A 72,089-nucleotide genomic window follows, 5' to 3' on the forward strand; every position below is an offset into this window, starting at 1 on the left:
AACACTTTTTCATTGATATTACTGCCCCTTGTACCTGTACCAGCAAGCTCAGCAGCCATCCATCATACAGCCCTCCAGCAGCCATCATATTGCCCCCAATCTTTACTTGTGTCAGCAGCAGCCAAAAATAAATCTGATCACATCATATTGCCCCCAAGTATTTATGTACCTGTGCCAGCAGCAACAGCAAACATATGGGCCCCAAATCTGTACCTGGCTGTGCCAGCAGGAAGCTTCACACTTTACAGTAATAGAAAGAATGTCTTCAGTTCAGTGCAACTGTGCAAGGCTGAGAGCAGCGAGAGCCACACCAAGCAGGCCACCAGCTCTCTGCCTCTCTCTGTCACCCAACACATCAGTGACATCATTAACGCATGTACGCACGTCGCGCTGCACCGCACAGAAGGAGCTATTACTTGCCGGCAAGAGGGAGAAGGGGAATGAGATGGATTCCACCCAACTGGGTAACCATGATTACTGAAACAAATTATTAAATAAACGCTTGAAAAAAGTGTGCCCCTCAATGATGGCGCCCTAGACAGCCGCCTACTCTGCCTACCCCTAGTTCCGGCCCTGATCCCTGCAGTGAGCACCAACCATTTGGTTTTTTGGTGTGCTATTGATGTGAGCATGGTCTTGTGGTAACATGGGTATGGTTTCAAGTGGGTGTGGTCTAAAACAGGGAGTGGCTAACACTGGCTTCCGTTATCGGCCCTCCACCATGTAGATTGGAAAAATTCCGGCCCTCGGTACCATAGAAGTTGGACAGAACTGTTATAGTTGATTTTATTTACAAATAAAAATATTTAAATTAAATATGATCTAATGAGAAGAAGCAAGTTTCATACAGTACAAACAAGGTAGAAAAAAATCCAAATGCTGTACAGCTCAAATGTGATGATCATGATTAGTGGCTTTAGATTAGCTCTTCAAAACACCCTCAAGAAAAACTCTCTCGAGCATCTCCTCAATTTTTTGTCTTATTTTGCTGGAGAACAGTTTTCCATTTTAATGTCTTTGTTGGGAAAAGAGCTTTGGTAAAGTATCGAGCTCCCTGATTGTCCAACGCATCTGCTGGTGATTTTGCTATTGAAGACTTGGCTTAGTACGTTGAAAAAAGGCAGTAGCTGCTCGATGGTGCGGACGCTGTAGACTGTTAGGAGGAGGTTTCCTGGGTTCCAGTCTAGTGTTCTCCCTGAGCAGTCGTCCTCTGGATTTTTCTGAAACAACACAGAGGTTATATACAGTAAAACCCATGGTTTTCAATTGCTTACTGAATTCTAGTTCCCAGCCATTCAGCAAAAGTTTGGGAGAGTAATTACATACTGCCAGGAACATATAAAACTGAATCAGCCAAGAGTAAAATTCATTAAAGATGTCTCAAATCAGATGTTGAACAAATTGGTAACCTTGTTAACTATGAGCAAATTATTCCTGGATAATCTGATGGTCTCCATCACTCAAACAGGACACTATTGTATTAGAGAGGGTACAGAGAAGGGCAACTAAACAGGTGAAAGGTATGGAAAATCTTAGTTATGATTGGGGATGTTCACACTGGAGAAGAGGCATTTAAGGGGAGATATGATAACTATGTATAAATATATAAGGGATCATATAATAATCTCTCTAATGCTTTATTTACCAGTAGGTCTTTCCAGCTGACACGAGGTCACCCATTCCGATTAGAAGAAAAGAGGTTCCGCCTAAATATTCGGAAGGGGTTTTTTTTACAGTGAGAGCTGTGAAGATGTGGAATTCTCTCCCTGAATCAGTTGTACAGGCTGATACATTAGATAGCTTTAAGAAGGGGTTGGATAGCTTTTTAGCAAGTGAGGGAATACAGGGTTATGGAAGATAGCTCATAGTCCAAGTTGATCCAGCGACTAGTCCGATTGCCATTTTGGCGTCAGGAAGGAATTTTCTCCCCCTTATTGGTGAGGCTTCAGATGGGTTTTTTGCCTTCCTCTGGATCAACTAGTAGTTAGGCAGATATAATAAAAAAAAAAGGTTGAACTTGATGGACGTGTTTCTTTTTTCAACCTTACTTACTATATTACTATGTTACTAAATACAGTCAAAGTTCATATCTTTACAAAAGGCAGACTATACAGCAGGTTACCCAACAAATAGTTCCTGCAATGCCGAATAAACGTTAAAAGCTGGCTGTGCACAGTCCAATTTTACCTGCCATCCAGACTTAGTTGGTTGCTTACTGGACTGTATAAGCGGCCAATATCTGTCCCCTTATACAAATATCTGGCTGAGACAAATATAAATATATATTAGGCATGTTTAAAAATCCTGGTTGGGACTGGATTGCATGTGTTTGTTGATAAGGTTCTCTTCCGACAGGCCTGCATAAGTCTCTATTATAATCCAATCTTTGGTCTGGGGGCCAATGTTCAGATCAGCCTGATTTTAAGTCGAATGTTGGTGACCTAATCAGACAAAGAGAACAGTGATGAAGCAGCAGAAACTCCAGTTCTGCGTTAAAAATTCTACACTTTTTTTTACTGATTTACTGATTAAAAGCAAATAAAACAGCATTGGGAACTGCCAATGTGGTTGTTAAATGGTTAACAGTAAAGCTGTAGCATCCCCTTAATCACTTAGAAATCCTTTTCCTCCTCTAACACACAATTTCCCTCCCTCGGGAATTGACTTTGGCTGTTGGCTCATGAGCATGCTCAGTTATACTCAGCTCAGATTTCTAAACACACCCTCCAGTCGAACAGCCAATGAAGAGATAGCATTGCTGGTTCACATTGAAACTCTGCTCTAGTTGTCTGGTCCTAGGTTTTGTTCCATTTCCATTTATAGATGGTTTGCAGAACTGCACCAACTTATGGAAGTAAGTGGAGACCTACTTTGGTGTATTCCCCAAAATGGGGCATACTTCACAAATGGTTGTCCTTAAAGGGAATATACCATTGTAAGCAGGTCCGGACTGAGAATTAAAATAGGCCCTGGCATTTCAGGTACACAATCAGCCCACATAGAGGCCCAAACAGCCCCCACCAGCCCACTAAATACTGACTTTCTATGGCACCTTATAGCAGCCCCTCTGGCATTTGCCAGAACCCACAGATTGCCAGTCCGGGCCTGATTGTAAGACATTTACCAGAATAAAACATATTGTAATTGTGATTACATTGTTACAAACAGTACGTACGAGTGAACATTGTGTCCTCTTAAAAGATTAGGGAATGCTTTTAGTATAAAATTGAAGGCAAACTAGAATATGTGTGGTAAGTGTGGGATTTAATATCCTAGTGTTAAATGATAGAACAAATTCAGATTCCTTTGTGAAAATGGAATCATTTAAATGCTTTAAATTTATGAGAAATATATTGTTTTTTTGCCCTCGATATGCTTTGAACACCAAATATATCTAGTCTGGTTTAATATGGTTATTTTCTTATGTCCCAGTGTTTGGGGGCTTTTGGGGTTTTCTTTAATTCCATACTTTTTCAGTTTCCAATTAACAGCTCTGTGTATTGTGTGTGCACTCTATGCACTTAATATACATGTTTTATGTGGCTATGACTAAGGGTGGAAGCAATTGAAATGTGTTAGGTTCCTGATGCTGTTGGAGTACAGAGTCAGATGTTGACGCAGCACAACAGTGGCTACTTTGCCACTTTTGTTATAGCTTGAAGCTTTGCACCTAGTTGGATTAAATAGCAACCACCTTGCATACTAGCATTGGGTGGTGAGTAAGAGTGGCTTTACTTTCCTTCTAATTACACAAAGAGCCATTCACTTCATGACCTCGCCAACTGAATGGATGTTGATATGTAAGGATGACATCATTGCACGCATTATTACTGGAAGCAGTGAATGTCTGACAAAGTTTGATTGTAGAGGCATAAGAGATATGACAATGTAATGCCAAGATACACAATGTTCGACTTATTACACTACTGTGCTTATTCCAATGCTCAGGCCTAAAGACCACCAACCAAAGAGCAGCAATTGAAAGATGAAAGTTTGGGTTGCTTATAGGGGAAGGAGACATGTTTTTAAAGAAAAGTGCCTAGTATTTTTACCATCAGTGTTTTAAATGATCATCAAAGAAAGATGTTAAATACTGTTCTATTTTTTCACCAGTACATTTTTTAAAGTTATGAACACAAAAGAATACCTTGGCTCTTTTCCTCAGCAGCTTTGCAAGGCGAACAACATATGGTTTGAATTCCCTTTGATGTGTGCCTTGTCTGTGCACCTCCAAACCTGCGTCATCGGAAGCTTCCGGGATAAATGCCCATCTGTACCTAGTGTTATCAAACACAATGTGTTTAACATATTGTGTTGCATGTAGCCAGTGCAATAGGGCAACAAGGTATGGGAGATTATAAATGGCTTTAAAAAAGATTACCGTACTCTTCCATTTAAGAGCTCTTTGCTTTCAGCAAACAGCTAATTTAGAAAGAACACTAATCTCATATTCTTTCAATTTTTGCTCTGCATATAATATTATAATTATATTGCACTAACCTTTACAGTTAAATGATCTCACTGTATGCTGTAGTGCTGGGGAATAACAATTTGCATGTGGTTTCACTATTTATTTTGTATTTGATCACTGAATTTACTCCTGTTCAGTATGGCACTTAACCTTAATCTTCAGCCACTAAATTTAGCAATGAAGCAGTAGTAGCAATGACAGATTGTAAATTAACAGGAGAGGGACTAAAATGATTACAAATGAATACAATAATTGCCCCAAGATCAAGACATTTTCTGCTTCTCTTCTCTTCCACCCATGTAATCACACTCACAACATTATGTTATGACCCGAGTTTTGATAGTAGTAGTTCTGTACCTCAACTGAGGCAAAACATACACATTCTGCAAGCATGAGATTTCATCGTCAATCTTATGCATTCAACATCTTATGAGACATTCAACTTACATCTGAAACTGAGGAAGGTTTTCAGAGGGCAAGGCTAAATCGAGAAATTTGCACGCAGACAGATACAGATTTAGCCACCGCTGGCTGTTGTAGGATGTAGAGAAGCCATTCCCTCCAGTATAAGTTGTCTCCAAACCAGCAACTGATGGCACAGATATCCTAGAATAAGAAAGAGTTATTAAAGTTCCATAAAGAAGAAAAAAGCATGACAGTCAGACTGAGCCCAGCAGTTAAAGGAGAAGGAAAGCAATCAGTTTATTGCCAATAGATTAGCCACAATAGTGAAAGCTATAATACTATATTTATTCTGCAGAATGCTTTACCATACCTGAGAAAACAGCTCTAGAAGCTCTGTTTGTTTAGGATAGCAGCTGCCATATTAGCTTGGTGTGACATCACTTCCTGTCTGACTCTCTCCCTGTTCACTCATAGCTCTGGGCGCAGATTACAGCAGGGTGGGGAGAAGGGATGTCTGATACAGAAGTCCATGTATAAACAATAGAAGGAAAGAAATGCTGTGTTTCTTTTGACAGAGGACTCAGAGCAGCATTACTTTGATGGTTTACTGATGTGTTTATATAGACCTTTCTGATAAAGATTACTTAATTTTAACCTGCCCTTCTCCTTTAACAAGGTAGAATGTTATGCTGAGCTCAGCTTCATTGACTGCTCAATATTGTGAACCATTTGGCACAAAACTATTCACCAGATATGCATTTTCTTTGGCTGCTTAGCCATAAGGCTGCAAAGCTCAGAATTATGGGAATGTTCTCTCCTATTGACTATTTTAATCAAATTTTGTTTGTGGCAAAAGTATGGAAACCTCTAGGATTCTTCATTCATTTGAAGTGGAAATTAGAGGCAGGTGTTTCAGTCACTGATGACAATCAAGTCTGAGTCTGGGGGGCCCTGCCTAATTTAAACAACAGGCATCTGAGTCTACACTATCCAAGTGTGTCATGGCTCAAACAAGGGCAATTTCTAAGGACCTCAAAAGACAGTTTGGACTCCACCTGTCCAGTCAGGCAAATTGTATACAATTCACCCAAACACTAGCAATGTACAACGTAAAGTTGAGGTACAAAACTACTACTAACAAAACAAGGGTAATAACCTGAAGTTGTGACTGTGATAAAATGGGTGGAGGGAATGACAATAGCAACCAGAAAGTTGATTGAGTTTGGGGCATTAAAATAAAGGGTAATTGATCTTGTTTGTCTTGCAGAACAGTGGTAGGCAGCAAGCAAATATGGAATCATCAAATGCTAATGCTAAGTGAATTGGTTGCACGTAAGGTGCTATGTATGATTGATTTATGTTATTCCATGTTCTGACAGTTATGTAAATTTTATTCAAAGGTATAATGGAAACACCAAGGGGCAAATTCACTTACCTTCGAAGTTGCGGCAGCGTTGGCTTCACCGCACTTCGACAGGCAAAGTTTCGCCAGGGTGCTGCTAATTCACTAAAATCCAAAGTTGCACTCAGGGAGGCGAAAGGTAGCGAAGTTGCGCTAGCGTTAATTCGTCAAGCAAAGCGAAGTTACGCTAGCGATGCCTAATTTGCATACGGCGCCAACTTAAAGTACAATGGACGTATATGTAGCAGCAAATACATTACACTACACAAGCCTGGGAAAGCTTCATAAAGTAAAATAGAATTGTTATTTTGCCCTATACATGTGCCCGCTGTATAGTTTAGGTGCCATATGTTAGGAAATGTAGGGGGGAAGGAGGGTACCCCCGGAAAAATTAACGATCTTTTTCAGCCTATCACCCTTAAAAAAGTAAAAGACGCCAGCGTTTTTTGGGACTTTCAAAATTTCAACTTTTTTTGAAGCAATCCCTATCTACTCTATTGCACTTCGCCTGGTCCGAGGTGGCGAAGGCAAGTCAGGTGCAAGAGGTAACGTAAAATCTGCAAATTAGTGAATTAGCGTAGTTACATCCCTTCGCCATAGTGCAACTTCGCCTGGCGTAAGAGTGAGAACCCGTTCGTAAATCTCCGAAGTAACGAAATGATGTCATGCTGACGATTTTTCAGTAGCGTTAGCCACTTCGCCCTTTAGTAAATTTATCTCCAAGTGTTTAACAGTTACTACTACATGTGAACCAAGTTGTTGTATGTACTACCCTATCCCTTCCCTTGAAAAACCAGAAATAAAAACTTGAAAAAAAATGGAATCATTGCCATATTGATAGATATGGCTTTTGTTATTTGTCACAAAGGATACAGGAATAGTTGAGAAATAGTTACAGGAGTACCAGGAAATGAATTCCTTCACATAAACATAAAAAGTGCCAGCAGTATTTTATTTCCACTAAACAATATTACATATTTTTAGGCATAAACACTTTTTAAAACAATATTTATTTATATGATGTCAAAACTTGTACCTTGTGATATCTTCATCAGCATTAAGTTCTTGCTCCATAAGTAGAAATACTTGTACCTGCAATGAAAAGGTGTTTGATTTGGATTCACATCACTAAAGTGGATTTGATTTGTAAACAGTAAACATATATTTAAAAAGACCTGAATTTTCGTTATTCTCCATGTACTCTTGGATATGAAATATTTATCTGCACCTACGTTCTTTACTAAGAAAAGAACTCTGATTTTAGAAAACAAGAGTACAAGATTAAATGATAAGGAGCACACCAGTTCAGTGATCATAGTTGGCCACAGAGAAGTGAGGTGCTGGGGAGACATCCTCAAGAGCAAAACTCCAAAGAACAGGAATACTTGAGAATGCAGAGTTGGTACCTGTGGCAGCCTTAGGCTCTCCACTAATCTTTCTGAAAGAGAGAGCAAAACAAATCTTTATTTCTGTGAGGCAGGGAACTCAATCCACATCTGATCAACCCAACACTAGCCTATTATCTACATCATAGAAAAAGGATTACTTTACTTAGAATAATTCCTTTATTTCACACGTACCCAATTCAATGAAAATGGCACATGGCATCTTTCCTACTCTGAGTGTAGTATACAACATATATCTCCTGACCATGGGGCTGTATCTTGGTTGTATATAGCACCAACATGCTTACATAGCACTTCACAGAGATGGTTAAAGGGGACCTTACAATCAAAGTACCTATAATAGACACAGAGGTCAATTTCCACCCCTCCACATGAGACTGTAAGCTCTACAGGGCAGGGACCTCCTTCCCACAATGTCTCTTACCACACAGCACTTAAGCTCTCTGTCCTGATATGATTTCCGTGTATATTTATTATGTAATTTGTCTTCCCCGTATATACTTATACTTGTATATATATTGCACTTATATGCACTGTACAACACTGCGGCTCCTTAACAGCACTTTACAAATAAAGTTATACATACTGTACAAACATATAGTGCACATATATTCACACACATACCTATACAGCTTGTGTCAGATGTGTGCATGTGTGTGTCAGCTGGCCTGTCTGTGTCTGAAAGCCAGCGCGTGTGTGTGTGTTCTACTGGAAGCACAGGGAAGAGCAGCGGCCAAATCATTTCCTGAAAAAGGAAGACATTTGTCTCTCATATACACACACAATCAGCAAGATCCGAACAGCGCAGCGGGACATCTTCACCTGCTATCCGGGACGGCGGGACAGGCAGGTAAAATCGGTACTGTCCCGCCTAATCCGGGACACTTGGGAGGTAAGTAAAGATACAATACAATGAAAGGGTGTACAGGTATATGATCCGTTATCCGGAAACCCTTTATCCAGAAAGCTCCGAATTACAGGAAGGCCATCTTCAACAGACTCCATTTTATCCAAATAATCCAAATTTTAAATAGTAATTTCCTTTTTCTCTCTGTAATAAAACAGTACCTTGTACTTGATGTGGTGCCATGTCATTCTCGCTCTCGATTTGACCTTTCTGTGATTGCAATGCATAGGTTTTTATCCACACAGTGGTGCAAGCTGTCCATGGAGTGTTCTGTATAGTATTACTAAGGGGTTAGACAAACTCACCCACTTTCTATTCCTGTTGAGTGTTGTCCCATGTCATTCTAATTACCAGCACCTGTATGTATGTGTATATGTGAGTATATATATATATATATATATATATATATATATATATATATATATATATGTGAGTATATATATATATATATATATATATATGTGTGAGTATATATATATATATATATATATATGTGAGTATATATATATATATATATATATATATATATATATATATATATATATATATATATATATATATTCTCCCAGATGACGGCGCTCCAAGGAAAAAGTCCACTAAGACATCAGTTCAAATCAAATGCAGGTTTATTTATGGACCAAAGTTTCGACTCCTTACTGGAATCTTTGTCCATACCTGAGAGCCACTCTCCTTCCGTGAAGAACAAACGCTCCATCCTCCCTCTGAGCCATGTTGCCTTCTCTGCTAGGTAACCATGGGAGGAGCCACACAAGCTGTTGCTAGGCGGAAGTCGTTTTCGCTCGGTTAGACACTCCCTTACCAGCGACGCTAATGTTCTTCTGCTTTCTCACACTCTTTGACCCTACCCGGAATCCGTCGGAGTTAGAGGCGTGTAGTCCATAGTCTGATGCCGGTTGCCTTTCTACCAATCATATCGCAACAGTGTGAGAGCGGGGGACTCGCTGCACCTCTCATATGTCTCTCATATACACACACACAATCATTATCAGGAAGATCCGAACAGCGCCGCGGGACATCTTCACCTGCTATCCGGGACGGCTGGACAGGCAGGTAAAAGCCTTTTTCTCTTTTTATGCCAACTTACCCTTGAAAGTTGCAAGATGTTATACATTATATAAAGCACTGCTGCCTGGAGTTTGTGAGGAAGGGAAGCATGGCTGGTTTGTGGGCTGAGGTAGGGGGCGGGCCTGCTACTGTTTCTGTGCTTGGGGGTCACAGTGCGTAAAAAGTACAAAAATGTGGTCAACAACGTTTTTCAAAACTGGAAATAAAAAGAAATTACACATTCTGTATGTTTTCTTATTGTGCAGGCCAGTAGATGGAGCTGCAGACAGATGCTGCTGTGTGTCCGGCCTCTGGGGCCACTTCCCATTTGAGGGACACAGGGACCAACTCGCAGGGCGACTGTGACATTGTTGTTCGTCTGGAAATTCGGAAAAACATGCAGACTGCTAGTCTCATTGTGGGGTAAGCACTTTATTTTACTAATACATTATAATTTGTCAGCTTGAACTCAGTATGAAGCTACTTGTAGTAGTAGTAGTAGTAGTAGTAGTAGTAGTAGTAGTAGTATGACTCCCATCAATGAACTATGGCTAATGTTATCACATTGCTACCATGGGCCACTTAAATGAGACTGATTGAACTGAAGTTTAGCTGTTTTCAAACTATATTGATATTCCAGAGAAAACAGAAAAGGTTAAATAATTGGCATGTAGTCTATTCCCCTGCCAACTACAAAACATACCAGAAGAAGTCACTTACACGATCTTATTGCTCCAATTTGAGTTGCCATTAATCTGTATGTATTTAAAGAGGGTTACATTCTGCTGCTAGTATCCTTAGGCTGTGGGCACATGGGCTGAAGAGCTTTGTTGCTCTCAGCCTATGTATTTTTGCAGGCTGAGAGAAGCGGGTCTAGTTCGTGTCCCTTCTCGAGTGATATGAAACTGATCCACCCGTGTGAGTACACACGCAGTGAAGTATGCGCACCCAAGCGAATCTACTTCTCTCAGCCTGCAAAAATATGCAAGCTGAGAGCAGAGGAGCCATTCAGCCCATGTGCTCACAGCCTAACTCTTCACTTATCACATATCTCATTTATTTCCATTAAATACTAATGGATTAAATAAAGATTACAAAATCTGACTTCCACTATACTTGAATTATTAAACAGTCAGTAGCAATGTACAAAAGCATTGTGACTCTTTGCCCTTTACTGTATCCATGCATACTTTTCTACTAAAAAAAAAGTTAAAAGGTTTTGCATACTGTTTGTCATCTGTCAAAACACTCCTATGCTCTTCCCTTTATTTTGTCTGAAATAGTTATGTGCACAGATTATTCTTTGCATATTTGTGAAGGGGCCATATTGATTGCCTCAGGAAAGGCACAACAGTAAACCTTGAGATTATTCCTTGAATGCAGCTTTTTACTAATACCTTGTTTGTCAGGCAAGTAAAATAGCAGCTCATTCTCATAGGTATTAATGGCAATGTGGTAGTCTTTATTAACTTGTGCACACAGTACACAATGTCTGGTGCCAAAATAACCATTGTTTAATTTTATGAATGGATTTTGAGATGATTGTAGATTTCTTGAACTTTGTGTTTAGGGAATGACTGATTTAATAATAAATGTCTTTTTTTTTACAGTGGCTTAGGAAGCTTAATAGTGGATGTGTCTCTGAGCCCGTCATTTTTACAGATACAAACTTCTGAGCAGCGCGAGAGGTTCTGTATCCCAGCAGATGTGAAGTTGCTTCCTTCATCTTGCCGTTTAATGCATCAGATTGCTGGAGAAGGATTATACATGCAGCTGAAGGTGGAAACTGCCAACAATACAGGTACTGGCAGAATAAGGGAACACTTTGTTCTAAATATAATCTGCTTTTAGCATTGTGTTATGTTAAGAAACAGGTCATATTGAAAACAGTGACTGCAGATGGACTTGTTACTTTCCATGCTAACGACTGAGCTTTTTTGTTCTGCTTTAAAGTAAAAGCATAAAATGAGTTGTTAAAAAGGAACATGGCTAAAATATTTATTTTAGCCATTTAGCAATATATTGTTCTCTTTTGATTCTTTTTGCATCCCTTATGCATCACTAATGGACCCATCAAATGAAATAGGTGCAATATTTCAGCACTGGGCATCCAAAGTAATAGTTGTCATTACGTTTTCATAAATATAGCTTATCTTTTCATTTATATCTTTTAGCTGGTTTAGGGCCTGCACCTGTATTTTATCACTGAGGGCATATTGGTTTAACTTGTAATGTATCTAGAATTTATGTCTTTATTCTCAGTACCTGTCCAGAAAACAAAATGATCTCTGAGAAAAGGAAAGTGTTCTGTTTGCTTTTCTTAATACTGATGAGAGAAGAAACACCAGATGACTCTTAAAATGTAATTTACGAAGCAGAGTTAGTTTTTTCCTGACTCTAAGCAGTTGGCTAAAATGAGCAGTACATTTTTATGGTGATACAAAATTAATTATTTTAGCAGTTTAAAATAGTCTAAAACTCATCTGTGTCTTGATCTGAGAAACAGCCCACTGTACCTTATTATTACCTACTGAACTGTGCATAGTACAAAACAGGGCATAATCTATACTAATACAATAAATTGTATAAAAGCTTATATATTTAGGGCTGGGGCAAACAGGCAGATGTTCAACCCCCCCCCCCCCCCCCCCCATTTACTGCTATAGGAATTCGCTGTAAGACCTGGTGCAATGACTTGTTGGGCAGTTTCACTTGAATGTTTTTCACTCCAGAAAATTTTTGATCCCTTAATAAGGTTAATTCCAGGTCAAGGCTGATGTAAAATTGTTATGTTATAAAAAAAGAGGCAAAACTCTTTTTATAAAGCATTTTGTTAATGGAAACAGAAAATGTAAAAATGCACATTTAAAAAATGTTTTGTACATGACATTAAGTTACTGAGTTAGCTTTACTTTAACTTAAGTAAACTATTCCCAGCTCTCTTGCAACAATTGTTTTAACTGATGCTAAATTTAATATTTTGGTTTGAGTGTCTCCACTCTTTACATTCTGATAGAAGTGTTCAAATAGGTACACTGCTCTTGTGCATAATCCTGTTGAAGTCTCTAAATCGGTGATCCCCAACCAATGGCTCGTAAGCAACGTTTTGTTCTCCATGTCCTTGGATGTTGCTCCCCGTGGCCTAAAAGCAGGTGCTTGTTTTTGTATTCCTGACTTGGAGACAAGTTTTAGTTGCATAAAATAGATTTACTATCAAACAGAGCCTCTTGTAGGCTGCCAGTCCATATAGCAGCTAAGAAATAGTCAATCACAGCACTTATTTGGCATCTTACACTTCTTGCTTGTGTTGCTCCCCAACTTTTTTTTACATTTGCATGTGGCTCATGAGTAAAAAAGGTTGGGGAACCCTGCTCTAAATCATAAGTGTGTGGTCCAGTGCATTATGATTTGGTCAGGCTGCATTATGGAACTTTGATACTACTAGGAAAAAATGTCAAAGTCTGAACCCTAAAACTGGATCTTTTTTTGTTGTGCTATGTAATTTGACTAGTGGGGGGCACTGTTTCTTTACTTGACGACTATTTACTCCTCTAAAATGCATGTATGTATCAGAAGCACTACGAAAATCAATCCTTTTACTGACCAAAAATTATTTTTAAGTTTAACTAAGGGGTTTCTTTTACTATACAATTGGATATAAGCAGAAATTCTTCAAATAAGCATCACAGAGAGGTGCTATCGATCAGCTGTATCTGACAATATTTTAGTTCAAAATTATATGAAAGTCATTCGTAGTGCTAGGAAATATGCTATGAAAGCCTTTGCACACAATTTCTGTTAATGCTGAATGCTGTTCCATTATTGTTTTCTAGACATGCCTCTATTGCTGAAGGAAATCCTGAAGATTCAGAATAACTACACTTTTTACTGCCAGTCATGCGGAGAGGTCATAATCAAAGAACAGTAAGACATTCTGAATTGAATAAAATGTTCAAGATCCCTGCTAAAGTTGAGCATGCTGTGATACAAAACAACTGTCTGATGCTCCTCAGTGTGTGAAGGCACCAGCCTTACAGCAGGGCTCAAGATGTCATTGTGTGACATTTTAATTTATGAATGCAGCCTTTTCCTCAGAGCAGAAATATAAAAGGGAGTAAATGATATTATAGTGTAGTAGCACAAGTAGGATTCTATGACTTGTGCAGTCTATATGGGTTGGTTGGAAGGGTATATTTATTTAGCTAAAAAATCACAGTGGAGCCCTGTCATGTATCTGCTCTGCCCTCTCTGGGATTGAAACCTTGGATAGTGCTCTCCAGTGGCCAGGTTATCATCAAAAAATTTGAGCAAGAACACAACAAGTATATTTTCTCTGTCAGTGTCAGTTCTGATGCTTGAGCTGATAATTTAACAAAATCCAGTTTGTAAAACTTCCTCAGATATGCTGATTATATGGCTAATGTGGGAGTAATTGAATCATCACTTCATTGCCATTTCAGAAGAAATTTGATGTTTATTACACTGGAGGTTTTGTTTGCTTTGAACAGGGATGCGATATTTACGATGTGAAAGAAACCTCAAATATACCGTACAGGTATGGGACCTGTTATCCAGAATGCTTGGGACCTGGGGTTTTCAGGACATCGGATCTTTCTGTCATTTGGATCTTTATGTCTACTAGAAAATAATTTAATCATTAAATAAACCCAATAGATTGGTTTTGTTTCCAATAAAGATGAATCCTATCTTAAATATTTTCTCAAAAGAAAATCCCAAACACAGTGTCTTCCCAGTCCAGCAATTTGTCAGGCTCTCTTCTGCCTCCAAACAAAACAACATTATTGCCGACGATGGAGAAAGGAAGTGTTGGGACTAGTGACAGAATATCCATACTTGATACATGCCATTAATCACCTGTTGTCTATGAGTATAATATACAGGTATAGGATCCCTTATCCGGAAACCCGATATCCATAAAGCTCCGAATTATGGAATGGCTGTCTCCCATAGACTCCATTTTATCCAAATAATCCAAATATTTAAAAAGGATTTCCTTTTTCTCTGTAATAATAAAACAGTAGCTTGTACTTGATCCCAACTAAGATATAATTAATCCTTATTGGAAGCAAAACCAGCCTATTGGGGTTATTTAATGTTTAAATGAATTTCTAGTAGACTTAAGGCATGAAGACTCAAATTACGGAAAGATCCGTTATCCGGAAAACCCCAGGTCCCGAGCATTCTGGATAACAGGTCCCATACCTGTACCACCATAACCACTGTGGATTATAGTGTGGGTATCAATTATACACCTTTCTCTCTCATCACCCATAATAAGCACACTGTTTGATGTTACCATTCACCACAGCTATCTTTGGGGTGCTAAACACTTGTTTGGTGGCAAACTAATTAAGAATACTACACTATATTATTTTTCTGTTTTTGTCTTTTTCCCCCTTAAATATATTTTTGAGGTATACAGTAATTATATCTTAGTTTTGGAGCAAGTACAAGGTACTGTTTTATTATTACAGAGAAGATTTTAATTATTTAAAACATTTTTGGATTATTTGGATAAATTGGAGTCTTTGGGAGATGGCCTTACTGAGGTTTCTGGATAACTGGTTTCCAGATAATGAATCCCATACCTGTACTCAATATACCCAATTCAGGTTCCTGAAAAGTCTGTAAATCAGGCCTGGTCACATCAGCTGCCGTTCTCCTGTAGGGGCCCCATTTCCCCGTACTATCTTGCTTTATGTGCAACAGGCTGAAAGTATTCAAAGTATTGAGCAGAATGACAAATCTTATATACTATGAAAACAGATAAAATATTAAGGCCATCTCTGCAAGGCATAAACAAAATAAAATTAAAAATAAGAACAATAGGCATTACACAATCAGTCAAGCAGTCGGGTGTACAATAATATAACAGTATACCAGGCAATGATTTACAGACATCACTTGGTGCTAACAGCTTTGCTAACTTAATGTTTAAAGGAAGCCTACTGAAATCTATATTTCTGACCTACCTGTAGTTTATTGAGTCGTTGATCAAATAGGTGAGGTATTTAAGTTTTATAGGCCTTGGTATAAAAAGACTAAGAATGCTCTACAGCATGGCATGCTCTGTATCTAATTGTGGAGTGGGTAATAGTAGTTATTAGAACTGGTTTAAAAAAATAGAGCACACAATAGAATCTTTTCCCCTCTTTTGACTTCCTTCTCTTCTATTTAAACACATGCTTAAAGGACAAATAAAGTGGTATTCACAAGGGGTGCCAATTTCTTAGTTACTCCCAGTGAATGCAGAAACTTGCATTTCCCCTAGTTTGCTGCTCCTCTTCTGTAAATATGAGTCCATTGTGAAGTGACGGATTCTGGTACATACAATCCGTCGGCTCTCTGTAGTGGCAGGTGAACAAATTCTTTGAAAAGCAAAGGGGCTTTGAGTCCCAGAATCCATCACATTACAATGAAACAATGTGATTGAGGGGTTGCAAGAAACTGTGAGCCTAAGTTGGGTGGGAAATTGGTTTGTTTGAAAAGTAACAGACTCATGGTTTTCTTAAAATCTCTAGAATCAGATTTTTTTTAATATTATTTTGAACGTTTAGAAAACTGCGCAATTTGTGTGAAAATATGTTCCTTTATTTGCATTTCAAATTACACTTTTATACACCAGGGGGTTGGTTACTAAAATACAGAAATGTCTCAATTTTTTCTTAAAACAACTTCTACCAAAGTCCCGTGCACATTTTTACTGTACTTATCAATAAATTTACTCGAAAAAATCTGGTGCGGGAAAAGACGATTTTTTTCGGTATTTTGCCCGAAAACCATCAATTATTCGAATCATTGTATGAAACCCAGCGCAGATCATCTTCCAATTGTAAACGGGACATCTGCCATTGACTTCTACATGACCTTGGGAGGTTTGAGGTAGAGTACTTTTTTTATTCGCACCTTTAGCAGCCACAGGGTTTAATACATCACAAAAATTGAAGTTCTCTTTTGTCCGAAAAAATTGTGTTTTTCCCCTTTAAAAAAATCGGAGTTTAGTAAATAACCTCCCAAGTGAAAGGTCCTATTATTGAAGTTTATGGTATATTTATGTGTGAAATGAATTGTTGCCAATAGTATGATTTTTTGGATCCTGGCAAAACAAAGAGTAAATAAGTGCATTTTAGTCAAGGTGGTTTTCTGAATAATGGATCTTTCTGTAATTTGGACCAAATACATTAAGTCTACTGTAAACATTAAATAAACCCAATATGCTGGTTTTGTTTCCAATTGTATCTTAATTTGTACAAGCTACTATTTTATTATTACAGAGAAAAGGAAATCATTTTTAAAAATTTGGAATATTTGGATAAAATTGAGCCTGTGTGAGATGGCCTTTCCGTAATTCGGAGCTTTCTGGATAGTGGGTTTCCGGATCCCATACGGATCCCATACCTGTACTCCAATATGTATGAAGTCTTTATTTGTTTTTATTTTTTTTTGGTGTTTTTCTTTATTATATGCTTTAGAATACCGTCTTGCTTTAGAATACTGTCTTGCTTTTATGCTATGGAATACCTTTCTTTTACTAAAAAGTGATGGTATTAATTTCCCATCATGTGCTTGGCATAGTTTGCATGTTTTTTAACTCCACAGTCCCCAGTGTATTTGCAAGTTAAATGTTTCAAATATGACTAATGAGATTGCTTAATGTTCATGTTGCTAAATTATTTCTCGCTCATAAAGAGCACACACAGACGTGTTTAATTCTAGAAGCTTTTATGTGTGCTATTTGTGTATTTATTCTTTTTCCAACAACTTTCATTTACTTCACAATTATCTATCAGGACATAATGATGTGCTCCTTTCCTTTCAAGACAATTCTTTAGAGTTCTTCCACTACCTGGTGAAAACTGGAGCTCCCTGATTGAAGAATGGTGCTGCCATCCTGATCCCTTTGCCAATCGCAGTTGCTTGCCCAAGGTGAACGACTGTTTTCTCGGAGACACTTTCCTTTTGTTGAATACAGCAAATATTTCAGACCCCATTGTAGAGAATAATGAGAAGTCATCTGTTCCTCGTTTGGCTGATGCTAATGCCTTGGTAAGTTATTAACGTTAATGACATCAACTAATTGGAACATCCATATTGCCCAGTATAACTTATTCCAAATGAGATTTGTTTTAAATGTAACAGAATAGTGTAATCATTCTCATTCAGGGGCAGCTTTATCTAAATGTGAGATTAGAGCCCTCCACAGAAAACTTCACTCACTTTATATTCATTCTTTTGGAATTTTAGAACCATATTTATCAATATGTGTTTACCATTTGAGAAATACTCTTCTAAAAATTCCCATAGGAATGAATAGAAAGTGTGTGAATGTTTCTATGGTGAGCTCTAATCTTACATTTCGAGCTCACCATCACAATTTAGCAGCTCTTACTGTAAAAACCCTTTATTATTGTTATTATTATGCTTTGTTTCTCTGTACTGCAGTTCTGTTTAACAGATTAACAATATAACTGTGTAACTGTAAGGTTAAACAATCAACAGTTTATTTTTAGTCTTTTTGTTAGTCTTGTGTTTTAGCATAAAAGTATAAACTGACTGTATTGGACATTATTACAAATGCTTAATTACAGAAATAATTATGTTTGTTTTAAAATGTTTACATATGTGCTATAAGTGTGTGGCAATGATATAATGTACTTAGTTGTGCTTTAAACGGAAGAAATGGTGATAAAAATCTGTAAATTATTGTTTTGTTCCATTTATTTGGGCTTGAAATATGAAATGGAAATCTTTGCAAGGCCTATAAACAGACGGAAGAGACTGTATTTAAGTATTGAACACATGTGAAAAACCCATTTTATCTTTGCATTGAATATTGTGCCACATGCCAGATACATCAAAAATGGTTGGCTGAAAATGTGTTCCTCATGTAAACCACCTGCTTCTCAACAGAAGCAAATCCTCAGCTTGCTGCTGTTCTACAACAGCAATGTATAGAAGAATGCTGTATACATGCAAGGATGGTGATGGCTCTGAATACGCAGAAGTAAACCTACATTAACAATAGTATTGCTGCAGAACGCTACAAAGCTCTGTCTGCCTTTGTAGCAAAGTGCAAAGTTTGGATACATTCCCATTTAACAATTACAGAAAAGGCAGAATGTCAACATTTAAAGCAGAATAAGCTAACGTTCAGTCTGGGCTCCAGAGGGTAAAAAAAAAAAAAAAAAAGAGTACAATTCTATATTTCTAAAGGTGTTACATTACATTTAAGTGACATCTCTCTGCCTTCCAGAAATCAAAAGAAAATACTAAAGTTATTTGCAAACGATGCAAGGCAATGCTGGGAGAGAAAGTGTCATCAGGTATGTTATATAACTCTAATATATATAATAGATATATTCATTTGCAATGTGCCATTTGTACATACAGATGAAATAATATTTTCTCACACATTATTTCTAAGATTGGGATTTGACCTACCCTTTCACCCTAAATGGTACCTGCTGAACATGGACCCCCCCAAACCCCGTTGACATGCCCAGCCCAAAAAATAGTTCACAAACTACATTTCCAGGCCCCTAGCCTTATAGCTCAATGTTGGAAGTCACCAACCCCTTGGGAAAAAGCAGTCCAAGAAATGCAAAATGTTTAGCAACTAATAGCCAGACAGAATGATACCTCTAAATACATCAACATTTGGCAATTGTGGATACTGGAAAATGTATGATTGCATGTAAGTATGCAATTTGTAAGTATGCAAATTGGCTTATGTTGTACACCTTTCCCAGCTGTAACCTTACTGTTGCAACACATCTGTAATATTGATGGCTATATGTGTAATCACTGGTTAAATAAACTTGCCTGAACTAAAAATAAATGAAATAAAGTGAATATACATGAATAGATCCCACTCATTTGGCGAGGTCGCCAACTGAGTACACCTGAGCCTGGTTTGGCCATCCACATACTCAGCCAAATCAGTATAACAATCCATTGGAGTCTACAGAGACCCATTTGATGAGGATTGTATCAATGTACCAATGGGCTCCTCATCCACCTGCCACTTATTTTTATTAATAAATAAAAAACTCACCCATGTTTTAGTCATTCCTATGGGTTTTTTGAATTGTGTTTATCAATAGGAGAAAGTTAGAACACTCACCATAAGATACACATGTTTCTAAAAATCTCATAGAAATGAATAGAACATGGGTGATTTTTTATTTCTTGAGCTCTAAACTCACATTTTGATAAATCTGCCCCCCAGTGTGAAAAGGGTTTTTCACCTTCAAACAACTAGTTGTTTTCAGATAGATCATCAGAAATAACAACTTTTTACAATTACTTTCTATTTTCTATATGTCACCGTTTTTCTAATATTGAAGTGTAAAGTATCATTTTCACCTTCTAAAGCAGCTCTGGGATGGGTGGTCGCCGACCCTTTAAACTGTTCTAAATTGATACATTTAGTTGATACATTTCTTATCTTTGTCCCTGCTGAGCAGAATCCCTGAGTTTCATTATCTTTGTCCCTGCTGAGCAGAATCCCTGAGTTTCATTAAAGGAGAAGGAAAGCTACTGAAGCAGTTTATTACCAATAGATTAGCCACAATAGTGCAAACTATAACACTATATTTTTCTGCAGAATGCTTTACCATACCTGAGTAAACAGCACTTGAAGTGTTCTCTGTTTGTTTAGGATAGCAACTGCTATATTGGTTTGGTGTGACATCACTTCCTGCCTGAGTCTCTCCCTGCTCCCTCATAGCACTGGGCTCAGATTACAGCAGGGAGGGGAGGGGGAGAGGAGCAAACTGAGCATGCTCAAGGCCGTGCCCTGGAGGTTTAAGATGAAAACAGGAAGTCTGATACAGAAGCCCATGTGTACACAATAGAAAGGAAGAAATGGGGTGTTTTTTTTGACGGAGCAGCATTACTTTGAGAGTTTACTGGTGTATTTTTATATAGACCTTTCTAATAAAGCTTACTTAATTTTAGCCTTTTCTTCTCCTTTAAACGCAGCTGTTAGAATTGAAAGAATACTTGCTAATACTCCAGAGATGCTGAGAAATGTATCAACTAAATGTTGCAAAATTGTAACAGTTCAGAATCTGCACCTGAATTACTGAGCTGCCAGACTCAGAAAAAAAGTTTTTATTTCTGGGGAACAATCTGAAAAAAACTGAACTGAAAAAAGTGTTTGGAAGGTGAACAACCCCTTTAAAAGTGAGGTTTTTTTTTTCTGTTTGTAGATGCTATCAAGTACTATATCACAGAAATAATGATTCACCCATCAAGCCAAGGTTATTGCATGATATCAAGGTAAGTGAAAGCTAGTCACCAATGCAAAACATATTGGTTCTTTATACGTTAGTACAGGTAAATGATCCTTTATCTGGAAACCTGTTATCCACAAAGTATTATTATTGGGAAGACCATTACGAACAATTTTAAGCAAATAATTCAAGTTTTTAGAGTGATCACCTTTTATTTTGTAAAAATAAAACAGAACCTTGTACTTGATTCAAACTGAAATACTGGAATCCATATTTGTGGCAAAACAATCCTTTTGAGTTTATTTAATGTTTAACTTCTTTTTAACAAACGTAAGGCCTGGTGATCCAAATTAAAGAAAGCATTCTGGATAATAGATCTTATAGCTGTATTGCAATTTGTCTAATTTGATCAGTTTATTTGTATTTTGTCACTGTATTAGTATTTTTGTTACATCTTTGTTGAATAAGGCATATTCTACCTTTACTTTGGTTTTTCTGCTGCTTGCTTTACCAGAGATCTCATAAATACCCACAGGCAGTACGAGACTCGTAAGGTTGCGTGTCACAGTCTTACAGAAGTCTGCTGTAGTGAAATAAACCTCACTTGGCCTTATGCTGCTCCCTGCACTATGTTTATCTACTAATTTGACCCTCTGGCAGAATTCCCAAAGAAGACTGGGACTTTATCGTAATTTGGAGCTACAAAAATATTTACATTTTTTACAGGGTTATTTTTGTGATCCATATGGATTTATGCATTCTTAGTTATTATCAAGTATCCCTATACTGTCTAATTATTACAGAGAAAATGCAAATCTGAAACAAAACAAATTTCTTATTGTAAAAGGATTTTATAGGAACAGCACTTTCTGGAATGGATAGATCCCATTTCTTTTCCTCAGCCTAGATATATTAGAGACACACACAGCTCCTTACACACAATTTACTCTAATGCCTGTTTTTGTTAGATTGTATGCTTTAACAGATAAATAAAATACAGGTATGGGACCTTTTATCCAGCATGCTCGGCACCTGAGGTTTTCCTGATAACAGATATTTCTGTAATTTGGATATCCATACCTTAAGTCCACTAGAAAGTCATGTAAACATTAAATAAACCCAATAGGCTGGGTTTTCTTCTAATAAGGATTCATTATGTCTTAGTTTGGATCAAGTACAAAGTACTGTTTTATAATTAAAGTGAAAAAGGAAATAATTTTTAACAATTTGGATTATTTGGATAAAATGGTGTCTATGGGAGATGGCCTTTCTGTAATTCTGAACTTTCTGTATAACGGGTTTCCATATAAATGGTCCCATACCTGTATACATACATTTAATCTTCCTACCAGTGAGACTTAAGAGGCTACATAGTCTAGTAATGACAGGCAAACTGGATACAAACTGCTGTGTAATGCAAAATAGTTTTTGTCGTCACACCTGGCTCCAAATTTGTTAGTTGCTTCTGTTTTAAAGGTATGAAATTATTTAGAAGATAGTTGATTTTATCATCTGTTAACAATTCCCAGCCTTGGAAAGTCTTAGCTCTATACAGTAGGGTGCTGACGGCTCATAAATGGATAATACAACACATTTTGTTTCTCGTAATGAGCCTTTACTTTTAGCAGCTTTTCTTATCTGTGATAGTTATTGTGGCTTTACACTGTGGTGACTAGTTTCTGTTTCTACAGAATGCAGTTTTTGGAAAGTATTTTAGTGCGGCTTCTCATGGAACACTCTAACTGTAGGAGTACTTTTAGGTTCTGCATTCAAGAGTCAGATGGCAAGCACTTTCTTTTGGTAAGACATGGTTTTATGTTCACATTATACTGGCAAGTGCAAGATAACATTTTAGCATCCACAAGTATATTAAAGTCAGGACTTTGACTCTTTCATTCGAAAACATGCTGACTTGTGTATCGGGTTGTTGCCTTGCAGCATGGCCCACTTTTGCTTGAATAACAGTTCACAGACAGATACCCTGACTTTTTTTTTTTTGGCAAAAGTCACAGCAAGTCATTCTGGTCCAGAGGCACTAAAGCATACTCAACCCATCATTCTGCTACCACCATGTTTCATATATAGCTACGGTTTTTCTGTTGGAATCCAGTGTTTGCCTTTTGCTTCTAACACTAACAATTCTATTTTGGCCTTATCCACTGACAGAAGGTTCGTCCAATATCCTTCTGACTTATCCATGTGGTCTTTAGAAAACTGTAGATGGGCAGCAATATTATTTTTTTATATTAGTGGCTTTCTCCTTACAAGCCTGCCAGGCATACTATTGTTGTCCTGAGTTCTGCTGATGGTGGAGTGTGAACACTAACAAACAAGGGAAAGTTGTGCTCACCACTAGTTTTTAAAATCATTAGGCGGGGGTGCAATGAGGGTGTGACCACAAAATACATATAGACAAATACAAGATTCCTCTGCACTCAACCCATTATCAATATATTTAAGACAGAGACATTTTGTGCATACTGCTACTGAAAAATGCCTTACCCTTTAAACAAAACAGGGATTGTTTGTCCATATATTGCAATATTTTTAAGCTGGCCAACTACGTCAAAGTCATCCCATATCTGGCCAGTCCTATGCTCAATTTTCATTTGATTCATTAAGAATTCTATGGTTTCATTATACATTTTATAAAAGGGACGAATACGTTTTACCTGCAACTTACTAGCTGCTTTCAAAGTAAAACTCCCAAACTTGGCTGCCCTTTTATTAGACACCAGTGGGATCACCTGACTATAGTTGGAGGGGGTGGGAGCTACAACATGGAGCTGGTCACTGCTCTTGTAGAACTATAACAAACAAGGGAAAGTTGTGCTCACCACTAGTTTTTAAAATCATTAGGCGGGGGTGCAATGAGGGTGTGACCACAAAATACATATAGACAAATACAAGATTCCTCTGCACTCAACCCATTATCAATATATTTAAGACAGACATTTTGTGCATACTGCTACTGAATAATGCCTTACCCTTTAAACAAAACAGGGATTGTTTGTCCATATATTGCAATATTTTTAAGCTGGCCAACTACATCAAAGTCATCCCATATCTGGCCAGTCCTATGCTCAATTTTCATTAGATTCATTAAGAATTCTATGGTTTCATTATACATTTTATAAAAGGGACGAATACGTTTTACCTGCAACTTACTAGCTGCTTTCAAAGTAAAACTCCCAAACTTGGCTGCCCTTTTATTAGACACCAGTGGGATCACCTGACTATAGTTGGAGGGGGTGGGAGCTACAACATGGAGCTGGTCACTGCTCTTGTAGAACTATAACAAACAAGGGAAAGTTGTGCTCACCACTAGTTTTTAAAATCATTAGGCGGGGGTGCAATGAGGGTGTGACCACAAAATACATATAGACAAATACAAGAGTCCTCTGCACTCAACCCATTATCAATATATTTAAGACAGCGACATTTTGTGCATACTGCTACTGAAAAATGACTTACCCTTTAAACAAAACAGGGATTGTTTGTCCATATATTGCAATATATTTAAGCTGGCCAACTACGTCAAAGTCATCCCATATCTGGCCAGTCCTATGCTCAATTTTATCTGATTCATTAAGAATTCTGTTGCTTCATTATACATTTTACAAAGGGACTTGGTTTTACCTGCAACTTACTAGCTGCTTTCAAAGTAAACCTCCATACTTGGCTGCCCTTTTATTAGACACCAGTGGGATCACCTGACTATAGCTGGGAAGGGTGGGAGCTACAACATGGAGCTGGTCACTGCTCCTGTATAAACTACAACAAACAAGGGAAAGTTGTGCTCACCACTATTTTTTAAAAAACATTAGGCGGGGGTGCAATGAGGCTGTGACCACAAAATACATATAGTCAAATACAAGAGTCCTCTGCACTCAACCCATTATCAATATATTTAAGACATAGACATTTTGTGCGTACTGCTACTGAAAAATGCCTTACCCTTTAAACAAAACAGGGATTGTTTGTCCATATATTGCAATATTTTTAAGCTGGCCAACTACGTCAAAGTCATCCCATATCTGGCCAGTCCTATGCTCAATTTTCATTTGATTCATTAAGAATTCTATGGTTTCATTATACATTTTATAAAAGGGACGAATACGTTTTACCTGCAACTTACTAGCAGCTTACTTACTAGCAGCTAGTAAGTTGCAGGTAAAACGTATTCGTCCCTTTTATAGAATGTATAATGAAACCATAGAATTCTTAATTATTGCATAAACAGTGCAGAATTTTTAATTGTCTTTAGAAAGTTTTTTACTTCAGTATGAGGAAGCTTATACTAAATTTTCATTTTCACGATAGTTCTCCTTTAAGGTGTTGTTACTGGGAAGTAGCCTGAAGAACAAGTTGTGTATACGTTTGCTTACTGCTAAAATGGAAACCTGGAAATATTGCCAGCCCAGATATGGAGTTAGCTATATAGGGTTTTACTAATGGGTTGTGTCAATAGGTCCTACTATCTTGTACCAAGAAAATTGGATGTTATTGGTGTTGTTGACGCACTGGATATGAAGCCAATCCCACTCTGAAAATGTATTCCACAACTTGCATCGCACAAATTTGTGAAGGACACAGGTTAACACAGCTGCTTTTACTGTTGAATTCTGGTAAAAAACACTGCATATTGGGTAAAAACAAGATGATTTGCATGAACTTTACCCCATGCACCAAGTTCTTAAATGATGCATGTTCTATAACATAGGATGCACAACAGATAAGCTCTGTAGTATATAATGTTTATTCTTCAGAACTTATCCTGTTATTTACTGTTTATCCTGTGAATGGCGGCCCCCATTGCTACACAGCAGCTTGTTTATATAAATTATAGTAGTGTTTCTGTAGCATACATGCCAGTTTTACCAGTGCAGGGAAACAATACATTATACTTTAAAATACTTTAATGTGTGTGTGTGTGTGTTACTGTTCCTTTAAAGCTCATTAAGCTCTTGGCTGTGTATTAATTACCTCTTTTTTTTTTTTTTTTTTTTTGTCCTGCCCTCTTTAGCTTTGGCTTTTGAATACGGATACATTATTGGTGGAATCACCAAGAAAGCCAGGGACTCAGAATAATTGTTTCTTTTCTGACAATAATGTCATGGCTTCTTCAAGAGCCCTAGAGGCAAGAAATGCTATGCGGGTACTCTTCCTACCTTGCTCGGAAAACAGGAACAAACAGTAAGTGATTCCATTATTTCATTGGTCCAACAATCGATGTGCAGGCCGCGCACTCCTGGGTATGAATACAGATCGCTCGACTCCAAATTGTTTAAAAGGTAAATACTTTATTTAAGACATACAATCAAGTAACTATGGCGTCTGAGGTCTGACGCGTTTCGTGACAAAGCACTTCCTCAGAGACCTCATTTCCTGTCACATTACACCGAGTTTAAATCCCCCCCACACACCTGAACATTAATTAAGACATTAAAACATTCTTTCTTTTACTCACTAAAAAGTCGCGTTAGTTGTATATAAAACAAATATTGGAAGTAGGGATAATCCTATAAATAAGTTCATTGATTGATATAATATATAAACATAGACCATATAATATATATTTCATATCTTAGATAATTACAGTACTTCATTAATGTGACATTCAATTTATTTTAATCCATAATTTAGAAAAATAATTTGATATAATAACTGCTATTTGGAGACGTATAAGTGAAAAATCTTATAACCATTTTATCTTTACTTGTTCACAAAGCGATCATGCAACAATGTATAAATATGTTATCACTAGACATACACAGTGTAACTATATAAAGCAAGTAATTAACATTAAAAGTAACAACTGATGTCAAAGACTGAATTTAGCCCTTCAGGTTGTCTGGTGTGTAATTGAAATATCCATTTAATTTCCGTTTTTAAAACTTTAGCTTGTAAATCACCACCTCTAGGGCCCAAATTCACTCTTTCTATTCCCTGCACTGACATCCATTTAATATTTCCACCATTGCACTCCCTAAAATGTCTTGCCACGGGAGTATTTGCTTTTTCTGATTTAATATCATTGATGTGCTCACGTATTCTGTTCTTTAGATTTCTGATCGTGCAGCCTACATACTGTTTGCAGCATTTTAGACAAGTTATTAGGTATACTACTGATTTGGTATTACAGTTAATATAACTCCTAATTTGATATGTCTCTTTCGTTACATTACAAATGAAAGATTCGGATACCTGAACCACCTCACAAGTGACACATCTCTTTGCTCCACATCTGAACATTCCGACACTATCCAGCCATGTATAAGATCTAATTTCCTTATTGTACAGACTAGGTGCTAATTTCATACCCAATGTAGGAGCCCTCCTTGCCACCACCTGGATACCTGGCTCTAAAAGTTGCTTAAATGTTGGGTCCCCATATAGTATGGGTAAATGTCTATTTAGAATATGTTTGATCCTATTGAATTGCATACTGTATCTCGTACTCATTACTATTTTTCTCTCCCTTTCATCTTTCTTTTTTTGTATGTCTTTTCTCATAATTTTCCATCTTTACCAAACTGATCTTCTATCCCCCATTGATTTGTTCCACCCTTACTTTTAATTAGATTCTTCCTATCAAGTTCCAATGCAAAAAGGAAAGCCTTCTGTAAATTTTCAAATTTGTATCCTTTGCATAGAAACTTATCCCTTAGTAGGCAAGACTCCTCAATGTACTTCTCCACTGTACTACAGTTTCTGCGTAATCGCAGGAACTGTCCCCTAGGTATACCATCATTGAAATGTCGTGGATGACAGGAGTCTGCCCTCAAAAGGGAGTTCCCTGCAAAAGGCTTAACATAAACTGTTGTCAGAATCCCACCATTTTCCTCACTGATCAAAAGGTCTAGAAAGGCAATCTCCTTCTTATTGTAATTGTAGGTAAATTGTAAATTCAAAGTCTCATCGTTTAAGCTGTTGATGAACTCCCCAAAAAGGGCTCCGCCTTCTGCCCATACAAACAGAAGGTCGTCAATATAACGACGGTAAGTGACAACATGCTGGAGGAGTGGGTGGTCCCCTCCAAGGACGTGGGTCTCCTCCCACCAACCCATGTATAAATTAGCATAGGTTGGTGCGAAGCGTGCCCCCATGGCCGTCCCACGTCTCTGGAGGTAAAACACACCCCCAAACATGAAAAAATTATGTGTAAGAAGGTACCATAAGGCCTCCAGGATAAAATGTTTAATATCCTCCGAGTAGCTGCTATATCTGTTAAGATGGTATTCTATTGCTATCATACCCTTTTCATGGGGGATGCTGGAGTATAGGGACGTAACATCCGCTGTGCCCCAGCCATAGGAGTGATCCCATTCCAAATTTTCCAATAGTGTAAGTACATCTTTTGTATCCTTAAGATAGGAATGCAGCCGTTTCACCAGAGGCTGGAGTAACAGATCTAGCAACTCAGACAGACCTTCATTAAGCGACGAGACTCCAGATATAATGGGCCTGCCCTTTGGTGGAAGTATACCTTTGTGTACCTTAGGTAGATGATAGAAGATGGGAGTCTGCGGTGTCTTAGGTACCACAGTATCCCATGTTCCATCCGTAACCAGGCCCAGTTGTTTTCCATAGTTTGCAATTCTCACCAGTTCTTTTTTAAAATTGAAGACTGGATTAAAACTTAATAGTTGATATGTATCAGTATCACTTAACTGCCTCATTGCTTCCTTTTCATAGTCAATAGTATTCATAACCACAGTAAGTCCCCCTTTATCAGCCTGCTTAATAGTGATTGTTTTGTTAGTACTTAATTCATTGAGTGCCCTCTTCTGTTCAATCGTGAGATTCCCTGACTTAGACTGTTGTCTTTTGCTATTTGTGCTTAAATCAATTAATTCCTTTTCTATCACATCCTGAAAGATATCAACTAAATTTCCCCGACTATTTACAGGATAGAATTCAGATTTCCTCCCCATTTTTCTATTAATCACCTGTGTGTTCGTTCCCACTGGGTTATATGGTAATTCACCGCTTTCCCGCATCAAGGCCTCAAGGTTGTGGGCAGCGCGTTGTTCAAACAGTAGCGGTGACTTATCATAATCAACCGAAAATTCCCCTGTCGTGATATCCACCCTCGTGTGTGCGGAGTTCTCACTGTGATCATTACCCTCTATGTGTCCTCCCATATTCTCTGTGTTTAATTCCAATTGTAAAAAATGTTTACGTAATACCAATTTCCTTACGAATTTACTAACATCCAACAATGTATCTAGAACATCAAAGTCACATGTGGGGCTAAATGATAAACCCTTCTCCAAGAGTGATATTTGTGCATTTGTCAAAGTAATGTCCGATAAATTTAATACATTACAGCCCGCTTTTTGTCCATACGATCCCTCAGTGTGTACTTCCGATCGTCCAGTCTTCTTTCCTCTGTTTCCTCTCCTCGTCGCTCCTTGTCCTGTCGCTTGTAGCCCGGATTTTGCAGTCCCTGTTCCCCGTGGTTTTTCTCCCCGTTTTTTGACTTGTATCCGCTATTCGATCTCTCCCCATTTTTCGGAGTACTTTGTCTTCCCCCAGAGAAGACATCCATAGCTCTTTGGTTCCTTTGCTCCTGTGTACTGCGAAGGGAAGAAGAAGACAACGAGGAAACAGCCGACTGATCGAAGCTTGTATCAGTATATTCGGTATCGTCATTTGAGAAGCTTACACGTTTTTTATCATTCCATTCAAATGGCTTCAATATAGATTTAACTCGTTTCCTGTGTAGCGGTTTAATATATTTAACATATACTCTGCCTTCCTCATAATCACCGCTATCACGGTTGAATTTGGATGTTTTAGCTAGAACTGGAAATTGGAAAAACTAATGATTAAAGAACTTAAAATCTGGTGGGACATGATGTCTTTAGAAAAATATATATCGAAAGAAATGATCCCTAGGGGGTTACGGATTAAAAAGTTCCCAGCATATGAAATTAAAGATGAAATGTTTATAAAAAAATGGAATGACACTTTAACATGTTGCTCGCTGAAACTAATGCAGCTGCTGGTGGAACATAATCAGGAGACGCTAGATAAATTAAACACGGATATTCAGGAGGCCCAAGAACGCTTCAAAACACCTGTAGCAGGCATTAGTGGGGAACATAATAAATTTGAAAAATGGGAGCATGATATTAGAACTAAGTTAGCGGACATAGAAACCAAAATTGTTCTAGCTAAAACATCCAAATTCAACCGTGATAGCGGTGATTATGAGGAAGGCAGAGTATATGTTAAATATATTAAACCGCTACACAGGAAACGAGTTAAATCTATATTGAAGCCATTTGAATGGAATGATAAAAAACGTGTAAGCTTCTCAAATGACGATACCGAATATACTGATACAAGCTTCGATCAGTCGGCTGTTTCCTCGTTGTCTTCTTCTTCCCTTCGCAGTACACAGGAGCAAAGGAACCAAAGAGCTATGGATGTCTTCTCTGGGGGAAGACAAAGTACTCCGAAAAATGGGGAGAGATCGAATAGCGGATACAAGTCAAAAAACGGGGAGAAAAACCACGGGGAACAGGGACTGCAAAATCCGGGCTACAAGCGACAGGACAAGGAGCGACGAGGAGAGGAAACAGAGGAAAGAAGACTGGACGATCGGAAGTACACACTGAGGGATCGTATGGACAAAAAGCGGGCTGTAATGTATTAAATTTATCGGACATTACTTTGACAAATGCACAAATATCACTCTTGGAGAAGGGTTTATCATTTAGCCCCACATGTGACTTTGATGTTCTAGATACATTGTTGGATGTTAGTAAATTCGTAAGGAAATTGGTATTACGTAAACATTTTTTACAATTGGAATTAAACACAGAGAATATGGGAGGACACATAGAGGGTAATGATCACAGTGAGAACTCCGCACACACGAGGGTGGATATCACGACAGGGGAATTTTCGGTTGATTATGATAAGTCACCGCTACTGTTTGAACAACGCGCTGCCCACAACCTTGAGGCCTTGATGCGGGAAAGCGGTGAATTACCATATAACCCAGTGGGAACGAACACACAGGTGATTAATAGAAAAATGGGGAGGAAATCTGAATTCTATCCTGTAAATAGTCGGGGAAATTTAGTTGATATCTTTCAGGATGTGATAGAAAAGGAATTAATTGATTTAAGCACAAATAGCAAAAGACAACAGTCTAAGTCAGGGAATCTCACGATTGAACAGAAGAGGGCACTCAATGAATTAAGTACTAACAAAACAATCACTATTAAGCAGGCTGATAAAGGGGGACTTACTGTGGTTATGAATACTATTGACTATGAAAAGGAAGCAATGAGGCAGTTAAGTGATACTGATACATATCAACTATTAAGTTTTAATCCAGTCTTCAATTTTAAAAAAGAACTGGTGAGAATTGCAAACTATGGAAAACAACTGGGCCTGGTTACGGATGGAACATGGGATACTGTGGTACCTAAGACACCGCAGACTCCCATCTTCTATCATCTACCTAAGGTACACAAAGGTATACTTCCACCAAAGGGCAGGCCCATTATATCTGGAGTCTCGTCGCTTAATGAAGGTCTGTCTGAGTTGCTAGATCTGTTACTCCAGCCTCTGGTGAAACGGCTGCATTCCTATCTTAAGGATACAAAAGATGTACTTACACTATTGGAAAATTTGGAATGGGATCACTCCTATGGCTGGGGCACAGCGGATGTTACGTCCCTATACTCCAGCATCCCCCATGAAAAGGGTATGATAGCAATAGAATACCATCTTAACAGATATAGCAGCTACTCGGAGGATATTAAACATTTTATCCTGGAGGCCTTATGGTACCTTCTTACACATAATTTTTTCATGTTTGGGGGTGTGTTTTACCTCCAGAGACGTGGGACGGCCATGGGGGCACGCTTCGCACCAACCTATGCTAATTTATACATGGGTTGGTGGGAGGAGACCCACGTCCTTGGAGGGGACCACCCACTCCTCCAGCATGTTGTCACTTACCGTCGTTATATTGACGACCTTCTGTTTGTATGGGCAGAAGGCGGAGCCCTTTTTGGGGAGTTCATCAACAGCTTAAACGATGAGACTTTGAATTTACAATTTACCTACAATTACAATAAGAAGGAGATTGCCTTTCTAGATCTTTTGATCAGTGAGGAAAATGGTGGGATTCTGACAACAGTTTATGTTAAGCCTTTTGCAGGGAACTCCCTTTTGAGGGCAGACTCCTGTCATCCACGACATTTCAATGATGGTATACCTAGGGGACAGTTCCTGCGATTACGCAGAAACTGTAGTACAGTGGAGAAGTACATTGAGGAGTCTTGCCTACTAAGGGATAAGTTTCTATGCAAAGGATACAAATTTGAAAATTTACAGAAGGCTTTCCTTTTTGCATTGGAACTTGATAGGAAGAATCTAATTAAAAGTAAGGGTGGAACAAATCAATGGGGGATAGAAGATCAGTTTGGTAAAGATGGAAAAATTATGAGAAAAGACATACAAAAAAAGAAAGATGAAAGGGAGAGAAAAATAGTAATGAGTACGAGATACAGTATGCAATTCAATAGGATCAAACATATTCTAAATAGACATTTACCCATACTATATGGGGACCCAACATTTAAGCAACTTTTAGAGCCAGGTATCCAGGTGGTGGCAAGGAGGGCTCCTACATTGGGTATGAAATTAGCACCTAGTCTGTACAATAAGGAAATTAGATCTTATACATGGCTGGATAGTGTCGGAATGTTCAGATGTGGAGCAAAGAGATGTGTCACTTGTGAGGTGGTTCAGGTATCCGAATCTTTCATTTGTAATGTAACGAAAGAGACATATCAAATTAGGAGTTATATTAACTGTAATACCAAATCAGTAGTATACCTAATAACTTGTCTAAAATGCTGCAAACAGTATGTAGGCTGCACGATCAGAAATCTAAAGAACAGAATACGTGAGCACATCAATGATATTAAATCAGAAAAAGCAAATACTCCCGTGGCAAGACATTTTAGGGAGTGCAATGGTGGAAATATTAAATGGATGTCAGTGCAGGGAATAGAAAGAGTGAATTTGGGCCCTAGAGGTGGTGATTTACAAGCTAAAGTTTTAAAAACGGAAATTAAATGGATATTTCAATTACACACCAGACAACCTGAAGGGCTAAATTCAGTCTTTGACATCAGTTGTTACTTTTAATGTTAATTACTTGCTTTATATAGTTACACTGTGTATGTCTAGTGATAACATATTTATACATTGTTGCATGATCGCTTTGTGAACAAGTAAAGATAAAATGGTTATAAGATTTTTCACTTATACGTCTCCAAATAGCAGTTATTATATCAAATTATTTTTCTAAATTATGGATTAAAATAAATTGAATGTCACATTAATGAAGTACTGTAATTATCTAAGATATGAAATATATATTATATGGTCTATGTTTATATATTATATCAATCAATGAACTTATTTATAGGATTATCCCTACTTCCAATATTTGTTTTATATACAACTAACGCGACTTTTTAGTGAGTAAAAGAAAGAATGTTTTAATGTCTTAATTAATGTTCAGGTGTGTGGGGGGGATTTAAACTCGGTGTAATGTGACAGGAAATGAGGTCTCTGAGGAAGTGCTTTGTCACGAAACGCGTCAGACCTCAGACGCCATAGTTACTTGATTGTATGTCTTAAATAAAGTATTTACCTTTTAAACAATTTGGAGTCGAGCGATCTGTATTCATACCCAGGAGTGCGCGGCCTGCACATCGATTGTTGGACTTTTGGCGTTCCTTCCTAGTGACGGACTCGGGGCTGGCTGCACCCGGGTCACCTACCGTGCAGGGTAAGATTCCAAAGATTTACTTACAACATTTGTTTAGCGGACGGGAAGAGCCCGGTGTTCAGATTGAAGAGTGGGGTCCGGGGCATGTGCACCCGGACCAACTGTTGTTCACGGTGAGCGGGGCTAAGTCTGCATTAAGCTTTTAATATTTGAATCGAAACCCGCACCTTTGTCGTGTTTATGACAATTAAGTAAACACACAGAGCCGGATTTGTCTTTTGTATAACATTATTTCATTGGATTTGCTTTTTTTAAAAAAAAAGAAAAATAAAAAAACTTTGCATCAGTAGTAAAGCATGTGTGTTGGCTAATCATAGATGATCCAAGCACCTTCATTAACAATCACAGATATCCTGTGACAAAAAAAGTAGGCATGGCAAAAAAAAACTTGTGTACTTTGAGCAAGTGCCCTTACCTATTTTAAACTGAGATTTTTCTTGGCATGAATAAACATGACTCATCCCCCCACTCACACAATCAGACATCTCCTGACCTCCAGGCATTCTCTCGTGTGAAAACCCCCTCATGTTCTGCTTGTTATATGTTTAATCGTAGCTACGGCGGGCCCCAGTAGTTATGCCACTGCTTTTAAGATGTATATAACATAAAATGTCTCCTTTAATTTTCAATTTTAGAACAACTGTCAAAAATAAAAATAGAAAGCAATGGAAAAAGATCATTATAGCTTGTGTACTATCTAAAAACACCAAAACTGAAAAAAGTTTTGGAAGGTGAATAACCCCTTTTGACTAGATTTGGCTAAAACATATCAAGCCTGCCACCACGTCAAGGTAGGCTCTCCCTAACCTACTCAAACCATCTTATTTTTTCCTATTATACTATCTACTGTCCTAACCTGATTTATACTAATTTATGATCCAGGGGAAGGCAAAAATCCCACCGGACACAACTCAATGAAAAAAATCATTCCTGGAGCAAACTATGCTTCATCTACGTATCCCACTAATTTATACTAAACAATAAATCCTAATTCTATCATTTCATGTTTATTTGATCAAATTATCTTATGATAGCCTCTAACATCTTATTACTTAACCTGTTTTATCATATGGCATCCTCTAACATCTTTTTTGTTTTTTTACTTTATCTTTTGAAACTTAATTTACTTAAAATGTAAGTAAATCTTGGTTTTAAGAATCATATCTTATTTTTACACCCTACTACATATTATATATCGTCTAACATCTTATTTTATATTGCAAAGTATACTATTCATTAATCTAATACCCTATCATATATTATGACTATTGTTATATTCTACTGTCTGATCTTATTGATACAGTTAACGCCTGCATTAATGTTACCAGGAATTATCAGCAGCCAGAACCAGCCTGAGAAAGACACAAGTTTAGATAAGCAGGAACAAAACACACTTTGGCCACCTAAGTTTACTGGGGATGCGAGCAGAGTGGGAGTAAACGGACTTTCAAGTAGAAAAACGGAAACTACTCCGTGTTTAGTTCTTGCAAGGCAGCCAATTAGATCCTCAGCCTAGGCACCAGACCGAAAAGCCCCTCCATGCTCACTGGTGTTATTGACATCACTTCCAGCCATCTGACCTCACTTCCACTTGAGACACAATACAGTCTGCCTTATACCTCTCACCCTTCCCCCAGCCAGCCAGCCACCGGATTCAGAGAATAAGTCTAAAATCTATTATAAATCAATTATGGAGGAGCTTGAGAACCACCCCACCAAAGGTGCCTATACTGTGTATAAATTCCTCCAGTACAATCTCCTCCCATCTCCCTTTGTTGTAACTGTTTTTGTTAACATGAGTCCATTATAGAGGTGGATTACCTGTATCTGTAATTATCTAACTGCAAGAATAAAACATGGGGAAGCTGCAATTTTCATATTTAGCTCAAGCAACAACAGGCACAAGTTATTGAACTCAAGTTTTATAAAGGGGCATAATATTGTCCCTTTTATTGTTTCCACATATTCCATATATTGCATCTGCTAATTTCTTTTTCACCAATAGGCTTGCTGATAAGTGGATGAATGATACTGGTGCTCATCCATTAACATTCCCTCTAAACACATGCTTGGAACTTATCCTGCTGCTGTCACTCAACAATACATCCTTGCCTAACTCCCTGCGCTTCATGAATAACTGGCAGGTAATATCCGTATATAATATGAAATTGTAATATATTACCTGTTTATGAAATCTCTATTTATGCACTTGCCTGCGTACAAGTATAATAATATGTAAACATGTAAAATCAAATGAAAACCAATAGCAAAGTAAGGTTCAGAGTTAAGCATGCAGGTTATACTACTAAGTGTCACGCCAAAGTTCATTTGAGTTCCAGTCTGATGCCTACTGATATTAAGCACCTTCAGATACATGGGTGTAGTTTGCATATGTTCTTTGCCATCCATTAAAGGAATTGTTCAGTACAAAGATAAAAACTGGGTAAATAGAAAGGCTGTGCACAATAAAAAAATGTTTCTAATATAGTTAGTTAGGCAAAAATGTAATGTATAAAGTCTGGAGAGACTGGATGTCTTACATAATAGCCAGATAGCTACTTCTTGCTTTGCAGTTCACTTGGTTTTCATTGATTGGTTACCAGGCAGTAACCAATCAGTGATTTGAGGGAGGGTCACATGGGTCATAACGGTTTGCTTTTGAATCTGAGCTGCATGCTGAGGATCAATTGCAAACTTACTGAATAGTTATTTCCCATGTGGCCCTCATTTAAGTCGCTGACTTACTCCTGAAAAGCAGGAAGTAGTGTTCTGGCTATGATGTTAGACATCCAGTCACTCCAGTCTTTATAGATTACATTTTGGCTAACTAACTATATTAGAAACATTTTTTTTCTATCCATTTACCCAGTTTTTATTTTTACACTGAACTGTTAATTTAAAGCACTGTAAATACTTTACAGTAAAAGATCTCCTTGTGATAGTCCTAATGCAACTGGACTTGCTGAAAATGTTTATGGAGTGGTTTCACCACTAATCTGTCTGGTTCGTCCGTTAAACTGAATGGGAGGGAATTCTCCATAAAGGGTGGTTCAGCTTTAAAGGAGAACTAAACCAGCGTACAACAGTCCTTCTCCACTGCCCTGCATCGGCCGTGTCACCTCTACCTCCCCGCAAATTGTATTACATAGAAAAGTACACCATCTTTTCCCCTTTGTATCTTTTTTGTCTTTTCTCCAACACGGAGCCTGCAGGATTCGTGACGGTGAGTTGACACACACACACACACACACACACACACACACACACACACACACACACACACACACACACACACACACACACACACACACACACACACACACACACACACACACACACACACACACACCACACACACACACACACACACACACACACACACACACACACACACACTTCACAGATAGAAAGCACTCACGGCAGGATCTCCATAAATAGTAAAAAGACTTTTATTCCTCCAACCACATATCTACGCATTTCGGTCCACACAGCTTTCTATCTTTGAATTATAACATTTTGGTAAGCAACAGGCCTCTATTGATTTGAGTGGTGTGTGCTGATTTATGGAAATTGAGTGCAAATAACATGGTAAATTCTGCTGCCACTTAAAGGGTTAAACATGTTTAGAAAGAGGGTTTTCTTTCAAGGGTGCAACTGGGTTACACGCAATTAACCTCTAATGAGCAGAGAAAAAAGGTCCCCACTGAACTCATGGAGCCTGGACTCTAAACAGTTAAAATACCAGTTATACAAACATAGTTCTTGACCAAACAACAATGTATGTTTTTATTTTCTGTTTGTGCATGCAGCCTTATGCATTTCATACATTTTCATAGACGGCATAATTGCTGAATTTCTAGTTCTATGGAAGAATCTGCCCTCCCTTAGTATACGAAATTTGTATTTGCAGCACAACACTAAAGTGTTGGACCAGGACCCCATAGAAAATAATCTTTTCATGCCTTCCTGTGTGGTGGAAGGCACAAAGAAGCCACTGGATGGGACAGATAGTAAATACGTATTTGTACGTGCTAGGCGGTCTCTGTTTGAGATATAGTGAACCTGTTACAGCCAGTGCATTTTAACATAGCAAGTCTGGTCTACAGTAAGTATAGGAAAAATAGTGTGTTGGTTGGGGAAGTATGTGCCAGATATAATTAGTATTTTAGATAGTATAGAGCAGGGGTCCCCAACCTTTTGAACCCATGAGCAACATTTAGAAGAAAAAGAAGTTGGGGAGCAACACAAGCATGAAAAATGTTCTTGGGGTGCCAAATAAGTATTGTGATTGGCCATTTGGTACATTTGGTATCGCCTATGTGGATTGTCAACCTACATTGAGGCTCTGTTTGCCAATGCACCTGGTTTTTAAGCAGCCAAAACTTGCCTTCAAGCCAGGAATTTAAAAATAAGCTCCTACTTTGAGGCCACTGGGAGCAACATCCAAGGGGTTGGAGAGCAACATGTTGCTCACGAGCTACTGGTTGGGGATCACTGGTATAGAGGGTGGTTGTAGCATCAGCAATAGTGCCATAAACTCCACTGTTGCTTAAATATACTTTTGCTGGACAACCGGTACAAATTGCAGTATTAAAATAGTATAAAGTGTTACTTAGAGCTGTACTCGGCAATTATACATTTGTATTCTTAAAGCAACATCACTCAAAAAAATATTCCCATTTTTCTAGGGCCAGTGGCCCAATGAATGCAGGAGAATACTTCCAGCTGATTTTTGAAAACCTGGCTCCATGTTCTGGGTTCCTGCAACTGGAGCTGGAAGCATTAAATGCCACTTTCACTTTCTACCATAGAATAACTGAACAGAAGTTATATTTTCCCTTCAGAAGTTTGATAAGAGTATAATACTGGGAAGCTAAAACTGCACCGTATGTTAGATAAAAACAAAATGCCAAGGTCACTAACACATGGCTGATAAGAGGATTTTCCTGCACCTGCAATTAAGTTTAGACCACCTTCTTTAAAGAGTTCGTGTCTGCACCCCTTTATTTGTTATATAAAAATACACCATGGTAAAAAAATAACTATTGCTTCTTTATGAGATGTGAAAGTAGAAATGTATTACTCAGCCATGGAAGGTAATAATTTAAGGTGCATAATCAGCTCCTTTTTTATTATAATGCTTAGAGTTTAACTGTTTGCCGTTCCATGTTGCTTGTTGAGGCCAGTATTCCTTGTGACTGGCCAAACCGAATCCGTATATGTAAATTAGGGGTGAGTAGGGAAATCACGTGACTTTTCGTCACAAAAGAAGAATTTTTTTCACTTTCATTTCCTGCCCCTAATTTGCATATGCAAATTAGGATTTGGTGCGGAATTCCGCCAAATCTTTTACCAAGGATTCAGGGATTTGGCCGAAACCCAAATAGTGGATTTGGTGCATCCCTAGTTTATATACTGGTGTTATTTTATTTATGCATGTCTTAAGTGAGAATTTTAAGCAATGTCTCTATTAAGAGGTTGAATGCAATGTGTCAGCTTTGTATTCAAAACTGTTAAATGGTGCAAGATTATGTATTTGTAAATATGAGAAATCACCTAGGAGTACTTTCAGATCTGTGGCTGTACAACTTTCTAGTGGAGTGGGGCAAGTATACTATGTCGGGGAACAAGATTGTATTAAACTGATGGTGTCTTATACAGAAGTCTGATAAAACAGTACCTTGTACTTGATCTAAACTTAGATATAATTCATCTTTACTGAAGACAAAACCAGCCTATTGGGAGTTAATTACTGTTTAAATGATCTTCTAGTAGACTTAAGGTATGAAGATCCAAATTATAGAAATATCTATTATCCGGAAAACCCCAGGTTCTGAGCATTCTGGATAACATATTGTTTCCTATTATTAATCTTTAGAAAGTGTTTGGAAGACCTATTCTAAAAGCTATTCTATACTTTTAGCCAAGCCATGTACATTTTATTAAAACAGAATGTTGTAAAATAAACAGATTTTTTTTAAAATGTAACACTCCATGATACTTTTTTTTTTTTTTAGGTTTCTTATTTGAAGATGTGAAGATTACCTAAACTGCTTTATAAACTCACACTGCATATAACAGCGTTTCCCAGCAAAACACAACAAATGATGTTAGCTTCTGGTGGAGTCAGTCATGTTGATTTGTAAATGTTGGCCGATATTTAGGTATTGTAGGAAAACTGATATTTCTACGGTATCATATATAATTTCCACTCTCATAGTTTTCAAAGCCAAATGTTGTTCATGGGACCCCGAAATGCAGAATATCAATATACTAAAATAAGAAGAAAATGTTATCATTAAAACAAAAACAAGGTGTTTGAAAAATATTTCTATAATAAAATATATATTTCTTTCTGTATTAAAGGAGTGGTTCATCTTAAAGTTAACTTTTAGTATGTTATAGAATGGCCAAATCTAAACAACTTTTCAATTGGTCTTTATTATTATAGTTTAATTATTTGCCTTCTTCTTCTGACTGTCCAGCTTTCAAATAGGGGGTCACTGACTTTGTATTACTCATCTTTCTATTCAGGCCCTCTCCTATTCATATTTCAGTCTCTTATTCAAATCAATGCATGGTTGCTAGGGTAATTTGGACCTTGGCAACCAGATCGCTGGAATTGCAAACTGGAGAGCTGCTGAATAAAAGGCTAAATATTTCAAAAAACACTGATAATAAAAACTGAAACCCAATTGCAAATTATCTCAGAATATCACTCTGTATATCATATTAACGAAGTTAACGCAAATAATGTTTGATACATTTTGAACTTTCCAAAGAAAATTGAAGGTGTTAGAATGCAGAAACAAACCAAACCAGTATTGATGAACAGTTTGACCAAATACTCACAGAAATTGATTTAATTACACAGCTATATAAATGTATATGCATGTATATAATTTTCTATGAATTCTGTTAACTATTTCTTATTTACAGAAAAAATGAATAAGGTAGTGATTCTCCTATGTACTGTAGATATGAGACCTCTGGGGTCTTGTAATTCAATACCCCTTTTCAGAATGCAGCTTTTTTTAAGAGATTTTAAAGGAGACTTTACAATAGGCACCTTTGTGTTCATGTGGTCACCAAAGTCTGAATAAATAATAAACTTTAAAGGACATGTCAACCTTTTTTTCAGTATTGGCATGCCTATATAGGTTACCTTAACTCCACCCGAACCGCATTACTTTCGCCTCGAAATTCCCCTCCTGCTCCCTGCACCACTGCGTTCTTTCTCGATCGATGCAAGCATTTACCCGGCGGCCATTTTTTCCGGGTCGCACGCTTCCTGGTTGTATTGTGCATTGCTGCACTTACATGGTTATCCTGGTTGTAAAAGGCAGTGAAATAGTTAAATTCTCTGCTCTCTCCCTCGCTGCAGTCAGCAGAAGAAATATTTACTAGGAGCAGGGGGAGCAGAGAGTTCAAGCTTACAAGTCTGAAGTCGGTATAGCAACCACAAGTGCTATTTTTTTGATTGGTGGATAGAATTGATAGGCGTGTATCCAGGTCACTGATGACGCGGCTGAAAGTTTTAGCTGAAGCCGATTCCCCTCTATCGCGCATGTGCTAGATTGTTTGAGATAAAGTGCGCATATGCATATCGCCAAACAGCAGCGCTCATTCAGAAGGGAGGGGGGAGAGAGGCAGATCGTGGAGGAAAGAAGCAGGAAGCTTAAATCAACTAAGCTTCTTAGTGAATTGCTTTTGAAGGACTGGAATACTCGGTATGTGAAGAATGTAATTAGGCTTTTTACTGAATAAATTCTTGATGTGGGGGTTGACATGTCCTTTAAGGCTTAGGCTAAGGCCACACTAGGCGATAGCGCCGCGATTTGACTCGCGGCGACTTTTCGCCGCGACTTTTAAGCCGCAATCGCTGGGGAAACTTTTGCGCTGGCGTCTATGGGGAATCGCGAAAAATCGCCAGCGTAAAAACACACGCGGCGATCTTTTCTCTACTGTCGCTCGAAATTGCCTCGCTAGGCGATTTCGAGCGACAATAGAAAAAAGATCGTCGCGTGTGTTTTTACGCTGGATTCCCCATAGACGCCAGCGCAAAAGTTTCCCCAGCGATTGCGGCTTAAAAGACGCGGCGAAAAGTCGCCGCGAGTCAAATCGCGGCGCTATCGCCTAGTGTGGCCTTAGCCTAAATGCACAGATAGTGGGTTTTTTGCCAACTGTTTTCCTACCAGACAAGAAATGACAATGTCCCATGATACTGCTGTTTACTTTACTTATCTGTCTGTTACAATCTGCCCTTAACCTTTTGGGGTACATGTACTTTTTTATATTGAAGCACTTGGGTACATAGGTGTCCACAGAAAGTCATGTGCAAAGTCATCAAGCAAAAATAACCTGTTTTTCTAAGACTAAGCCTGTATACAATAACTAGGTGGCAAGTTTGTATTATTAACGTCCATAAAGTCATAATTGTATTGTAGCAATCATACTGACACATCTCGGGTTAATAAGCTGATCATTCATTTTCTGTTGCAATTTTACTGGCACATCTCGGGTTAACATGCAGATTGTCCACTTTCCATAGTAATGATACTGGTACATCTGGAGTTAAAATGCCCATTATCTGTTTTATTTAATGATAATGCTGGCCTGTCTGGGGTTAATATGCTTGTTATCCATCTTGTTATCCATTTTCTGTAGTAATTATACTGGTGTGTGAATATGTTTTGGCAGATTGATTGTGGTATTTCAAGGGGTTGTTCGCCTTCAAACAACTAGTTGTTTTCAGATCGATCATAACAAACAAGGGAAAGTTGTGCTCACCACTAATTTTTAAAAACCATTAGGCGGGGGTGCAATGAGGCTGTGACCACAAAATACACATAGACAACTACAAGAGTCCTCTGCACTCAACCCATTATCAATATATTTAAGACAGAGACATTTTGTTCATACTGCTATTGAAAAATGCCTTACCCTTTAAACAAAACAGGGATTGTTTGTCCATATATTGCAATATATTTAAGCTGGCCAACTACGTCAAAGTCATCCCATATCTGGCCAGTCCTACGCTCAATTTTCATCTGATTCATTACAAATTATATTGCTTCATTATACATTTTACAAAGGGACTAAGTTTTACCTGCAACCATCCGTTTTCAGATAGATCACCAGAAATGACTTTTTCTAATGACTTTCTATTTTCTACGAGTGCCCGTTTTCCTAATATTGAAGTGTAAAGTGTCAATTTTCACCTTCTAAAACAGCTCTGGGGAGGGGGGTTGTCGACCCTGTAAACTGTTCTAAATTGATACATTTAGTTGATTTATTTTTTTCCCTGCTGAGCAGAATCCCTAGGTTTCATTAGCTTTTATAATATTCCAGAGATTCTGCTGAGAAAAAATTGTAACAGTTTAGAGTCTGCACCTGAATTACTGAGCTGTCCGACTCAAACACCAGAGACAGGGGCATTCAATTTAAACTTAGATTTTGGAAAAACAGTAAAAAATAAATAATGGAAAGTAATTGAAAAAAGTCTTTATTTCTGGGGAACAATCTGAAAACAACTGAACTGAAAAAGTGTTTGAAATGTGAACCCTTTAAGGGTGTGTTCACAAAGTGCACGTAGTCAAAAATGTTTGCAGCGCTGCTCACGGCAAATTTTCTTAATTTTTACTCTCTACTTAAACAACCCTCCTAGTTATACAATTATGTAAGTTGTGAGTGACTTTATGAGCTTTAGTAATAAAAAAAAATTTTAATCACAGAGGAACCAGTATATTTACTATGGAAAATGAATAATCTGCATATTAATCATAGACATGCCAGTATAATCGCAGTAGAAATAGCCAATAAGCACACTTTGACCCCAAACAAGCCAGTGAGATCACTAAAAAATGGCCAATGTGCACTCCATTAACTCCAGACATTCCAGTAACATGAATACAGAAATGGATGGACTGAACGTATTCCCTCACCTACACTTGCTCAGGCACCAAAGTGCTTGTCTCTGCCTGGCACCTGTAAAATATCCAAGATTTTTTTTTCCCCTAGAAACAGGAAGCTGAGAAGAACCAAGGACAAGCAGGGCAACAACGATCTGGGACAGAGGGTTGTGAGCTCTGAGGTATGCAAAATTTCAGGAGGGTGGTTAGTGCCCCCCTTGTCCCTATTTGCAGATGCCCATGCAAATGCAAGGGTTTGGGTTGCCAACTTGCTGGGAAAAAATACGGGCCTTCCTATATTTTTATCTTTCATCAATCTTTCTAATCTCATTGGCATCGAGCATTATTTTTATTGGCCAGGGTAGCATTATTTATGCACCCGGGGAAAAAGGCAGATGGTGATCGAGTTGGAATCAAACCACCAACCTGAGGATCACTGGTAACCTTACAGGGGAGCAATCATGAAAATAAAAATGTAATATAAGCTTAATCTCAGTGAAATAAGACACGTTCTAAATACAATCAATAAAAAATTCTGTGCTGTTTAAGAAATAATTAAAGGGATACTGTCTTGGAAAAACATGTTTTTTCCAAAGCACATCAGTTAATAGTGCTGCTCCAGCAGAATTCTGCACTGAACTCCATTTCTGAAAAGAGTAAACAGATATTTATATTATATTTATATTCAATTTTGAAATCTGACATGGGGCTAGACATTTTGTCAGTTTCCCAGCTGCCCCAGTCATGTGACTTGTGCCTGCAATTTAGGATGGAATTACTTTCTGACAGGCTAAGAATGTGTCTCAGCGGGACTTGCGTTTACTCTTAAGTGCTGTTCTTAGATCTTCCAGGGAGCTGTTATCTTGTGTTAGGCAGCTGCTATCTCGTTACCTTCCCATTGTTCTATTGTTGGGCTGCTGGGGGGGAGGGAGGGGGTGATATCACTCCAACTTGCAGTACAGCAGTAAAGAGTGATTGAAGTTTATCAGAGCACAAGTCACATGACTGGAGGCAGCTGGGAAATTTACAATATGTCTAAACCCCATGTCAGTATTCAAAATTGAATATAAAAAAATCTGTTTGTTCTTTTGAAAAATGGATTTTAGTGCAGAATTCTATCTTCTTAATCTTCAGTATCTTACTCTCCAACCCTGTAACTCTTCATGCTAAGTCTGGGTCAGATTTTGAATGCTTCAAATAACCAACTCCAGCACAAACAAAAGTTAACAAAATGACTCTGGCAAACACCCTGCACACGGAGAAACAGGATTTCCATCAGAGCCAGTTATTTTTAAAAAGTTAGCACCTAGGTTAACAATGTACCACTCAAAGTATGTATTAGACCTAACTGTCAATCAACAATTTACTTCACTTACTGCACTAAGACAGAATGAAGAATCTAGGTAACTTGCTGTATTGCTGGGAGTGGTAACTAGAGTCAAAACGAATGATCAATTGTCATGGAACTGTGTACGATCTTCCCACATATGAAACACGCACACTGTGCTGCTCTCTCCTGAACTGTTCCAAACAGATAAGACAATGCAAACCCCTTCCCTCTTCAGTGTAACCCCCTCTAGGATCTGTACTGGCAGATCTCCTATTCTCTGAAAGTCACACGTGCTGCTCTCTACTTTGAAGTTGATCAAATCAGCCAAATCAAGCCCTCCTGCCCTTCCTCCATCAGCATTACCTCCCTGTCACTTTTCAGACCAACTTTGCCTTTATTTATCCAGGTCTCTCCTCCCTCTCCCAAAGTTCAGCATCACTCCATTCCCCATACTTTCTGTAGTGGCAGCTTATAGTTACATAGTTAATTTGGGTTGAAAAAAGACAAAGTCCATCAAGTTCAACCCCTCCAAATGAAAACCCAGCATCCATACATACACCACTCTCTACTTTTAATTAAATTCTATATACCCATACCTATACTAACTATAGAGCTTAGTATCACAATAGCCTTTGATATTATGTCTGTCCAAAAAATCATCCAAGCCATTCTTAAAGGCATTAACTGAATCAGCCATCACAACATCACCCGGCAGTGCATTCCACAACCTCACTGTCCTGACTGTGAAGAACCCTCTACGTTGCTTCAAATGAACGTTCTTTTCTTCTAGTCTAAAGGGGTGGCCTCTGGTACGGTGATCCACTTTATGGGTAAAAAGGTCCCCTGCCATTTGTCTATAATGTCCTCTAATGTACTTGTAAAGTGTAATCATGTCCCCTCGCAAGCGCCTTTTTTCCAGAGAAAACAACCCCAACCTTGACAGTCTACCCTCATAATTTAAGTCTTCCGTCCCTCTAACCAATTTAGTTGCACGTCTCTGCACTCTCTCAAGCTCATTTATATCCCTCTTAAGGACTGGAGTCCAAAACTGCACTGCATACTCCAGACGAGGCCTTACCAGGGACCTATAAAGAGGCATAATTATGTTTTCATCCCTTGAGTTAATGCCCTTTTTTATGCAAGACAGAACTTTATTTGCTTTAGTAGCCACAGAATGACACTGCCCAGAATTAGACAACGTTTTAACTACAAAGATGAATGAAAAGAGCGATTCCGCACACCGGACCATCAGTTAAAATGAAAAATCTTTATTAGACCATGTTTAAAAATACACGCTGTATCTCCCGCTTGACGCGTTTCGGGCTCAGCTGCCCTTAATCATAAGCATAGAAGAGAAAGGTGGAAATCACAACTTAAATAGCTAATACCCACAGTCACCTCTAATGGTTAGAATGGGTAATAAATTACAAAATACATTAAAAAGTATCCATCATCATATTATTTAGATACAAATCGACTACATTAAATGAAACATGAGACAATTGTAATTCATACAAAAATACATTATGATTAGCCACTTAGTTAAATAAAGTAAGAAATGTCAAATCTTGTATTTAATCCATCTGAATTGCGTGTATGTAAAGTTATTCATCTTTGTTCTCCACGGCATGGGACGCCGAAGTTCCTGCACCCAGACCTGGATTTATCGTGTCGGCTGCCTTTGACTAATTTGCGGTGAGTCGGAGCGGTTTTTGCTTTCCTACAAAGACCCCTAGATCCTTCTCATTTAAGGAAACTCCCAACACACTGCCATTTAGTGTATAACTTGCATTTATATTATTTTTGCCAAAGTGCATAACCTTGCATTTATCAACATTGAACCTCATTTTCCAGTTTGCTGCCCAGTTTTCCAGTTTAGACAAATCACTCTGCAAAGTGGCAGCATCCTGCATGGAACCTATAGTTCTGCACAATTTAGTATCATCTGCAAAAATAGAAACAGTACTTTCAATGCCCACCTCCAAGTCATTAATAAACAAGTTGAAAAGCAAGGGACCTAGTACAGAGCCCTGCGGTACTCCACTAACAACACTGGTCCAATTAGAAAATGTTCCATTTACCACCACTCTTTGTAGTCTATCTTTTAGCCAGTTCTCTATCCAGGTACAAATACTATGTTCCAGGCCAACATTCCTTAATTTAACCAGTAACCTTTTGTGTGGCACTGTATCAAATGCTTTAGCAAAATCTAAGTAAATCACATCCACTGCCATCCCAGAATCGAGGTCTCTACTTACATTCTCATAAAAAGAAATTAAGTTAGTCTGGCAAGATCTATTACGCATAAAACCATGCTGGCACAAACTCATAGTATTATGATTTGCTATGAAGTCCAGTATCTTATCCTTTATTAACCCTTCGAAAAGCTTTCCTACCACTGACGTCAGACTAACTGGCCTATAGTTTTGAGGCTGAGAACAGGATCCTTTTTTGAATAGAGGCACCACATTAGCAATTCGCCAGTCTCTCGGCACTATGCCAGATGTCAATGAATCCTGAAAAATTAAGTAAAGAGGTTTGGCAATCACAGAGCTAAGCTCGCTGGCCCTGGACCTTTGTTAATCTTAACATGTTCTAGTCTCTTTTGAATTTCTTCATGTGTGAACCATGCATCATTAGTTGTATTACTAGAATTGGGACTGTTAGGAAGGAAACCTTCACTTACCGATTCCTCATTTGTGAATGAAGATGAAAAATATGAGTTCAGAATCTGCGCTTTTATTTTGTTTTCATCAACCAGCTGACCCCCCTCTGATAGTAAGGGTCCCACCCCTTCCTGCTTCATTTTTTTACTATTAACATATTTAAAAAATAATTTTGGATTTTTTTTACTGCTTGCTGCAATATCCTTTTCTATAGCAATTTTAGCTTGCCTTATAGCTTCTTTGCATGATTTATTGGCCTCCTTGTACCTTATAAATGTTTTGGCTGTACCAGCTAACTTGAAAGCCTTATGTCTTGTTGCTGTGCATCTGCCTCCTGGCTTTGCTGCTGCGTCACTTCCATTAGCGCATGCACATTTTGGGACAGTTCAGCACCTCTATAGAGGGGTTATTTGCATGCACACAGACCAGGGTTGATTCTCTGCCACTTGCCGCCTGAGGAGCCTTCCGCGATGCCGCATTTCTAATGCAGAGACTGGTAGAGCTGAATTTTACCAGGAGTAATTTTTTGGCACGAGTTTATCAACTCGACTCATGGCAGCAGCTCCCCTGGCACTGACTCATTTTCATTATATTTAGATCATGCCCTATATTAGTCTCATGGCCACACCACCATCCCCTTCCTAGACACACATCCCCCTGCTGTGGAGAAATTCAAATAATCCAGTGTCATGAAATTGGAATAGGTTCTCTGTTAGGTTGGGCCAAGCTTTTCTAAGCTAATATGCTAATGGCTTCCAACATTTATTTCTGCCACCTCTGTTTCTATTTCAAACAATGTGATTCATTAAGGGCTTGCTCAAATATTTTATTAACATTTTTGCAACATTTTTAATTTTTTGGGGGTGGCAAATTGCCAAATTCTGCATCATACAAACACAGAGAACTAACTCCTCCTCCATTTGGGGGGTTGGCTACATATGTTTTAAAACAGAATGAATTCTGTAGGTTTGCATTTTTATTAGGGATGCACCGAATCCAAGATTCGGCCGATTCCTTTTGCCCGGCCGAACCACCAGGGGTGGGAAGGGAAATTGTGTGACTTTTTGTCACAAAACAAGGAAGTAAAAAAATGTTTTCCCCTTCCCACCCATATTTGCATATGCAAATGAGGATTTCGTTTGTTATTCAGCCAAATCTTTTGTGAAGGAATCGGGGGTTTGGCCAAATCCAAAATAGTGGATTCGGTGCATCTCTAATTTTTATTGCTGGAAATGCAAATTGCTGGAATCAGTCATACTATTCTTACCTAGTTGCACCATAATTAACTACATTACTTGTCTATGTGAAATTCAAATCCAAGTAACCCCTGTAACCTGTAACACATTTAACAGAAGGCATGCTTTAACTGCCCAATCATTTTAATTACTATTGAATAAATATAGAACAACTTTGAGGTATCTGAGGTTTCCAGGGTTTAAAAGTCAATTTCCATCCTTTTACAGTCTTAATGCAGACTATCCTGAGTCTATAAAGAAATGTCAGTCTACTATACTGACAAATACCTAGGCACTTTGGGGATGACAGAGATCTCTATGGGAAAGGTTAAAATGTAAGGTGATGGACTTGATGGGAAGCTCAGCAATTTGTGGCAATGATTGTTACAGATCCAAATTAATTCCCTTCCGTCTGTGATTCCCTGACAATGAAAAGTAGGGAAAAAAAGAAGAATGTTAACAGACAATTGGGATATTCAGTATCATTTATTGTACAGGAACAAAGTGAATACATAGAAACCTTAGCAGTGTGCATCAGTGCCTTTAAGTAAGGACATCCTTCTGAAGAAGTTGATATAACTACAGTATGTACATAAAGATAAGTTGATATGCTATGTGCCTCCAGTTTAGAGTTCCAGAACCTTTGTATTTATTGGAGCTATATACTGGGTGTGTGAATGTGCAATATTTGATGCATTCAACCACAAAACAGTCTTTATTTGTTATTTAATGTTTGTAAAAACTTAATAGACAGTTGAGATATTGAGTATTGTTCAATGCTAGGGTTGCCACCCGGCCGGTATTTTACCGGCCTAGCCGGTAAAATACCTGCCAAGGCCGGGGGCCGGTATTACAAATTTACCGGCAATGTAGCTGTCGGTAAATTTGTAATACGATCAAAAGGAGCCCTCAATCCCCTGCAACTTACCTTTTCTTTTGCCTCTTCTAGCGTCCGTGGTGTCCGTGGTGTGGCCCCGCCCCTTTTGACGTCATGGTCCGCCCCTTTGAGGCCCGCCCCCCAGCAGCCGGTAAAATTTTTTATAAAAGGTGGCAACCTTTTTCATTGCCCAGACACAAAGTGAATAAGTATAACCCTTGGCAGTGTGCATTAGTGCCCTTAAAGGAACAGTTGAGTGTGATAAAACAAACTGTGTAAATAGATAGGCTGTGCAAAATAAAAGATATTTCTAATATAGTTAGTTAGCCAAAAATGTAATTTATAAAGGCTGGAGTGACTGGATGTCTAACATAAATAGCCAGAACACTACTTCCTGCTTTTTTAGTCAGCGACTTGAATGGGGGCCACATGGGACATAACTGTTCAGTAAGTTTGCAATTGATCCTCAGCATTCAGCTCAGATTCAAAATCAATCAAAATGACCCATGTGGCCCACCCTCAAGTCTCTGATTGGTTACTGCCTGGTAACCAGGGTAAACAGTCAGTGTAAACCAAGAGAGCTGAAAAGCAGGAAGTAGTGTTCTGGCTATTATGTTAGACATCCAGTCACTCCAGCCTTTATATATTATATTTTTGGCTAACTAACTGTATTAGAAACATTTTTTATTTTGCACAGGGTTTTTATTTTGCACAGGCTATCTGTTTACCCAGTTTTTATTTTTAAACTGAACAATTTCTTTAAAGGGGTTGTTCACCTTCCATCACTTTTTTATGTTCAGTTGTTTTCAGATGTATTTCTAAAGTAGTTCTGGGGCTCAGACTCTGTAATCTGTTAGTTGATTTTGTTGAATTAGTTGATCCATTTCTTATATTTGGATTACTGAGCTGCCAGACTGAAACACCAGAGATAGAAACCTTTAAAAATGCCACAGAACATAGAATCTACGTTATGTGGAAAAGTCTCTTTAAATGCCACAGATCATAGATTCTACGTTCTGCAGCGGTGATCGATCGGTTCCCAGCATGCAATGGGAGCAGTGGAGACACGTGGAAGGTACTGATGACGTCTCCACTGCTCCCCCTATAAATTACACCCCAAACACCGCCCTTCACTCCTGCTGTGCACTTGTAACTGCTGGAGCCCCCCTGCTGTCTTTCAGAGAGATTCCTCCTGAATTGGTCACCTGGATTGCTGGATTGAGCCTTGTGAGCTGAACTGCACCTCTCTACACCCTTTATTTTCTATTATCTCTGTTTAGAACTCTTTCTTGCTTTAGTCGTTTTTATTTGTTGCTCAAACGTTAGTTTTGATCTTGTCCTATAGTTATTTGATTGTATCTTTGTGTTTCTTTGACATTTTCATCATTGGTTTGTGTTTTTTTGCATTATTACTTGTTTTGCTCTTGGGCGCTTGTTATCGTCCATAAAAAGGTTTTGCTTGCAGTGACGCTGGTAGATTTAGATTTCTGACCACTGATTTCACTCCAATAACTGTTCATTGTATTGCTTTTGGTGATTTTATTGGATAGTTTTTATTTTATTACGTTCACTAGTGATGTGCAGGCCGGCCAAATACCTGCTGGACCCATGAGACCTTACAAATGCCGGCTTCTGGGTTAAACTTTTATAGACACGCTCCTGCGTGTCCCCGCCCATTTTGTGTCATCATCTGCAGGCCGGCCGCGCAGGTCTATAAAAGGAGCTCGGAAGTTGTGGAGGGAGGGCATAATTAACATTTATACTTTGCATTGTTATTTACTGTTGGTTTAGTTCCCGAGAAAAGTTTCCCTTTGCAGTTATACTGGTGGATCTATAGTTCTAACTACCGATTTCACCCCAATAACTGTTCATTTTATTGCTTTTGGTGATTTGATTACGTTTATTCTTTGCATTGTTCTTTACTGCTGGTTTAGTTCCCAAGAAAAGTTTCCCTTTGCAGTGACACTGGTGGATCTATAGTTCTGACCACTGATTTTACCCCAATCATTGTTAATTTTATTGCTTTTGGTGATTTTTGGGTATTGTTATTGCGTTTTAGTGATTTTATTCAAGAGTTTTCTTTGTACTGTTTTTTATTGCTTGTTTAGTGCCCCTTTGCAGTGGCACAGTTTAGTGGTCTTATTCTGTTTGATTCAGTTGACTGTGCCAGAAAGTCCAAAGGGGTTGGGTTGATTGTAAGCACTGAAATAAAGCAAGGTTTTCCTGCAAACTAAGACCGTGAATGCTGGTAACTTTCTATATTGAATAGGAAGCTGCCGAAACTTCCATTACCAAGCACCAGGCGACTCTACAGGAGGGTGTTGTGGGTGTGCGTCCGCTCACACTAATTTGTTTGATTGTAAGCTGTGCCACATACAGTATCTAGGTAGCACAAAAGAAATACAGTTATAGGGAATATATATGATTACTTTTCATACTAAATATGTATCTAGGATGTGTATATTATATTATATATTATATGACGCATAGTAGGAAATCAGTGGCTAAGCATGGATGCTTTATGTCAATTTTTTTTATAACCTATACTTTATTGATGACAGTCATAGCATATGGATTAGAGTAGATTAATATCTCAGGGAAATATTTTACCCATATCACATTATACTAGAGCAATATTTGAAAGGCACAACATAGCTTAAATAATGTCTAAATTATATAAATAGCCTTATTGTATTATATACACAGGTACTGTATGTATCAATATCAAATACTTAAAGAACCAATAAACTTTACTCCTCTAATTAAATCATCATGATAAATAGTGGAATGTTTACTAGGGTTTTTTTTTACAGTGTAATTCATTAAAAAATACGTATATCTGGCACATACTGTGCAATTTCTAGCTTATCAAGCAGGTGGGCCGAACAGGTATTGTTAGTATGACTACTTCATTCTGATAGGCTAAAAGTATTATTCACAAAGGAAGGTGGGTAGATATACAACCTCTTTCATTTCAGGTTGGCCAGCAACACCCACCATAGTCACATCTTTCAATCAGTCCTTTTTATTAGTTGGGAATAGCAATTAAAGCGGTGGTTCACCTTTGATTTTACTTTTAGCATGTTATAGAATGGCCAATTCTAAGCAACTTTTCAATTGGTCTTCATTATTTCTTTTTTTTATAATTTTTGAATTATTTGCCTTTTTCTTCTGACTCTTTTCAGCTTTTAAATGGGGGGTCACCGGCCCCATCTAAAAGCAAATACTCTGTAAGGCTACACAGTTATTGTTATTGCTACTTTTTATTACTCGTCCTTCTATTCAGGCCCTCTCCTATTCATATACCAGTCTCTTATTCAATTTGATGAATGGTTGCTAGGGTAATTTGGACCCTAGCAACCAGATTGCTGAAATTGCAAACTGGAGAGCTGCGGAATAAAAAGCTAAATTACTCAAAAAAACACAAATAAAAAATGAAAACCAATTGCATATTGTCTCAAAATATCACTCTCGGCATCATACTAAAAGTTAATTTAAAGGTGAACAACCCCTTAACTGTAATTCTTCTTTTCAGAGTTATTGACTGGTCAATATAATATTGCTTTATACCTGAATGTGTATATTGTTGGTTCTGCATTGTGTATTTGCTTATTTTTTGCATATACTCAGACGCTATAAAGAACACACCCTGATGTACAAAGTTGCCATCTGTTATTAAAAATGCTGAATTATTTTGTAATGTGGCAGAATTTCACTTCACTGATAAAGTGAAACCATGTAATTTAGTAAATTAACATGTATATATTTAGGGCTTATGCAATATTTTGTGCATTATTTAGAGAGCTCATACAACTTGTTTCACTTAAGTCAAAAACTTAATGATTATTATTTTAGAACAAAACCACAAATCAACAAAACTGCTAGTACTTTGTATAGTGCAATTTACATTTGAGTTAATGCCCATCCCAACTGTATAATTCTTTTTTTCAACTCTATTGTAGCTCTATGTGAATTCAATGAATGTGCTTTTCAAAGCCTATATTATCTGTTTTGAGGATTTCCCTACCTCTTAAAATAGTTTATTTCAGACATTTGGAACCCAACACCTTGCCTACTTTTCATCAAACTATAAATAAAACCGTGTAAATAAAAACGGGGAACTAACGATTTTCGGTGTAACTAAAGGGAGAGTACGGTGTCTCGAATATTATCTCTTTAAAAACAAAGCATTTCATCTCTATAGGAATCTAACTGAATGGCAAGTGAAATAGGGTCTTCAGTTCTGTGAATCTGAAACTCTGTTACTGTAACTGTGGAAAACTTTTATTGATAATAAACTACATTTGTAAAATTATTTTGGCAACTGGCAGAAATCGCATTGCCTTCAATATTTTATTTAGGTAGTCTGGGTAACCTGCATTATTTCATTCAATCAAGAAGCTAATAAAACAGTTCTTCACATACACACATTCATATAGCAGAGTATACCTCAGAGGAAGCTAAATGGAATTCCTTTAACATTTGTAGAGATGCATTGTCCTTGTAAGACGGTGGGTTCCAGCATTCAATAACTCTATTGTGATCAAGCTAATTCAGTGTGTTGCTTGTAAGTAACTTGTAGCAAATGTGTAATGAAGGTAAAATATTTAAATATGTTCTGGTTTTTATCATTTAAATATACTATTTTTTTTTTATTCACTGCACTGGAACTTTTGTCACAATTTATTGAAGCATAGGCCTGAGGTCTGGCATAGTGCCGAGAAACTGGCGAATTGCTAATGTGGTGCCTCTATCCAAAAAAGGATCCAGTTTTCAGCCTCAAAACTATAGGCCAGTTAGTCTGACATCAGTGGTAGGAAAGCGGTCCGAAGGGTTAATAAAGGATAAAATACTGGACTTTATAGCAAATCATAATACGATGGGGCCCAATAACTTAGCTCGAGTGAAGGAATAGAGCAAAAAAATGTTGAATTTCGAATGGTTTTTTGGCTACTTCGACCATCGAATGGACTACTTCGACATTCGACTACGACTTCGAATCGAACGATTAGAACTAAAAATCTTTCGACCATTCGATAGTCAAAGTACTGTCTCTTTAAAAAAAAAACTTCGACCCCCTAGTTCACCACCTAAAACCTACCAAAGTCAATGTTAGACTATGAGTAAGGTCAACATAGGCTTGGCTATCTTTTTTTGGTCGAAGAAAAATCATTTGATCGATGGATTAAAATCCTTCGAATCGAAGATTCGAAGGATTTAATCGTTCGATCAAACGATTTTTCATTCGTTTGATGAACGAATTGCATAAATCCTCGATATTCGACTGCCGAATTGAAATCCTTCGACTTCGAATATCAAAGGATTTCAATTCGGCAGTCGAATATCGAGAGTTAATTCATATTTGCTCTAGAATCACAGACTGTTGGACTGTGCCTCCGTAAAATGGAAAACTATGGGGGTTATTTACCAAAACTCAAATTTTTCTAGCTGAGTTTTAAAGGGGGAAAAACCTGAGATATATTATACCCCAAAGCTGCTAATAGTTTGAATCTGAAAATACTCCAGCTAAAACCTGTCAAAATCATGTAAAAGTCAATGGCAGATGGTCCATTTTACCTTTAGAACATGTTTTATGCCTGGTTCTCGAAAGTTTAGGGCTGTTTGTTTCAACAATCGGAGTTATTGAAGTTTTTCAAAAAATGTTGAGTTTTCGGAATGTCAATTCGAAAAAGTTAAACAATTCGAATTGAGGCTTGATTTTTCACAACATTTTTTCGATTATATTTATTGATAAATATAACCAATTCAGAGGGGCTTATTTGTGTCTGTATTAACTTTCCCCTGTATCTCACCCCAGTAATATACATTACAGTACATTTTGGGAAAATAGTAAAAAATAAAAGATGGAAAGCAATTGAGAAAAGTATTTGTTTATGGTCAACAATCTGAAAACAACTGAGCTGAAAAAAAGGGTTTTGAAGGTTAACAACCACTTTAACATTTATCACGTACAAAAGAAATGGTCAGTTTTGATTTTGTGTCATGTGTATTCGTAGCATAGATATGTTCTTTTTTTTGCCTGTAGCTGTGTAATTTCCCTTATGCACACCATTGCTGAATGTAAAAAGTTTGCTTTAGTGTTTTCCAAACCGAGGATAGGAATGAAAGTATCTCCGAAGCAAAGGAAATTTGTGGCAATGTCCTCAAAGGAAAGCAATAATGAAAATAAGCCAGCTAAAGCAACTGCCGCATCCACAACTATCAAAAGCCCCGCCAAAACATGGTAATATTTTCCAGAACTGATGTATTTATTGTGCTTGTATAGTGGTTGGTAACATTAGAGTCCATAAATAACATCTACGTTGTATGTACTGTATTTACAGTATGTCTGTATGGAGACAAATAACTTTTTTTCATATAACTTATATTACTGCTCAGGATTTTTACTTGCTTGGAAATCTGCTGATCCATAGCCTTATACTCACAGCAACACCTAACTTCAACCAAGGCAACCAGTATATTTTGAAGCACTTGTATGAGACTAAAACAAAAGTAGTCTATATTACATTTCTTTGCCAGAATTCTAAATCCACTAAACAACTTGCAGGATTCTCTCCGATATGCAGAAAAGACATACAGGTAGCTTCCACTAGGGTAACCAGTAAATCTTGAAGCATTTATATTAAAGTAGAAAATGCATTTACGTATTTCCAGATTTTTTTTAAATTCTCCACATCCAGTATTTTCTCTGTTCTGGAGATCTGAAACATTGTAGCAAAGACATAGCTTCCACCAGAGTATCCTGTTAATCTTGTATGAACTATGTCAAATTAAACAGTTGATGTGATGTTATGTCCACAGTTGTAACTTTCCCTTGATGCCCTATAACACCACCATCTGGTAATACACATTTCACAGATCTCCTGAGACCTTAGTTCTTTTAAACTTGCCCATATCCATAAGCTGCACACCACATGTGCAACAGACCTCCTCGACCCTTAAGTCAAAATATGGTATATTTATCAGGCAAGATAACTTGGAGGACAGGGATATGATTTTCAAGTAATTTTAATCATCTATTAGCACATGTTGGTGCCTTTTTAAGACATATGTTCATAACAGATAAGAGCCACCAACTGGCAGGATTTACCTAAATTGTTAGTCCATGTATAGTGATGGGTGAATTTCTCCCATTTCACTTTGTCGAAAAATTGTGAATTTGAAATTCGAACGTTCTCACTAAAAAAGTCGAGCAATTTGAACGTTTTCACTAAAATCAAGCAATTTGAACGTTTTCACAAAAAAATCTAGCAATTTGAACATTTAGACTAAAAAATCTAGCAATTCGAACATTTTCACCAAAAAATCGTGCAATTGGAAGCTTTTCACGAAAAAAATTGAGCAATTCGAACATTTTCACGAAAAAAATGGAGTAATTTGGAAATTGACGAGCAAAACGCAGAAATTTGCCTCAAATTCGTGGCAGGCAAATTTATTCGCCCATCACTATCCATGTATAGCCAAAGATAGGCTGGCATACTGTGGTCCTTTATGTTATTGTTCCTCCAGGTTGTGCAGATGCAGCGGGGCTGATGGTTCTATAAACATCCACATGCATGAAAGGGAGGAATGTTGGTCTCTGGGACTCCCTTCCATAAAAAAATATGGTTGCTTTGCATAGGGTGGATTAATGTTCCATTAGCAGGTTACAACCCTGGTGCCAGGTGGTTCTTCCTCTAGTGACTTCTCTAACTTTGAGAGAAAACCATGTGTGGGAGAAAATGACACACCTTTCACTCAGGCAAGCCCCCCTGATTCACGGTCAACCCCTCTGAAAAGGGGTTGTTCACCTTTGAGATAATTGTTAGTATCGTGTAGAGAGTGACATTCTGAGAGAATTTGCAATTGGTTTTCATTATTTAAGGTTTTTGAGTTATTTAGCTTTTTATTCAACAACTCTTCAATTTGAATCTGGTTGCTGGGGTGCAAATTCCCCCAGCAATAATGCATTCATTTAAATAAGAGACTGGAATATGAATAGGAGAGGGGCTGAATAGAAAGATGAGGAATACCAAGTAGCAATAAAAATACATGCCTTACAGAGCATTTGTTTTTTTATAAGGGGTCAGCGACGCCCAAATAAATGCTGCAGAGTTAGAAGAAAAAGGTAAATAACTATAAAAAATAAATAATGAAGGGGGTGCTAGTGAGCAGCAATCCAAGATGGCCGCATCTTTATTGCGCTCGTACCAATTGGGCATTGAAAACCTCGATAACCTTGTCTTTAAGCACAGTTGGGCAGGAAAAGAGCGGAAAGGTCTCCCAGCAACTTCGGGGGAATTGGATGGCATTTAAAAGACGCAAACAGGGAGTAAAACAGAGCCTACTTACTTCGCCTATTCACGCCACGCGGAGTGTTAAGTCATACTTAACTAGGCCTCGATCCCCAACCTCGGCTTCAATGGCTTTGCAGGCGGACTCCTGGCTAGAGAGCGATTCTCAACCACCAGCGCTCTCAGCATCTCCACAGGGCCAGCCGGATGACTGCATTACTGGAGAAATTTAAATTGATGCTCCAACAGGAATTAGCAACGATGGCGACAACTATTACAACAGATATCGCCAAACAGCTGCAAGAACTGGGGCACAGAACGGACGTCATCATAGAACATAAGGTGGATGATATTACCACAGTTCTTGACGCCCACGAGACGGACATCCAAGACCTACAGGGTCAATTACAAGAAGTCTGGGACAAAATTGAAGACGTAGATAATAGGTCCAGGCACAACAATCTCCGCATAAGAGGTATCCCAGAATCTGTTACGGACCTCTCGGCCACCATGGACAATATTTTCACCTCGCTGATTGCTAACCTGCCACAAGAACGCTTGAAATGTGATCAAGTGCACTGAGCCCTGCGACCACTGCGGGAAGGTGACCCACCAAGAGACATTATACTGCGTCTCAACTGCCACCAGGCAGTGATATTACAGGCCGCACGACAGAAAGACCGCTTGGAGTACTTGGGCACTCAATTTCAAATATACTTAGACTTGTCTCCTTTAACACTTCAAAAGCGTTGGCTAAGACTAAGGTCTTACAGCAACAAAAGATCAGATACCGTTGTCTATTTCCAGTGAATACTTTCTTCTCCTATAATGGCCAGAACCATCAGACTGGCTCCTTGCAAACAGGAACAGAGCTCCTAATACAATTAGGCCTTCTCCCAAAGCACATCAAAAGCCCTACGAAATCATCACCACCACCCGAGCAATCCCAACCCGACAGGTCAGCCCCATGTGAGAGAAAGTGACGGGATTACCGAGACAGAGAACAGCACTTGAGGATTTACAATCTTTAAACACAGCTAAAGTTATGTTTTGGGACGGTATTCGAGACGGTTGGTGAGATGGAGAATTCTGTTTATCTACGCAGTCTGCTTTGGATGCGTGAGTTTACAGCAATGTTTATAATATCTAGCATCATACTCTTTCAGGATAATATGGCCAAATATTTTTCTACCTAAATAATCAAAGAGTGTAAAAATGATCGCCCAATCTCTATCTTAAATTTGGATATTAAAATTATGGCTAAAATTCTTGCTACCCGCCTTAGTATAATTTTACCACTACATAGGGATCAAGTGGGGTTTGTCAGAGGGAGACAGTATTCAGATGCTATAAGGAAGCTAATCTTATTGATAGAAGGAGCTCAAAAAACATCCACCACCTCTAAATCAAAAAGGCCTTTGAATCCTTGACTTGGCCCTATCTTTATTACACCTTACAGAAAAGGGGGATTGGCAAGAATTTTTTTAAATGGGTCCAAGCACTTTATGATGCCCCGACAGCTAAGGTACAAATTGGACCATATGCTTCTTCCCCACTTCAGATTAGACGAGGGACACGCCAGGGGTGTCCTCTCTCCCCTTTACTTTTTGACCTGGCCCTCTAGCCCCTTGCAATTGCTATTAGAAACAACCCTGACATTATGGGCTTTAAGGACAACACCCATCACCACAAACTTAGTATGTTTGCAGATGATGTGACATTATTCCTATCCTATAAGTCATTCGACCAGCTATACACAGTCAATTACCCTACTGTATATCGAACATTGAGTAAACTTCTGGAGGACTGGGGAAAATATCACATTTCATGGTTGGGGAGAGTGTCAGCAGTGAAAATGGTTCCACTGCCTAAAATCTTATACCTGTTTAGGCTACTGCCTATCCCTATTATTAAAAAAGATCTACAGAAACTAATATCCATTATATCCAAGTTTATCTGGAACAATAAAGTTCCTCGAGTTCGTCTCCAGGTACTGCAACGATCCTTATCAGAAGGATGTTTAGGGCACCTGGAAATATTATATAGCAGCGCAGTTGACCCATTTACTTGCCATGCATGCACACAGAAGTCCCCCTCTATGGCTGTCTCTTGAGAATTGGTTCACGACCCCCTATGCGGCTGATTCTTTACTTTGGTCACAACCAAAGGATAGGCCAATGATAACTAGCCGCACTTTGAGACACACCATTAAACTCTGGGACAATAATGCCCACCTCTACTCACTATATACCACCCATACCCCGGCAAAGCCATTTTTCAATAGCCCTCAATTTAACCCTGCGCTTCAAAGCCGCGCTTTTAGCTGGTGGAGTGACCAAAACCTCTATAGTGTGAAAGATTTGCTTACAGTCAGAGGCCCAGCTACAATAGATTATTTAAGAAAAACTTATGACCTCCCAGAAAAGGAGTATTTTCGAGCAAATCAACTATTACGTTTTGTTACAGAATGTTGGCGACAACGGGCCTTAGATACCACAGAGCGCACCTTTTTTGAGAAATGGTGTATAGATGGGATTACCCCCCTGAAAGCGATCACCCTTATATATAGACATATTAACTCTGCAACCTCATTAGTAGATGAGCGTTATATCCAGTCATGAGAAAAGGAGCTGGGGAAGTCCCTGACAGAAAAAGAGTGGAGTAAGCTCTGGGACAACAACACGATATTACTCGAATCTGGATACAAGGTCCACTCCCGTTGGTATCTCACTCCCAATAGGTTAGCTCTTATGTACCTGAACCACGAAAACAGCTGTTTTAGAGGTTGTAATACTCCAGGGTATATGGTGCACATATGATGGCTCTGTCCATGTGCATCAAGATACTGGATTAGGGTGTATAATTTGATTTTTGGAGTCTTCATTGTCAATTTACAGAAAGACCCCTACGAAGCATTAATGGGAGCTCCTCCACAAAATGTAACAAGGGCACAGAGAAAACTAATTAACCATATTTTCTTGGCAGCTAGACAGGTCCTAGTTCAGTCCTGGAAATCTCCAAACGTAAATTTCAATCTACTCAAACTCAAAACTAAATTTCCCATGTTTTTGAAGGTGTGGCAACCCTGGATAGATTACAGATTTGGAAGATTCTTCCCTTCCCACTTACTGACGCTTTAACCCATGGATAAGTTATAGAGAGCTTCTAGCTGGGGATTGAAATTTAGAGGGGGCCGCAAAGGGAGGAAATCCACTTTCTACTTTTTTCACCATTTTTGTTAGTATGTTTCCTTTTATTACTTTTCTTTACATTTTGTTTTGGAGTGTGTACAATTGTGTAATACTCTATAGCTTACAACATATATACTACTTCTTCATTATGAATATTCCTGTTGGAACTGAATTTCATTCGATCACAAGATCGGTAACTGAAACAAGTCGTTAGCTTGACAAAGAGCCGTGCGTGGCTCGAAACGTTGCTGTATATGTTGCCCTGCATGTGGAAATAAAGGCAATTTTACTAAAGCACGGAGTGCTGCCCTTTTGCTGTGTGACTGAAACAAGTCTATATCTATGTTGAATATCTCATAAGACATGTACATCTAATTGATATATCTATGTCATTATATTGGTTAAACGTGCTATTGTTAATGTCTTTTATTTGAAAAAGAAATAAAAATATTGAAAACAAAATAAATAAATAATGAAAACTGATTTGAAAGTTGGTTAGAATTGGCCATTCTATAACATACTAAAAGTTACCTCAAACCACCCCTTTAAATCTTTTCTGCATGATTTGCTGAGCAGCATTGACCCTATCATCTGATTGCCTTCCCAAGCTTGATTTAATATTATTTCAGTGACTTTGCATCCCATCCATGGTTTTTTCCCTGTGCTGCTGATATCCCATTCATAGATTTTACAATGCAGATTCTCTGAAATGTTTTCATCTAATGCCATCCCTCTAGGGCAGGGCTGTCCAACTGGCGGCCAGTTTATGTGGCCCTCCACATCAAAGTCTGCCTGCTGTGTCTGTTTACCATATGTAAGCTTTAAAAGGTATCACTACAGAGATTGACGGGCCCCTGAATTGTTTAAACCTCAAATTCACACTGTAATCCCCTGTATTGTTCACAACTGTGATCCCCCTGCATTGTTCACACTCCTGCAGCCATCATATTGCCCCCAATCTTTACCTGTGCCAACAGCAGCCAAAAATAAATCTGATCACATCATATTGCCCCCAATTATTTATGTACTAGTGACAGTGCCCAGCAGCAACAGCAAACATATGGCCCCCAAATCTGTACCTGGCTGTGCCAGCAGGAAGCTTCACACTTTACAGTAATAGAAAGAATGTCTTCAGTTCAGTGCAACTGTGCAAGGCTGAGAGCAGCGAGAGTCACACCAAGCAGGCCACCAGCTCTCTGCCTCTCTCTGTTACCCAACACATCAGTGACGTCATTGACGCGTATACAAACATCGCGCTGCACCGCACAGAAGGAGCTATTACTTGCCGGAAAGAGGGAGAAGGTGAAGGAGATGGATTCCACCCAACTGGGTGACCATGATTACTGAAACAAATTATTAAATAAACACTTGAAAAAAACAAAAACATTTAAGAACCAAAAAAAAACCCCTTAAAAGTGCGCCCCTCAATGATGGCGCCCTAGACAGTTCCGGCCCTGATCCCTGCAGTGAGCACCAACCATTTGGTTTTTTGGTGTGCTATTAATGTGGACATGGTCTTGCAGTAACATGGGTGTGGTTAAAAGTGGGTGTGGTCTAAAAACAGGGCGTGGCTAACACTGGCTTCCGTTATTGGCCCTCCACCATGTAGATTAGAAAAATTCCGGCCCTCGGTACCATAGAAGTTGGACAGCACTGCTCTAGGGAATAGGGGTCTTGTGCAATGCTTAATCTTCCAGGATGGTTGAGATAGGGTTCTGTGTTGCAGAGTATCCACCTAGTACTGCAGAGCATTGCACAGAACCTCCCTCTCCACCCAAAACTGCAAAGCATTGTACAAGGTCCGGCTCCTCACCAGGACCATTCACAGCACCAGCAGTTTGCTCAACTGCAAATTAATTTACTCAATGTATTATTAATTCTAAATTAAGGCTTTGATTACGCTAATGCAGTACTGTCCAACACGGATCATTTGTGCTTGGTGACATCTTCAGAATCAAAACAAAATCAATATCATAGCAAATGCACTATTAAAATCTTCATGCCCCCGTGTCACTGGAAATAGCAAAATGATTTAATTAGAACAAATAAATGTTTAGTTAAGTGCAAGGTTTTTTTTCCCCTATTAACCATCTTGAAATGTTACCCTCCTAATTAGTGCTTAAAGCAATGTTTAAAGCCTTCCAGGTATGCCACCTAACAACCAAAAGGTTATTTTTTTTTCAGGATTCTGTGCTTTCCATTCATAAGTTCAAAGCTGTTTAACTTGTAAAAGTAATTTGAAATGAAATCCTTGCTATGGAAATCCAGCAGCATTTTTGGAATAGTCATCTGCCAGAAGGGTGGAATTGTTGCTGGCATCATGTGTGAGATGACTAAGGACAAAGAAACCTCAGACTTCCCCTGCCTATGAAATCTTTTTTCCCCATTTTTAAGACACAGAAATACCTTCCTATAAAGCTAATAAAGTCATCTTAGGTGAATTTCCTATTTTCTGTCTCATCAATTCAAGAGATTGTTTATTCTTTTTTTACTGGGAAATCAAATTTTCTTTTTTTCTGCCCTGAGTTTTTTTTTTAATGGGGATGTATATCAAATCTACCTTGACTATAACTGGACTTGACTAAAACGGTGTATTTTATTTATTGTTTAGAATTAGGCAAAATGTGGGGAGACTAACAAACCATGTATACAAAATATGAAAAGCAAAGTATTATTTTAATGTCTGGGTTATTAATAATTTTGGATCACTCGTGCAAACATCAAGGTAACTTTTAAAAACTCAAAAGGCAGGCAGTAAGGGCAAGGGCTAGCTGCGCCTCCAGATGCTGCACGCATCATTGAGCACCAGATTTTTTATAAGCGAGCAGGGAGGCACGAGTGCTTCCAGAATCAGCACTAAGCAACACACTTTTGTGCCCCTTAGTGCTCTTGCACCCCTCAAATGACCTGTATTTACTTGTTCTGAAAATATCAAAATATTATATAAATATAATGTGGTAGTCCTGAAAATATACATACACTATTTTCATTTTTGGATCCCTACATCTACATACTTTGGGAATCCTTTGCATGTTGAGCATCAATACATTCTGATTAGTCCTGGCATTAAACATAGCATGTTAATTCTAGAAAAGCATGTTAGATTGGAGTAGAAAGACAGACATATTTATATATGTTAAATTTATTATAATACGTACCATTTTCCAGGTTACACTTACTAATAGGGGCGTTTTTCTCTTTGCCGTCTACATAATGCTGATTTATGGTGTGGTGTTTGAAATATTTTGCATTGTACTGCTGAGGATTTAGGATCTATAGGAGTAGGTCATCTCCATAAAACAAAACATATTTGAATTTGGGAGACTCCGAAGCTATGCTCTGGTTTGCGGCAAAACTAAATTCAACCAAATGCATTGTTTTATGGAGATTACCTATTCTTATGGATCCTAAATCCTCAGCAGTACAATACAATACATTCAAAGCACTATGCATGAAAGTACACATATGGGATCTGCTATCCAGAATGCTCAGGACCTGGGGTTTTCCAGATAATGGAGCTTTCTGTAATTTGAATCTTCATACCTTAAGGGTCAGGGCACTCAGGCATATTCGGGGAGATTTTGCACCCGGCGACAAATCTCCTCTTCTTCAGGGCGACTGATCTCCCCGAACTGCCTCCCCTGCCTTCCCACCGGCTAAAATGTAAATTGCAGGCGGATGGCGATTCATTACTTCAAAGTCGCCCGAAGTTTCCTCGTGAGGCAATTACGGGCGACTTCAGAAAATGAATCACTCCGAGTGCCATCCCACTGGCGCTTTACATTTTAGCCGGCAGGAAGGCAGGGGTGGCAGTTCTGGGGGATTTGCCCCCCCCAAAGAAGAGGAGATTTGTCGCCAGGCAACTAATCTCCCCGAATCTGCCTGGACCCTAGTCAAAATCTGGATTATTTGGATAAAAGAAGTTTATGGGAGACAGCCATTCTGTAATTCGGAACTTTCTGGATAATGGGTTTCCGGATAACGGATTTCATACCTGTACAAGTGAAGCATTTCCAAATCAGTTGTATAAATATTTGACATACACATATGCATAGAAACAGGGCAGGTAAAATTTGATTGACAACTCAAATATCTAAACACCTTTATGACAGGTATGGATGTTTAAATGAAAAAAATAACTTAGGTTCTTCCATGTTTAATTTGCAAACGGCTTTCATTATACAGCTTTAATACTTATTGGAAGCAAAACCCAGGCTATTGGGTTTATTTAATGTTTACATGATTTTCTAGTAGAATTAAGCTATAATGATCCAAATTTCTTAATGATCCAATATCTGGAAAACCCCAAGTCCTGAGCATTCTGGATAACCTGTATTGGTGACTTGGTTTCTTCTACCTCCACTTTTAGTTATAGTGATTATGTTTTTTTAAATATATTTTTTTAAATAAAACTTGTTTATTTTACAACAGACCTGATTACTTTGCCAGGAGCACTTTTAGAAAGGGGGTTGTTTATTCTTGTGCACTGTCTGTACTTGTTTTCATTTTCTGAAATGTCTGTCAGAGTAGGTTATACCTTATCCCCCATTTACCCACTCTGCTACATAGAGTGCTGCATTGTCATTTTATGTACCAGTGCTATTCTAATGGGACACTTAAAGTGTAAAGTCTGCACCAGGTCTAGTAACCTCTGGCAGCCAACAAGCAGGTAGCATTTACTTGTCATCTGCTTAAAATAACATCTAATTGGTTGCTTTGGCTTACGTTTTTATTACATTGCCTTGCGTTTACTACTACTTTAAAAGTCAGAGTCTGGAAGGTACAATTATCTATCCATTTTTTTATAATAGATAAAATGTGTCACAGATATTCATGTAAGTGCCTTTTAATTATTATTTATTTGAATTTCTGGTGTATCTTTTATCAGTACCCCTTGCTGTTTTTTAGCTGAAGTAAAACCCACATTTGGGGTGTTTCATACTGTAAATGGGAGAAAATTTGGAAGGTGACTGCAAATAATAATTGTTTCCATATACTGTTAGGGGCAGATTTATTAAGGGTCGAAGTGAATTCGAGGGAATTTTCGAAGTAAAAAAATTCAAAATCCGAAGTAATTTTTTGGATACTTCGACCATCGAATAGGATACTACGACTTTGAATTTGATTTGAAGTAATATAGTTCGAATATTCGACCATTCGATAATCAAGGGACTGTCTCTTTAAAAAAACTTCGACTTCAACACTTCGCCAAATTAAACCTGCCGAAGTGCTATGTTAGCCTATGTGGACCTTCTACAGCATTTTTCTAAGTTTTCTGAAGTCAAAGTAAAATCGTTCGATCATACGTTAAAATCGTTTGAATCGAAGGATTTAATCGTTCAATTGAACGATTTTACTTCGACCGCAGAATACCCAAATTCGATGAAAATAGTTTGAATTCGAAGTATTTTAATTCGATGGTCGAATTTCAAAGTATTTTTTACTTGTAATTCGACCCTTGATAAATCTGCCCCCTACTGTGTCTTTATGTGAAAGAGAGGTTCCTATATCCTTGGTAATAAATATGATCATGGGTGTTCTTTGCAAGCACAGAAACATAATAAATAGTCAACACTAGAGTGTGCTGTTGTACTTTTTAAACCTATAAGTGAAGTAATACTTGTGGCATATACTATGATGCATTTTAGCATTTTTTAGTTTAGCACTCATTTACTGATACTGTGTCAAGTTAGCTCTAATGCAGTACCTTATAGCAGCCAACTAGCAATTAAAGAAAACCTCTAGAAATTTTTACTTTGGAGTGACCCGTAGTCAAAGTGTTAGTAAATGAGCAGCACAGATACCTATGGCAACACCAATGTGGAACAAACATTAATCTGAATAATTGTGAACAGTGATATTGGTGCAATGAGCATGCATTTTTGGATATACATTCGAAAATGAATTATTTTATTTTGCTTATTCTTTACTTAACATAATGAGTTTAACAATGTTAAGTTCTTAGAGACAAAAAAAGTTATGCCATAAAAATTCTACGGAACTTAAGCTATTACATATATTTGGTATTGTTTTTGTATTTTTTTGTGTTGCTGTGGTGCAACTGATTCATTTCCCAGTCTCAGACTTTGCTTAATATGATTTAAATTCTGCCAAATGTATACATATTTGATATGTAATATGAATAACCCATGTATGATAATAACATATTCTTCAAATAAAAGTGTGACTTTAGTACTTAACCTGTTGTTATCTTTTTTGGTATATATTTAAAAGTAGATTGAGATTACTGTGGCCGGGAGCCCAAAACTTCATACTCAAAATGAGGCCTTACCAGGCACCAGTCAAAATTATGTTTTCATCCCTAAATGTCCTTTCTTATGCAATTCAGTACTTTTGTTTTAGCGAAACTGCCTAGAGTTACACAGCTTGTTATCCACAAAACATAGTTTTGCAATTTTATTATCATCAGTAACGACAGAGACTGTAGTTGCAGTCCTGACCTCATGGTCAATATTCAACAAATTAAAATGCCAAGGACAGACCCCTGCACTCCAGTGCAGAGCTGAGCCCATTCCAGACCAATATTCCATAATTTAACCAGTAACTTTCTGTGTAGTGCTTTATCAAAATAAAGATCACATCCTCTGCTACCCCATAGTCTAGGTTTTTGCTTACTTCCTCATAGAAGTCAATTACTTTTGTATGACAAGATCTATTATGCATATAACCATGATGGCACAAACTCATACTATTGTGATTTCCAATGTTTCATATATTTTATTAACTCCTCAAAAGTCTTTCCTACCACTGGCCTATAATTTTTAAGTTTGTTTAAAGGGTAAGGCATGTTTAGTAGCTCAAGGCACAAAATGTTTCAGTGTCCGTAATATATGGATAATGTTTAGTGCAGAGGACTTCTTGTATTTGTCTATGTGAATTTTGTGGTCACAACCTCATTTCACCCCCGCTTAATGTTTTTAAAAATGAGTGGTGAGCACAACTTTACCTTGTTTGCTATAGTTTTTAGACTCTGTTGAATCCCTTTTTGAAAAATAGCACCATGTTAGTACTTTGCAAATCTTTTGGCAACAGACCTCAAAGAATCTTTCTGAATCGGCAACCCTATTACTCAGTTAATGCCTGGATAATTGAAGTCACCCATATTTTCTTTAGTCTCTGTGTCCTGCACAATGTTCCTAGAAATACATACAAACATTCCCCTCTATTATAGTAATTTGTGTTTCTTAAGGGGAACTGGCCCCCAAGGAAATTTTGAGAAAAAGAAGCAATACGAATGTTTTCCCACTTGTGATTTACATTATTTACATTATTGCTAGGGGAAAGCATTTGCAGAAGATTAGTCTCATGCGGTAAAGCAAATTTTCGCTTATAATAGCAGTGTATTTAAAAAAGCAAATAAAGCTCAAAATCCTTTTATTTCCATACACACAAATGCATTGGGAATATACAAAAATAGTAGTGTCTGCATTCTTCTTTACAAATTTAAAAATTCAATGTATAAACTGAAACTTTCCCTTGAATCACTGAACTAATATTTAGTTGTATAAACACTGTTGCACATCTGTGTTGCATGGAGTCAACCAACTTCTGGCACCTGTTACATTACACAATTCTGCATGTCTTGGTTTTGCCTCAGAAACAGAATTTAAATGTCACCCACAAGTTTTCTATTGGATAAAGGTCCAGGGATTGGGCTGGCCACTCCATAACATCAATCTTGTTGGTCTGGATCCAAGATGCTGCTCATTTACTGGTGTGTTCAGGGTGGTTGTCTTGTCTTCAAATAAAAGTGTGCTAAAGTCACACTTTTATTTGAAGAATATATTATCATACATGGGTTATTACATTTCAAATTATGTATAAATTTGGCAGAATTTAAATTACATTAAGCAAAGTCTGAGACTGGGAAATTAATCAGTCGCACCAAAACAACACAAAAAAAACCCAAAACAATACCAAATATATGTAAAGACTTGAGTTCCATTGAATTTTTATTGTCTTTGCCATTTTGGCTATTCCTCTATAATGGGAGTTTTCTGTTTTTTCCACGTCTGTCTGGATTTTTTTGCCATTTTAAAGCATTTGAGATAATTTTAGGTATAAATTTAACTATAAATATTTAGATATGTTTTCCCCTCCCCAATCAACTTTTTTTAATCAAAGTACTCTGTTCTGAACAATGTCCGGAACGACCCACTTTATTCAGATTTTCAGAAAGAAATGCACTATAACCAGTATGCACAACATTTGCTGCTGCTATAATTGACACCTGTTTTTGACAACTGTTCTCCACACTGCTATTAATTGGAACAAGCTATTATTGTTTTGAACAAGCCTCAATTAATGATTCGATTACACTGAATGCATGCAAGTCATGACTGTTGGGTCTGTTGGTATTCTATTACTCTGCTACACCTATCAGTAAAGTATTTGCCATGTAGAAATATCATTTCTAGCAAAAACAGTGATTGGTCAGGTTAGTGATGTTGGACTGCTATTATTCTGAACATAACTGTAAGTAAAAAACTAAACCAGAGTCGGCCTTTCAGGACTAAAACCGGGGAGGTGGGTTAAGCCTCAGTCTTGCCCTGCCTACACCTCTTCTACACCTCTTCTTTCACCCCTACCAGGAGTATAATTACAGATGACTCTGGAAACTTTAGTCTGCTACACTTATGCTGTAATAGGCCTTTTACGCTTGGTTTTGAATTGAGCTGCTGTGTGATTTTCTTTCAATCAAATGTATATAATTCCTCTTAATTTTTTTCTATTTTAGTAACTTTTTCTAATGTTGATGTCATCTTAATGCAGGTAATTACTACAAAGTACGTATTATTCTTTCAGAGAATAGTTTGCTGGGAAAGTTTTCTGTGTCTGTTATGGGCAACTAAAATGTGCAAATTAATGGGGTCAATATTTGCTGGTTGCTTATTTGAATGTAAACATGATTGGCTGTTATGGGAAACTACAGGGGCCATCCATGGACTGCTGCCGCCTGAAGCAGCACCTCCGATGCCACCCCCCTCTTCCACTCTGTGTTTAAAACTTTGGCATCAAAAGGGCCTCTATCGCTAGAGCAATGAGCGCTATAGTGCTCTCTGCACTAGCAGAGCCGAATTTCCAATTTGAAAACCTTAAACTTAAGGTAAAGTTACAGGAGTATGAAAATGATATGGGTCAGGGAGCACCATCCATCAAATGGAGAAACAGAGGATGGTGTGCAGGGTCGGAATTGTAAACCATTAGTAATAGAAGAAAAGAACTAACCCTTAGAGTTGCACCTCCCCATCCTATGATCATGTGCATTAAAAAGAAAAATCCAGGAAGAACATAAAATCAGGGAAGGAACAGGGAGACAGAAAGACCGAAAGAAGGGGGTAGGTAATCAGTGCCAAGTGACTCCAGCCGGCTGCTGGAGTCACCTGGGGATACCCCTTGAGTATATTATTAATAAACCACCCCTTCTTCTGCAAACAGTCCCTACCAGTTGCACGGACAGAGAAAGGTTAATTCTGAGCCATGTGTACACAACCAAATATCCAGCCTGGCTGGATTGCTTCTCCACATTGAAGATGTAAATAATCATGATAAAGAGTTTTACCCCTTAATGCTTATTAAGGGAGCACCCAATGCTCCTTAAGATGCGGCTGGGCGGCATGCCACCCCTAAAATTTTGCTGCCTTAGACCCGGGCTTTTGTAGCCTTGCCACAAATCTGAGCCTGTTCATGGCATTGCCCAAATGTCAAAGTAACCTTGGCACAATCATTACATAAAGTTTCATTTACGACTTCTGTCAAAGCCATAAAGATGTTGTGTGTGTTAAATAAATGTGTAATGTTTGAAGGTCAACAAGGCTGAACCATAGCCAGGGGAATGCAGACAGTGCTCTGTTCCATAGTTAAAGGAAAACTATACCCCCGAACAATGTAGATCTCTTTAAACATAAACAGCTCATATGTAAAACCCGGCTTCATGCTATTAAACCATTTTCATATATATATATATATATATATATATATATATAATATATATATATATATATATATATATATATATATATATATATATACATACAATATATATATATATATTTTTTTTGGTATTGCAGGTGTTCTTTTATGGTAAGCCTTTTTTTTTGCACTGTTACCCCACTTCAGCACAGTAATTGCTATCACATGGCATGACTAGTGAGTATAATAATACAATTCTTTATGGTTTTTGATGCACTAATCTTTCTAGTTCACTGCTATAGTTTGCAATGCTGTATTATTGTGCAAGTAGTCATAGATCTAAGTGTGTACAGATAAAGTATATACATTTAGGAAACACCCTGTTGTTTGCAGTAAAACTAGCATAGCATGTCTATGTAATTCCAAGACACAGGTCACGAAAAATCTGTTTACTTTTCTTCCTTAGCAGGAGGTTATTATGCAGAAGGAAAGATTATCTGACGTCTCTTGTTGGCTAAGTGTTTGTACAGGACTACTAAAGTCCTTGGTGTTGTAAGATTTCTCTGCCTTATGAAAAGCATATTTTTTTCTGATTTTGCACTGGACAAACATTCATGCCATATTTGTGCTCTCCTGCACATGTAAAGTTTGCTAGGGTAAGGATGGAGGAACTCATGCAATTTGCTACCGATTGAAGCTTTATCCAGTCTAGCATGCACTATTTGCACATAGTTTACAGAATATGTGGAAAATGTCTGAAATGGAAACTATAACAAACGGACAAGACTTATAGAAGCGTTCTTTGCTACATTCACAAACATCTTCATAAACATTTAAGTGCCATGACATCATCTATACCATACACTTCAAGGTGCACGTTTTGTTTGTAAAAGAAAAAGTAGCCAA

General features: G+C 38.0%; 2 protein-coding genes across 3 annotated transcripts; one reads left to right on the plus strand and one right to left on the minus strand.

Annotated features, from left to right (window-relative positions):
• Window positions 1-772: 772 nt before the first annotated feature.
• Window positions 773-9,344, minus strand: LOC108717987 (protein dopey-1). Of its 2 annotated transcripts, none has more exons than XM_018265467.2 (6): window positions 9,267-9,344; window positions 7,580-7,716; window positions 7,315-7,370; window positions 4,919-5,077; window positions 4,148-4,277; window positions 773-1,220 (listed from the first exon to the last, which is right to left on the minus strand). In XM_018265467.2, the coding sequence occupies exons 1-6, from the start codon at window positions 9,304-9,306 to the stop codon at window positions 981-983; spliced, it is 762 nt and encodes a 253-aa protein (XP_018120956.1). In that variant the 5' UTR covers window positions 9,307-9,344; the 3' UTR covers window positions 773-980. The 2 variants fall into 2 exon arrangements, with proteins under 2 accessions (XP_018120956.1, XP_041420598.1); XM_041564664.1 differs by lacking the exon at window positions 773-1,220 and adding an exon at window positions 1,962-2,441.
• A 284-nt stretch (window positions 9,345-9,628) lies between these two features.
• Window positions 9,629-40,106, plus strand: ube3d.S (ubiquitin protein ligase E3D S homeolog). The gene is given in 11 exon segments (NM_001095252.1): window positions 9,629-9,662; window positions 9,923-10,079; window positions 11,267-11,457; window positions 13,490-13,580; window positions 17,498-17,723; window positions 18,931-19,000; window positions 20,891-20,960; window positions 22,606-22,714; window positions 25,941-26,110; window positions 35,752-35,890; window positions 39,764-40,106. Coding segments are annotated over 10 exon segments (1,236 nt in total). The 5' UTR covers window positions 9,629-9,662; window positions 9,923-9,930; the 3' UTR covers window positions 39,785-40,106.
• The last annotated feature ends 31,983 nt before the right edge of the window (window positions 40,107-72,089 follow it).

The sequence above is a fragment of the Xenopus laevis genome, chromosome 5S (genome assembly GCF_017654675.1).
Source record: "Xenopus laevis strain J_2021 chromosome 5S, Xenopus_laevis_v10.1, whole genome shotgun sequence".
NCBI lineage: Eukaryota > Metazoa > Chordata > Amphibia > Anura > Pipidae > Xenopus > Xenopus laevis.

What these genes read in the sequence shown, in the direction of transcription:
- LOC108717987 (XM_018265467.2), bottom strand. Translation starts at nt 9,306, where the DNA reads ATGGAGCGTTTGTTCTTCACGGAAGGAGAGTGGCTCTCAG. An exon ending in GGAAGGAGAGTGGCTCTCAG is followed by an intron (nt 7,717 to 9,266) that starts GTATGGACAAAG and finishes TCTCTCTTTCAG; the next exon opens with AAAGATTAGTGGAGAGCCTA. An exon ending in AACCTTCCTCAGTTTCAGAT is followed by an intron (nt 4,278 to 4,918) that starts GTAAGTTGAATG and finishes TGATAACACTAG; the next exon opens with GTACAGATGGGCATTTATCC.